General features: G+C 35.6%; 1 protein-coding gene and 3 pseudogenes across 1 annotated transcript; 3 read left to right on the top strand and 1 right to left on the bottom strand.

Moving 5' to 3' along the window:
- Positions 1-15,212: 15,212 nt before the first annotated feature.
- Positions 15,213-16,480, bottom strand: LOC120114297. Its single transcript, XM_039135256.1, has 4 exons — positions 15,797-16,480; positions 15,634-15,705; positions 15,493-15,537; positions 15,213-15,352 (listed from the first exon to the last, which is right to left on the bottom strand). Exons 1-3 carry the CDS (start codon positions 16,442-16,444, stop codon positions 15,532-15,534), a joined length of 726 nt encoding a protein of 241 aa, XP_038991187.1. The 5' UTR covers positions 16,445-16,480; the 3' UTR covers positions 15,213-15,352; positions 15,493-15,531.
- Positions 16,481-18,388: 1,908 nt separating this feature from the next.
- On the top strand, positions 18,389-24,065 carry LOC120114296 (annotated as a pseudogene).
- A 3,481-nt stretch (positions 24,066-27,546) lies between these two features.
- LOC120114224 lies at positions 27,547-31,284 on the top strand (annotated as a pseudogene).
- Position 31,285: 1 nt separating this feature from the next.
- On the top strand, positions 31,286-69,451 carry LOC120114222 (annotated as a pseudogene).
- The last annotated feature ends 2,638 nt before the right edge of the window (positions 69,452-72,089 follow it).

Here is a 72,089-nt window from a genome sequence, read left to right as displayed (position 1 = left end):
CTTAAAAGATGACTTTAGAGTTTTTTTCTAGGAATAAGATGATTTCAACATGTCATTTCTTGATGGCAATGACTATAGTGAAAACAAATAAAAAGTGAAGTGACTATGTTATAAATTTTAAAAGTTTGATAACCAAAATATAAACACCTAAAAGTTTGATGGTTATTTATATGATTTATCTTTTTTATTCTGAAAATTTTCTATAATTTTAAATTATCTATTAACGTGATATATAGCACAATATAAAAAAATATTATATTAATTTAAAATATATAGAGTGCCACCTCAATTGAATTAAAAGTTAGGATAAACTATAACAGTGACCACCCAACTATAGTCCATTTTCATTTCGACAATCATTTTTAATCTTGTCAATCATACCACCAAACTATTTAAATGCATTCAATCAGGCCACTAGCCGTTAACAGTTAACGGATATTCTGACGTAGTAGTTAATAAAATTGGTGTAGACACTAATTTTTCACTTTCATTAAAATTAAAATTAAAATTATTATTATTATTATTAATATATATTATTATTATTATATAAATAAATTACAAAACTGGAGGCCCGTTTACATGCCCAGACCCAACTCTGGCCCAACAGCCCGGATGCAGAGGAAACCTTAGGGTTTCACATTTCTCAGTCGCCGCCTTGTTTCTCTACCGTTGGATCTGGCAAGATCCAACGTCCCAGATGACTCCAGCAGATGATACCCTAGGGTATCATAACCCTAGGGCCACGTCCCAGCCGCCACTTCCAGAACAGCTACTGCCGACGCTTTTGCAGCCAGATGTTCGAACCCACTTCAGCCACGATGCCGCCGCCTCGCTGAAGACTCCAGAAGCTTTGCTGCTTCAACACCCGCCGCCCACGTCGCAAGCTATGAGGTGAGTCACCACAGGTTCGGTGACTCACTAGAACTCATCTTTGGGACCGGTCCGACGAGAGCCTCGTTGGTGGCTATAAAAGCCACCACACCTGCAAAGAAGAAAAAAAAACAGAGATGAGAGACAGAAAAAGAAAGAACATATAGCCACGGACGGGGAGAGAACCACGACAGTAAACAAAGAAAAACAAGCAAACAATCAACCAACATAAGCAACGAAAATAAAAGGAGATCGAGAAGAAACTTACCACCGGGAAGGAAAGCTGAACATCGTCGGATATCACTGAAAAACCGAAGGTATTAATCTAGATTTAGGATTTTCTAAGGGTTTTTAGGAGAAATAAAAGTCATATTCGGCTTTAGGACTTCTAGATCTATAATTTAGGGGTAAGATTGTAAGTTCCGGCCACCACTCACGGTGGCCGGCGGAGGTGATTGGCGTCGGAGCGCGGTGGTAGACGGTTGTCGGAATTCACCCGGTGACAGAACTTTAGAGAGAAGCGAGAGAGTTTTTTAATTCTCTCTAACTGAGAGAGAAGAGGGAAAGAGGAAAATGAAACATATGGCCCGAAGGGCCAGCCATATTCGGGTATAAATACCCCTTTCCAAACGACGTCGTTTTGGGAAGGGGTATATCTGTAATTTTGTAAAATTGGTAAATCATATGCACGGCCATTAAAGTTTTGAAAACTTTTATTTTAGTCACTAAAGTTTGTAATCTATGCAATTTAATCACCAAAAGCAATTTTTAATTATTTTAATTCGGTCTTTGAATTTTAATTAATTTATACTATAGTCACTACCTATGTATATATATATATATATATTTATGATAAATAACCATATTAGTCCCTTTTAATTTTCATAATTTATATTTTGACCCGAATTAATTAAATAAGGCTGAATTATTTTATTAGCACTTAGATTTATTTATCTATTTGAGTTAGAGCCTTTAAATTTAATAAACTTTATTTTAATCATCATTTAAATAATTAAGGGTTAATTATACTATTAGCAATTGTATTTTTACAATATTACGAACTAGGTCTTTAAAATTTGATATTTTACATTTTAAACACTAATATTATAATTACTTTCATTTTTGACCATTCAATTTATAATTTAATTTCACAGTTTTAAATTATTTCATTTTAGTCATTATTTAATATAATTTTATTTTATTCCTATATTGTAATTTATTTTTCAATATATTTAAACTAGTACTTTATTTATATATTTGTTTGTCATTATTTATATTTTATTCACTAATATTTACATGAAATACAATATTATAATTTTATATTTCGATTAGATAGCAATGTTTATTTATTTTTAAATATTAAGAAAGTGCAGTCTTAAAGCAACTGGATATCCATTTTCTGATATTTTTAATTAAATAAACATCTTATTTTTATAAATTATATATATATATATATATTTAAATGTTTTATTAATATTTATTTATTTTTTAATATTAAGAAATTGCAGTCTTAAAACAACTGGATGTCCATTTTCTGATATTTTTAAATAAATAAATATCCTATTTTTAAAATTATATATTAATCTATTATTATTATTTTTAGAAAAATGTCTTAATTATTTATTTATTTTTTAATATCAAAGAAAAGAGTTGTTTTAAGGCACCTAGAAGTCATTTTCTGATATTTCTAAATAAATAAATATTTTAATGATTATATCTTTGAAATAATAGGATTATAAATTAAATATATTTTTGAATTTTTAAATTTTTAATAATAGAGACAATTTATAATTAATAAGTACCAATTTTGGGCGTTGTGGGGGTGCTAATCCTTCCCCAAACGTAATCGACTACGAACCCCTTTTTATTATTAAAAAAACGAATATTTGGTTAAAAAGCATATCAGTTTATCTTTTAACTGATGATTTATTAAAAACTCTTTTAAAAAATAATTTTTAGGTATTCGACCTACCTGACCCAAAAGGCCGATGGCGATTCCCAAAACATTTTAAAAATCATTTATTCACATCACTTTTCCCGCCAAGTAAAATTTCGTGCCCGGGCGAAAACCGGTTATGACAATTGGTATAATTTATATTTAGTCATTATTACTTATACAATATATCAAATTGATCATAATTTTAAATTAATTCAATATATATAAATACACCAACTAATATTTATCTTATAATATAATGAAGGTCAAAACAACGAAAATAGAAACAACACAAAAATGACTTGATTCAAATAAATTAATATTTTAAAATATATTGTTTATATTCAACCCGCTCCACCCAAAAAATATATTATTTATATTCGACCCACACCGACTTGATTCAATTAAATTAATATTTTAAAATAGTTAAAATAATATACTTATAATTATTTATTATATTTTAAATGGTTAAAATAATATATTTTACCTTAAACTCGATCCGATTTGAATATATAAAAAATGTAAACTAGTAATTATACCAGTTTGAGTCGGGTCGATGATTTCTTACCTTAAACTCGGTCCCACCCCGATTCGAATATATTAGTACTTTAAAATAGTTAAATTAATACATTTATAATTATTTATTATAGTTCAAATAGTAAAAATAATATATTTTTCCTAAACCCGACCATCGAATATAGATATAAAATAATAAACTAATAATTTATACCGAGTTAGATCGAATAGCTTTAGTGTTGCTTCTATTTCCATTGTTCTAACCTTTATTATATTATAAGGTAAATATTAGTTGACGTAAGTATTATACTAGAAACTAGTCTTGGAACAGTGGTTGAGGTTGTTGCATCCATGCAAAGAGTCCTAGGTTTGATCCCCCTAAACACCCCCCCTAAAATGTAGTTTTAATATTTTTTTTTCCTTCCATCAAATGGTGACATGTATCACCATCTGATTAGAGGAAAAAATATTTAAATTAAATTAATAAAAGCCCTCCAATAATATCATGATACATGTCATCACACAATTGTAAGATTAAATATATTGAATTAATTTAAAATTATAACCAATTTGATAGATCGTGTAAGTAATAAGGACTAAATGTAAATTATACTAATTTTATTAACTGTCACTTCAACACTTCCATTAACTGTTAACGGCTAGTGGTCTAATTGGATGTATTTAAATAGTTGAGTGATTTGATTGACAAGAATTCAAAAATGATAGTTAAAATGAAAAGAAGCTATAGTTGGATGTTCACTGGTATAATTTACCCTAAAAGTTATATTTAAATGTTGAGACTAAATTTACAGAATTTATTTTTTAAAGTTCACGGGTTTAAAAGATGTTAGAGAGAAATTATAAGCTAGACTTGCCATGCTTGGTACATTAAAAAGGATTTCGTAAATTAGATTTCCACATCATCATTCCATTAAGAGATTAACGATAGTTAATAAATGAGTCTTCAAAACAATATAAATCAATACCCATAATAATCAATTGGGTAAAGTGTTCACAAATGATCCAACAACTATTAAAAGTTACAAATTGATTCATCAAACTATAAAATGTTTTTTAACCCCTCAACTATTAAAAGTTATAAAATAGTCACTTGAATATAAATCTATGTTCTAAACTCGTCCTTTTGCGTTAAAAATTGACAACATTCTAAGTTGAACGTTAATCTGGAGACTGTGATATGATAAAATCTGATGTTAAAATCTCAAAAATTGTCATATCTCAATCACCATGTTACGTCCAACTTAAATAATCATAATTTTTTAACAAAAAAAAAACGAGTTTGAAACATAATAAATAGTCGAATGACTATTTTATAATTTTTAATGATCGACTAACTTAATAAAGCAATACCTTATAATCGGGGTATCATTCTTATACTTTACCCTAATTAATTCGATGTTAGTGAATAGTTTGTTAGCAATAGATGACAATATATAAAAGAGAAAATCGCCTCAGTGACCAAAAAAAAGTTATAATATACGATTTTAACCAACTTTTTTTGGATTTGCCAAAATGACCAACAAAATCGCAACGCGAAATAAAAATCGCAACGCGATCCCCAGAATCGCAAATCAGTTTCCAAAATCGCAACGCGATTCTTGAAAATCGCGATGCGATAGTACAAATTCGCATTGCGATTTTCAATAATCGCAACGCGAATATGAAAATCGCAACGCGAACACATAAATCGCAACGCGTATCCGTAAATCGCAACGTGTATCCGTAAATCGCAACGCGTATGGGTAAATCGCAATGCGTATCCGTATATCGCAACGCGTATCCGTAAATCGCAACGATAATACATAAAATCGCAACGCGTATCCGTAAATCGCAACGTGTATCCGTAAATCGCAACGCGTATCCGTAAATCGCAATGCGTATCCGTAAATCGCAACGCGTATCCGTAAATCGCAACGATAATCCGTAAATCGCAACGCGTATCCGTAAATCGCAACGATAATCCGTAAATCGCAACGAGAATCTGTAAATCGCAACGATAATCCGTAAATCGCAACGAGAATCTGTAAATCACAACACTGAAATTTTGGGTATATAACACTGAAATCATAAACTAAATCCCTAAATCGCAACTCATTCCATCTCCATCTATCACTCTCTCCGGCGACATCCGTTCCTATATCCAACGACATCCTTCCCAATCCGGCAACAGGTTTTAGTTTCGCAGCTCGTCTGTTTAGTAAATTAATTTACAACCATGAAATCATCTGATCATGTTTGGATAGATTTGTGTTTTGGAGGGTCATGGGATAATGTTCATGGTGTTTTACAATATATGCCTTTACCCATGAATCTTCAACTAAAATTGTCTTTACAAAAGTTAACTTATGAAACTCTAATGCTACGTGTTTCAAATAAATTGAATTTAGAGCCCCTAAGTGGATTTAGGCTATCTTATCAGAGAAATGGTAAAGTTTATTTGTTAACCGACAATGAAGATGTTGAACGATTCATTGCTTACATTAGTGTTTCACAAGATGATGTTACATTGTATGTTGTTGAACCTAGAAGTAGTATTGTTGGGTCAGTAGCGGGTAGTAATCAACTAAGTTTTTCTCAAAACCCACAACCTTTCTCTAATCCAAATCCCAATCAACTTTCAGCACCAAATTCCGGTTTTCGTATTGACCAGTTAGACGATGATGAGCCAACAGAAAAAATTGTGAGTACTAGTCAGTATTCGAAATTTGGTCTTGGTCAATATCCGGACTTTGATATTGGTCAATACACGGATTTTGATGATGTTTCAGAAGAAGAAACAGACCATGTGTGTAATGATTTTAATATTGGTCAATACCCGAATTTTGATGATGAAACACCCGTTGCCGAGGAAGATGTTGTTGATGATAATGAGGAGGAAGTTACGACTGTGAATGAACATGTTGAACATCCATTCTGTAATTCATATAATCCTGAAGAAGAAAAAGAAGAAGAAAAAGTCCCCGAAGAAAAGAAAATGCCACGGGAGTATAACTGGAATATGCCAGAATTACTTCAGTTACCGGAAGAAGAGTTGGCAAAGAAAGCAGTTGATTGTTACACAAAAGTTATTCGTGTCAAGAAAGATGATTGTTTTGATACAAAGGAAGACTTGAAGATAGCTTTGTATACAAAATGTGTGGAAGATGGCTATCAACTAAAAGTTAACAAATCAAGCAAAGATCGTTTCGAAACAAGGTGTATGATTGACAAAAACTGTACGTGGCGTATGATTGCAAAGAGAATAAAAGATTGCAAAATGTTTCAAGTTAGGACTTTTATTGATAAACATACATGTTCAAGAACCCTCGTTTTTCCTCACCATAGACAGGCAAACAAAAAGGTGTTGGGTGGTTTTCTGGCTGAGTTAATGTTTTTGAATGGCAGGGTATATCGGGGACATGAAATTATGACTGACATGAATGCTCGGTTCAAGATTAGTATATCATATTCTCAAGCTTGGAGAGCCAAATGTTATGCCTTGGAATTGTTGAGGGGGTCGCCAGAAGCATCGTTTGCCCAACTGCCGGCTTATTGTCACAATTTAAAGCTGAAAAATCCTGGGTCGGTAACTCATATCAAAACAGATAGAGATGGACGCTTTGAGTTGCTGTTTATCGCCATTGGTGCTACGGTTAGTAAATCAATATAATTTTGTTGACTCATTTTTGTTAGTTACATGCATTTCACATTTAAATGATTATATTTCTTGTGTATATTATTTTGTAGATTCGTTCGTTTATTACTTGCATGCGCCCAGTTATTATAGTTGACGGAGCACATTTGAAAGGTCGATACCTTGGAGTAAACTTATTAGCAGTAGCCATGGATGCTAACAATGGGATATTGCCAATAGCTTACGGGGTTGGCAAATCTGAAACCTCTGATTCATGGACATGGTTTATGGGGCATCTTAGGGATTGCATAGGTCCTATTAGCAATCTGACAATCATATCCGATAGGGCAAACTCAATTGACAACGCTGTTAGAAGGTGTTTCCCAGATGCTTTTCATGGACTTTGTGGTGTTCATTTGTATAGAAATCTAAAATCAAGGTCTGCTGGTATAAAAAAGCACAAATGGACATACTGGAAGGCTGTAAAAGCTTATCGGGAAGTGGATTTCAATAAGCATATAAATTGTTTAAGACGTGTTTTGCCTCAGTGTGCTCAAACACTAGAAGATGTCGGGTTTGAAAGATGGTCAAGAGTACATCAACTTGGAGCAAGATATGGTTTCATGACGTCTAATAGTGCAGAATCAATCAACGCTCTAAGTCGTCATTCCCGGAAATTACCCATTACTATGTTAATGGAGTTTTTTCGAGCCTCTATTCAACAGTGGTACTACAAGAAAAGAAACCATGCAGGTATTATTTCTTTGAATTCGTAACTTATCATATTTATATTTTACTAAGTATTGTTTATTTAAATTTACAGGAACATTGGAACATCGTGTTACACCATGGACTGAAAAAAAGATAACGAAACGTGTTGTGAAGTCAACGTCATGGAGAGTTGAACCATGTTCAAACACTTTGTTTCAAGTACTGGATAATAACTTAAATGGGCTAGTCGATCTAAATGCAAAGACGTGTAGTTGTATGAAATGGCAAACATCTGGTTATCCGTGTGGCCATGTTATAAAAGTTGCTCTTCATTTAAACCAAGATGATTCAAGCGCATACGCTATGGATTGCTACACTACAGAAGTTTATCGACAGACTTATGCCGAGATTGTCTACCCTATTCCACATCCTTCTGAGTGGGACATACCAGATGACTTACAAACAGTTTTGCCACCAGCCATGGACAGAAGGCTACCTGGCCGACCAAAAAGTCACGATCGTATACCGTCTAAGGGTGAAGAGAAGAAGAGATCGACATGTAGTCGGTGCAAGGAAAGTGGTCATACAAGGTTGACATGTGGATCACCAGTGCCATCAAAATCATCTTTTCCTCTACCAAAATATGGATCCTCATCAAAATCCAAAGCTCATATGGTGTCAAGCAAAAGGCAATCATCTTTAAAATCCCAATCACGATTGGCTTCACCTTTTGAGACTGTTAACTTAGGTGATTTTTAAATGCAAACGTTGTATTATGTGGATTTTATGTGTGAACTTTTAACATTTTCAGTTGAATTAATGACTCAGGCCAACCATTTTGACTTAACCAACTCTTGTTATTCAGTTGTTATCACTATTAGGCATGCATTTGACTATCGCAACACGGAAAATACAATCGCAACGCGAAATGAAAATCCCAACATGAAAATCGCAATGCGGAAATGAAAATCGCAACGAGAGAATCGCAATGCGAAATGAAAATCGCAATGCGAAATGAAAATCGCAACGAGAGAATCGCAATGCGAAATGAAAATCGCAATGCGAAATGAAAATCGCAATGCGAAATGGAAATCGCAATGCGAAATGAAAATCGCAATGCGAAATGAAAATCGCAACGAAAGAATCGCAATGCGAAATGAAAATCGCAATGCGAAATGAAAATCGCAACGAGATAATCGCAATGCGAAATTATAAACGCATTGCGATTTTCATTTCCGCATTGCGATTTTCATTTCGCATTGCGATTCTCTCGTTGCGATTTTCATTTCGCATTGCGATAGTCATTTTTGCCTTCAACATAATGCAGATTGAAATCAACAAAATCAACCATTACATTTCAATCAATTAAACAAGCACAAATAAGAATTATGTTCGCATCAATTACACAAATCAACTTTTACAAATCATCTTTTACAAATCAATTAAACAATCAAAAAATAAGCAATAATTCTTATTTCCGATCATCTACTATTGAATCAACTTTTACAAATCAATTAAACAATCAAAAAACAATCAATTAAACTATTGAATCAACTTTTGCAGCTCGACATCATTTTCACGCAGTTCACTTCTGAGATTAACCTGCAGAAACCAAACATTTGTTCAGACAACACTTTCTACAAATTATTGAATTCTAGTTACTTAACCAAACATTTTCAAACCAAAAGTATATAAACTTACCAATTGTTTATGGACATTTTTATAACGCGGATGCAGGTAGGCAGCGTCTCGTATATATCGATTTAGCCATATAATGCCGAAACCACAAGCCTACTGCAGCTTTATCTCTATCGGTGGGAGGTAGATACTTGATGCTTCCCGTCGTCAAACGCTCCAACGCCAAGCATACGAGAGGACCACAATCTCCTCTGGCTCCGCTCGTTTGTTGTGGCGCGGTCTCGTCTCTAATAACTGTAATATTGAGCTTCTTTGGCTTCTTGTTTCCAGAACGAGTCCAATAATTGATCGCATCCAAGAATTTAGCCAAATGAGAGCTCCATCCCTTAATAACATCTCTTAAATCAGCCAATGATATGTAATTTATCATGCTGTCATACACTATTGTCTTAAGGGATGGGAGCTGAAGCTCGACGAGAATCCAATGTTTACGTTCCAAAACAGGGATAAACACCTGCAATCATAAGTAATAATTCATTCATTTGCGCACTTATTTCATAAAACCTTTAAACTCAATCTAAAATAAATACTAACCTTATCGACCTCCCACCATGCAGGATAAAGTTTAGCTTGTCCATTGCCCAAATCAAATGATTCATCTCGTGCATTCTTCAAGTGAACGGCGTGAAAAGACGTCGGCATTATTGTATATCGTATATTTTTAATTTTCTTAAGTTTTCTTATTATTAGAAGACGTGTCACCCACGCATCGATATGCTGTTTTACAAAAAAAGACATATATTAGTGACTTACATAAATTTAAAAAAAAAATTAATCAAATTGAAATATAAGAAAAATATAAGACTTACCCCCCCATCGAAATAGCCATTGTCTTCGACCCCTAATAATACGCCCCACCAAGGCCGTTCAAGCAACAAAAAGATATCATCGGGCCCCTAATAACCCGACGTAAAGCATCCACTCTATCGGGCCGCTAAATAATTAAATACAAAAATCAGTAAATAAACAGACATGATATTTAAACAGTGAAAACAAAGACAAATATGTTTCAAACTTGCATTGTATTCACCCAAGTCATTATTCTATCATAGTTCACAAAATGCATCAGATAACAAAGAAAAATATGTTTCAAACTAATACCCTGAAGTTAGTATTTGTTTTGTCTATTGGTTGAAGTAAATTTATCCATTCAAGTTTCAATTTGCAGAAGAAGAAATAGTTTACTTTCGCAACACGAAACTTAAAATCGCAACGCGAAACCAAAATCGCAACGCGAAATGAAAATCGCAACGACAGAATCGCAATGCGAAATGAAAATCGCAACGAAAGAATCGCAACGCGAAATGAAAATCGCAATGCGATTTTGGTTTCGCGTTGCGATCTTGTCGTTGCGATTTTGGTTTCGCGTTGCGATTCTGTCGTTGCGATTTTCATTTCGCGTTGCGATTTTGGTTTCGCGTTGCGATTTTAAGTTTCGTGTTGCGAAAGTAAACTATTTCTTCTTCTGCAAATTGAAACTTGAATGGATAAATTTACTTTCAACCAAAAGACAAAACAAAGACAAATACTATTTCACAGTGTTAAAGAATACACAGTTTAGCAGAATTGGCAGCAACCGAACAAATTTACTTTCAACCAAAAGACAAAACAAAGACAAATATATTTCACAGTGTTAAAGAATACACAGTTTAGCAGAATTGGCAGCAACCGAACAAATTTACTTTCAACCAAAAGACAAAACAAAGACAAATATATTTCACAGTGTTAAAGAATACACAGTTTAGCAGAATTGGCAGCAACCGAACAAATTTACTTTCAACCAAAAGACAAAACAAAGACAAATACTATTTCACAGTGTTAAAGAATACACAGTTTAGCAGAATTGGCAGCAACCGAATAAATTTACTAAGCAATCTAAGTGAAATGGCTAATCTAAGTGAAATTACGAGTAAATTTATCATTAAGTTAAATATGGAAAATCTTAAACTTACCTCGTTGCGTAGAGTATGAACCTCATTCTGCAACGATACTATCATCTCACGTAGAGCGGCAACCTCACCACGTAAAGTTGACACCTCCACACGCCATGCACCATCGTTATCGCGTAGAGTACCGATCTCCTCACGCAAGGCATTGACCTCATCACGTAACTCCCTTGACTCATCCCGTTGAGGTGGAGGTGGAGAACAGGGAGATAGGAGTCGTGGCATCTTTGCCGGTCGCCTATCATGAGGTGATGGTGGAGAAGAGGCTCGATGATGTGACGGGATAGGTGATGGCTCTCGTTCTAGAGGTGTATAGTCGTCACGATCGGGTGATGGCTCTAGGTGAGGTGATGGCTCTCGAATTGGAGGAAGTGGATGCTGCTCATCATCCGTGCCATCAAAAAAACTCTGACTAGCTTGCCACCAATCAGTGGCAAGCTCTTCCTCCGTGGGTGACAGTCTTTGTAATGGAATGTTGGCCTCCTAAAATATAAAAACTCAAACAAAGTTAAACGTCTACTATTAATAACTTGTTTATATATTATATGAAAGTATTTGTGTTAACTTACATTATTTATTGTGGCATATGGTATTAAGTCTTCCCAATCCAACAGAGTTTTCCTCTTCCAGGAAATAGCCCTGGGAATATCATTTGACGTTTTTATTGCATATGTACGCATGCTGGGGAAAGCCTCGAATATCCAAATCTACAAACAATATAATAACAAAATTAGTAATTGTTAAATAATTAATTATAATTTTAGAAACATTATATAGAAATTCTTACCTTAAAGGCCCAAACAAAGCCTGACAAAGTGTATTTGGACCCATCGCCCCGCAAACTTTTGCGGTCATCAAAGGCAGACGACAACTTAGTCCAGGTAGCTTTCCATATATACGAACCCCACGGAAACAGATTCCATGCATTCAGGTCCTCTACCAATATTATTAGCTCCCGATGAATAGGTTGTCTGGCCTCTCTGCCTAAAAAGCCGGCATACACAAGTAGTAGAAGGCATACTCGGACAACATCGACGTCTTCCATCCGAGTGAAACCAGCTTTCTTATTAAATAATTTCTTCAGGTCGTCGACATGTAGGTTCGGCTTCTCCATTGACTCATCCGGAAAAACCCGGGATAACCATGATGGGCGGGCGATATGACGAGTGTACCGGCCTACATCATCGTGTCCGAATCGTAGACCAGTGATTAAGCAGAACTCCTTCCGCCCAAAGCAAGTATACGCTGGTGGAAAATGAAACCATATCTCTTCCTCACCACGTTGTATACTGTCGGGTAGATTTGATGTCATGGTCTGAAGCCACAAATGGGTCAAATTAGCATCTCCACCCGGATGCTGTACTCTCAGCCATGGCCCGAAGCAGGTTTCCTCAAACAATTGTCTTTGAGCAGGTGAAAGCTTCTTTGCAATTGTAGTGGCCAGGCTGACTTTATTTCTCAAGGTCAATTGAGCCGAAAAAATTTCTACAAAAACAATAAACATACCAAGTTAGATATACCAAAAACTACACTGTGAAGATATACCAAAAACAATAAACATAAAAAGTAGTAGTTTATTCTTGAAACTAAAATTTGCAACACTGTTTTGTCTTTTGGTTGAAATGAAAATCGCAACGAGAGAATCGCAACGCGAGATGACAATCGCAACGAGAGAATCGCAACGCGAAATGAAAATCGCAACGAGAGAATCGCAACGCGAAATGAAAATCGCAATGCGATTTTGGTTTCGCGTTGCGATTCTCTCGTTGCGATTTTCATTTCGCGTTGCGATTCTCTCGTTGCGACAGTCATTCTCTCGTTGCGATTTTCATTTATCTCGTTGCGACTCTTCTGCAAATTGAAACTTGAATGGATTGCATTACTTCAACCAAAAGACAGAACAAAGACAAAGACAAATACTAACTTGAAAATCGCAACGAGAGAATAGCAACGCGAAATGAAAATCGCAACGACAGAATCGTAACGCGAAATGAAATCTAAGTGAAATGGTTAATCTATTATTGAAATGACCAGTAAACTTATCATCAGTTTCAATATGAAAAACCTACAATAATGCAAACATTTCAAAATAAAAATAATTAAAAAAACTAACCCTCGGAGGTTGATTTTCCATTTCTGAATATTGTGAGGGATTTCTGACCGTGAATGGTTGTGAGGGATTTCGCCAGAGATGGGGACGGAAATCTTCGGAGATGGGGACGGATTTCTTCGCCGTAGAGAGTGAGAGATGGAGATGGGACTGAGTTGTGATTTTAGGTTTTAGGTTATGAGTTTCGATTACGGGATTTTGTCTTAATATTCTTTTTGTAATTTGAAAATAAAATACGCGTAGCGATTATAATGGCGCTTTAAATATCGCGTTGCGATTTACGGATACGCGTTGCGATTTTATGTATTATCGTTGCGATTTACGGATACGCGTTGCGATATACGGATACGCATTGCGATTTACCCATACGCGTTGCGATTTACGGATACACGTTGCGATTTACGGATACGCGTTGCGATTTATGTGTTCGCGTTGCGATTTTCATATTCGCGTTGCGATTATTGAAAATCGCAATGCGAATTTGTACTATCGCATCGCGATTTTCAAGAATCGCGTTGCGATTTTGGAAACTGATTTGCGATTCTGGGGATCGCGTTGCGATTTTTATTTCGCGTTGCGATTTTGTTGGTCATTTTGGCAAATCCAAAAAAAGTTGGTTAAAATCGTATATTATAACTTTTTTTTGGTCACTGAGGCGATTTTCTCTATATAAAACTAAAATTTCGCTTACTTACTGATTGGCGCCTCCGGTTCTAGGTGCAAAATCATCATGTGATGTACCATCAGAACAAAAAGTTTTCAACTTTCAAACACTATACTTTTTTAATATCGGATTATTTGAAGACTAATTCTAAATTATGTCTGCTAACTCAACAGTCAACCCTGCCAAATGCTAGACCATTGGTTTCCATAAGGCGATTGACCATTCAATTCAAAAGTAATAACCTTGAATAAATACTATTGCGTAGGAGATTAAAATAAAGATATTGGAGTTGATTGGCTCCCTTGTTCAACATGGGATAACATTACCTAGAAGATCCTTTAAAACAAACAGAGAAACTCTTCGGACTTAAGTCATACAATCTTATGGGACGAAAATAAATTATCAATAGAAAATATAAAAAAATATCTAAAATATATGTTAATTTGAAATTTTCAATACTCCACCCGACCCCCAGTCCATCCCTGCATGGAACTGTTAAGTCGGATAAGGAATCACTCTTCTGAACTTCCAATGAAATTTTTTGTCAAACGGAAATGCAAAAACGGAAGGGTTGCTTATGCCAAGTACTCAAATTCGGTAGTACAGCTACAATATAACATATCAACGTGGAGTGATGAAAACAAGGGTGAAAAATGCGGTCAAGTAATGAATTAAATTAAACCTTATCGAGTGCTCCTCTAGACGATGTGCTCAAATGAATTGAGAAACAACTCTTCCAGGTGAAGGAAGAGTGCAGTGCTTTTAGCATGCTAAAATGAAAAGCCTTGAAAGAAATTCTCTCTATTTGATCCATCATATTTTAACATATCCAAGAATCGTAATACCGATTCCGTATGCTGAAATGAAGGGCCTTGAAAGAGAGAGGACACAGAATTTGATGTCAGGGGTAAAAACCTTATAAAATATTAGGAAGGGCAAATTTATAAAATTTTAAAAACAAAAATAAATTATCAATAAAAAATACAAAAAAAAATTAACATATGTAATAATTTGAAATTTTCAAGGAGAGCCTATCCATTCATGACTCGTCCATATTTCTGTTCATATTTGATGTCTTATAAAGGACTAGCAGTATACCAACAGCTTATGATCCTATTCGTTAACACCATTATCAAAACCTTATGAAAAGAAAATAAATATCATTTCTCATGAGCTCCTTTTCTTTACAAAACATCATGTTCTCATAATACCTCAAAAGATTTGAGTTCCCAAAGTTTCCAGATTCCCTAAACACCATTACCATCCCCTGCAAACACGTTTCACCAAACTATTTCAGTAGCAGACATAAGAAAATAACTGGAAAACTCCCTAAATAAGTATAAAATGACATTAAAAGTTCAAAAAAAAAAAAATGAAAGTTAGGGAATTTAAGGGCACAAGTACAACCTTTGCATCTGGTAATCTGTTAAGCATCAAGAAACAGGTCTATTTCTGCAGATAAACAAGTTGAAGAAATTGCAGTTAACAGCTAAATAAGTTCCTAAAACAATTAAAGTTCACATGAAAATTCAGAAGCAGCAAAAGAACCTTGATAGGCGCATCGATAACACGGTAAGATTCAGGTGTTGTACCAACCAACCACAGTCCAGGGAAAACACTCTGAAACATCCACAAAACCAGAAAGAAAGTTAAACATTTTATCAAATGATTGAAAAACATAAATAAAAAACGCAGAGATTTTTGCTTATACATCAAGCTGTTTCTGGATATTCTTGGGCCTTTTTCTGGGCCTTCTGGAGGGCCTTGATCCCGTTATCACGAAGATATCTTCTTCAATTTCATCCCTCATTAAAGTTAAACGAAACTTCTTTTTCTCTTTCTTTTCTGCTCCTACTCCATTTTCAGCCAAAACCCTTAATCTCATTGACTTCGGTGCCGCCGTTTCACTCGTCTTTTCCACCACTGTCGTCGTTGCAGCCGAGGACGTCTCAATAACCACCATCTTCCTCGGCCTCAAATTCCACCGTCGCTGCACAGTCTCCTCCTCTACTTCTTCTTCGTCGGGTTTACTTTTTTGCGGCTTTAACGACTCTTCTTCTTCTCCTTCTCGTTGCTTCGTTTCTTCGCGGTGGCTTAGTTTGATGGGTTGTGGTGGGGGAGAATAGGATAAGCGGTGAATGCGGGTGGAGCGCGACCCAACACTCATCGGACGCAAACCGTTGTGGTCGGAGTCGGATTCAGGTGAAAGGATGCGTTCGACGGCTGTATTAGAAGAACTACCACCTCCGCTGGTCCCCCATTTGAAAAACGTGGAATTTAAGTTGTGTAGAGGTCGTGACTTCACAGGCGCAGTTTCCATCAAAATTACAAAACGAAAAAGAATAAAAGAAACAACCATACACAAACGACAAGGGCGCTCCCTAGAGAATTATGCACTGAGCGACGGCAACCGCGGCGTAGCAAGTGTCGGAGCAAAGGAAGAGCATCCGAAGAAGACGAAATATCCAAACAATCCGTTTGTTGAAAAAGAAGAAGGTTGTTTTCGTAGGTCATTTATAAGAAGGCGGGTTTTTTCGCTATGACGATTTTGGCCCTAATGTTTTCTATATTTGCATATATGTAGTTTTGACGGCTTTGATGACATTTGACTTTAAAGTGTGGGTCTGAGCGTCCGATTTGTGGACTTTTAAAATAGGCCGGTCCGTGTGGGCCCTTCAACGGTGGGATCGGAGCTGTTGAATTAGGGAACGTTTTAGCATCCCTCACGTCACGTGTTCCTTCATTAGTAAAACCCAACCTAAATCCTTAAATATTCTAGATGATACTCCTTTGAAGCATTTAAAGATCCAACTTAAATGAATGGAATAAGACTATGTTAATGTTTAATTCGTATTCGGATAAGTTTTTAACATTATATTTATGTTTATTTATTTTTTTTTAATTTTAGTGTTTGATTTCCATGGAGATATTGGTTTTGTTCGTAAACATGTTGTTCAGAAAATGTTTAAATTAAACACTAGTTCTTAACCTCCTTAAATTTCATAGTTTGAACTCTAAACTTCAATTTGTGTTCAACTTAATCCACACTTTCATAGATATTTAGAATGTAAAAGAAGGAAAGGGAAAATCAATAAACAAGCTTATAAACGATATTATAAATGGGTTTTCAAACGAACTTGTTCATAAATATAAACAAATCAAACATGCCTATGTTTATATTCGTTTATTTATTAAATGAATAATATATTATTTTTTCTAGAGGATACAAGTTTCAATAGTTATGTTTTCAAAATGTGTTGTTATTAGGTTAAGAATTTATTTCAAATAAATAATATCTTATAATCATCTCATATTATTAAAAATATTATAAGTAAATTAATTTATATTTATTTTAATCTAAATTTGAATCATATTATAATTTAATAATAAATCTAATATAAATTTAATTATATTTTATAATAATTAATTTTAATTATAACTAGTACTTGCATTTATAATTGTAATTATAACTCTTAAAACTTTATTATTATTATTATTATTATACTTTAAGACAAATTGTTATATAAATGAAAAGGATAAATTTCAAAATTATGTGGAAGTTTGGTTAAATTTCGGCCCTACTAGCCCGAATCAAGTAACTTCAAGGATTAAAGCGATGGTTATAACTTTTAGATGTTTTGGATTCGTGCACTACAAACTACATGGTATTTAAGTATTCATTAATAGTTGAGAGTATCTATAACAAATACTATAACTTGTAATTACCCTATATTAATAAAAAAAATCAATATTACTAACCTGCATGACATTGCTAAACATATACAGACAATTACGATTTTAAAAATATAAAACAATTAGATTAAATTTATCTATTATTTTGATTTAGTATACTTTATCTTAATTATTGAATTCAATAAAAGTTTGTGTATACACAATGACAATAAATCAGTTTTTTATACTATATTATAAATTAAATCAAAATGTATACATAAATTTTAAATTTATCTTTAAATAAGCTTGACACTAATAAAATTTTAAGAAAAAGTGTAAACTGTACCAACATTTTAAAATTATGCATCAAATTTTAAAGGGATATATACAATATCAAGAGACTTTAATTGTTAAAAGATTTTTTTTTTAAGATTTTAAATTTCAACATCATAAATATTAAATATATAAGTAACTTGATGAACCGACTCAATAGATTTGGCTAATTTAAAAATATCATAGTTCGAAAAATACCGTGAAAAAGGAAAGGTGGGAATTCCATTTGTGTGCGATTTTGATTCAATCATATTGATAATACCACGAAAAATACCGAGATTGGCCTACCTGACCCTTCGGACCCGACCTCCCCATTTTAGGGCGAAAACTTTAATCGCCCATTCGGCCTGGGAATGGCATTTTCACCGACGATCCAAATTTCTACGTAAAAATTCAAAAAGACAAATCGAACTGTAATAATGATTTTGTTTTTCCTATTTTAAAAGGGATTGAGAACACACTGAAACTTTACTCCGCAAATCCATTACCAGAACTGGAAACTAAATGGAGAAATCGGAAATCAACGTTCCGTTTTTCTCTTCCTGCATCATAAGTAATGGCGGCGACACCTTTAGATCACCGGTTTCTCCTCTTCAACCCAACTTCAGTAGCCGAGCCGTTCAGGTACTCTTCCCTAACTGTCACCTGCAAAACCCCTATGCCCTTTACGTTTCTTAGGGTTTTTGCTTCTTCTTTTAGGCTTTATATTTTATAATGGTGCTGTAGCAAGCGAATTAAGTATACATTTGCTTGCACAGTATCGGATATTAGGAACCTTTTTTTTGGCAACTACTAGGGTTTAAGTTCAATTAAACATTAAAAAAAATCACGTTGGAATGGATATGTAGCTTATCATGTAATGTATGAAGAAATTATTACATAGCTTATTAGTGCTGTTTATAGGAAATTTTTAGTATGGGGAATTATAGGAGGTTGTAATTTAAATTTCAGGTAGCTTTGGAACACTTGGCAACTATCGACCTTAGTGAGTTAGTCAACGAGGCAAAAAGTGAGCACTGTCGAGCAGCTAGAGACTTAAGAAACTGTGGACGATATGTACAATATGCGTTAAACTCATGTGGACATGCTTCTCTATGTGCGGAGTGTAGTCAACGCTGTGATATTTGTCCAATTTGTAGAATTCTGTTGATAAAAAGTGTTGACAATAGATATCACCTTGCCTTTTTGATGAATGCGTAGATGCTGGCCTCATCTCTAGAAGATGTGATGAGAGGTTTCAAGAAAAAGAAGATGGAAATAATCAACTCACAGCTGATGTCCAACGGCTTTATTCTTTCTTTGATGTAGCCTTGGAGAGTAACTTGGCTTCTTTGATTTGTCATTGTATCCTTTTGCTTTTCTCTTGGTCACATTTTAACACTGTAGGGCATACTGATTTTCTTATATTTTTTTATAACATGTCCTGGTTACAGCTGCCTTGGTTGTTTGTTACAAATCCATGGTTCATTTAACATAAAACAACAGATGTTACAGATATATGTATGGATGAAACTGCTGTTGCCAGTGATGCTGTCACTGCTTTGTTGCTGGATGAGAAGGTTGTCAAGGATTGGGTCAAGTGGACATTTAAAAACATGGCAACAGAACTTCAACGTATATGTATCCTTGAAAATTTATGAAATGCTTTGAGAACTATGCTATTTAGCCTTTTGTCTATACATTGCGTGTTTGGTGTTCCTAACTGGTTTTATCAGATTATCTTGAGCTAGAAGAGATGAAAAATAGGTTAGGTTCATTTCTAAAGTTTTCTGTACATATGGCCAGCTTATCCAATGTGCTTGAAGTTTTGGATTCATCTTTCAAGGGTCGTCTTTCAGCACAGCTTCATGACTTGCACAACCTTCAAGATAGCATATTGAAGACAAAGCAGGTTTGATTCAGTTAAGCGATTGCTTTACCCTATTTTAGCATCTTTTAAGAGCAATATGTTTGTAGCAAAGTCTTGGAACTTGCAATCTTGATATCAGCTGAGTAAAGAACTAAAAATTATAGCAAGTGGAGCTTGGAAGTTGGAATTTGTGAGCAATTAATGGCTTTCAGTTGGACATTGCATTTATCTGGTCTTCTTGAGGCAATGTTGATGTGTTCATCTTTTTGTCTTTTGGTACTGTACATTATTGTGGCCTATGTTGTTCGGATTCTTCATTTTTCATTAAATACCTGTGTCCAACACTTGGATATGGGGATATGACCTCCAAGAATCTTTCAAATATCCGACACTTACACCCAAGTCCGAGTAACATGGATTGCGGCATTGATACTCGTTTTAGCATTCGATATTTGTTTTAAATGAAGAATATACTATCTTAAAATGATACAATAATCGATATTTTCCACAATATTTGTTTTATATTTTCCACAATAATCAATATGGTGTATAAGGCACCAAATCTTGGAAGATGTGAGGTCTCGTCATGCTGATTTGATATCCTGGCGTAATCATGTCTGTAAAAGGAAATAAGCTGCAATTGCGCTTGCATGGCCTCTGCCTGAGTTGTTAGATCTCTCAGCCGACTCCACCGGACAGGGTGCTTTTCTTTTCATTGAAGATGCAAATCTTGATATATACGAGGAGATGGGGGAAGGTCAGATTTTGCCTTTTTGCAGAAGAATGACGCCTTGTTCTTTTTTCATTCTAAAATAGGGGGAATGGCAGGATGTTATCCATTTGAAAGTCTTCGAGCTGCTGTGGACATCCTCTTTCTACATGGTGCTTCTGATTTGGTGGTTGCGAAGCAAGCAATGGTATCCTTCTCTTTCTAACTTATTTTCATTTAGGGTTCTTCTGTTGATTGAACATCTTTTTATTGGGCTCGCTCATTTAATTTTTCTTAACTGAGATTTAGTTTGTGTATTATCTGTTTGATCGGCATTGGAGTAGGCCTGAGGAAGAATGGAGGGATATCATTGATGACTTTGCAGTCTCCTTTGGTATAAGCAGGCACTCACTACTTGAATCATTCACTTTCTGTCTTCTGGATGACCACTCGCATGAAGCTTTACTGGTAATTTCTGTATCTATTCTTATAAAAGCTTGTTTGATTAAGTTCCATTTTTACTCTATGTTTGCATATTTCAGATTAATTGTATAACCATATTCTAGGTTGTTTGCGCCGTTAAATTCACTGCTACTTACTACTTCACTAGATGGAGTAGTCTGACTCTGATGGTTTCTATTGCCATTAAGTTATGCTGTGATGGTAGACTGGTACGACTTATGAGTGTCCAATTGGTTTAGAAAGTGACTATTGAAGTATATTGCTAAATAGATTATAATTCTGACATGCATGCCTAGCCTAAGCTTTGATGCAAACCATATCTGTATTCATAAGACTTGAATATTGCAAACTGTTGTTACTTGTCATGCAGCGAATTTTACCGGTGCTGGTTAAAGCTTAAACTAATTTGTATTATCTTTAATGTTTGACCACTAATTCTGTCCATATGAGGTTTTATTTTCACCCAGAATAAAGATAGTTTCTTTTTGAATTGTGAGTTATAACCTCTGATAGACTAAAATCTGAGTGAATTAATATAGTTCCTCTAGCTCCTCTCTGCTAAATCCAGAAGAAATGTTTGGAGTTTAAAGAACCCAAATTAATTATTTACCATATTATTGTGGCCCGTTTCTTGTGGAGAACCATGGTACTTGTTTAAGGGGATGACGGTTTAGAACTATTGTCTGTCATTCCTAACATAATTCCACATGGTCATTTTCCCCAATCATATGTCTCAGGAGTGTCATCAACTTCTCCCTGAGATCTTGGGCCCAGAAACTCATCCAAAGATTGCACAAGTTCTTTTAGAAAGGCAGAATCCTAGGGCAGCACAAATGGTGATACTTGGATCTGGTCGTGATGGTGGATCACAGATGGTTTCTCTTGGTGAGGCTGTTACTATTGTTCGGGTGAAAGTGGAGGGTGCACTTTTGACTGAAGCATTTGCATATCAGCGAATGATCTGTACAAAAGCCCGGGAAAAGAAGGTCAAATATGAACCGAGCAGGGATGCATTTGATGACTTGAAAAGTCAATGCAGGTCCTGGATGGAGTGGATAGAAGTACTGGTCACTGAGTTGTTTATGCATCAGGAGGAATGTGGTCGATCAAATAATAGAGTTACCATGGAATGGTGAAGAGGAGAAATATATCCACAAATGCCTGTTAGATTGTGCAACTGATGACCCCACTTCGACTATTGGAAGTCTCCTTGGTGTATTCTATCTTCAAGTAATGTATGGAGCTATGGAAGATCATGAAGTGATACATATTATCTTGAGTCTTGTGTCATATTAACTTGATATCCAGATACTGCTTCACTGAATGATAGAACATTTAGGTCCCAGCCCATGGATGCTTTGCCTGTATTTAGGACTTCTGTTTTTGTGATTCTCATTTTAACTGTCAGATTCTCTATAATTCTAATTCTTTGCCAATCCAATGGATTCTAACATCATTTTTTAGGAGTGCTTCTTTTCAAGGTTAAGTGGATTATTCTAACCGTGTATTAATGTATTACTGGAGCCTGTTAACTTGATTTCTGTTATTAATCCAGCGCTATCGGTATCTCGAGGCATATCAAGTCAGTCTTAAAATTTGGAGCTTGGAGGAAGACTTCATTTCAACTCATTCTGGCGATGAAAATTTTCTTGAAGGTCTATCAGGATGGAATCACATCGTCAGAGGAGAAAAAAATTGGTTGCAAGTGGTTTAAACTTTTGAGTGTCATTGTTGCTGCTATTTAAATAAATTCAAATCTCCCATTTCTATCTTATGTTTTCCGTTATTGGTGAAGTATGAAGGTTTACTGGTAGCAAGTAGCTTTTATAACGAAACTATTGACTTGCTTACACCATCTCCAATAGGATTAAGGTATAGAATTGCTCCCAGAAGTCCTGCAACGAGTATAGACTGGAACATTGCCTGAGATAGTTGTTGCTTCTCGTCAGGAGGATGAAATGCCAACAAGAACCGGTTTCCGTGAATTGCAAGAACCAAAATCAGCGAGTTTGTTGGTCCCCTCCCCTTCTGATTCTATTGTTCTACGACCAGACCATATGACATCTCCTTTGAGACCACCTGTTTCTGAAATTCCTAAAATATTGGATGGATATGTCAGCAATTCTCATGTTGAAGCTCGTACACGGATCTGCATCAATTCTCCTGGAGAGGTTATTTGCAGATGCAGGAAGATTATCAAATGTTAAAGGAAGCAAAAACTTCAAATTTGAGAATATCTCGAGTCCTGGAATTCATCGTGTGAGTCCCATATCTGTTACACCATTAAAAGGTATCAGTCAGAGTTCATCAAGAGAGGTTTCAAGCAGACGCCTATGAGAAATAAACAATATGATAAAATCATTTCAGAAGGTGATTGTTAACCAAGTCCGCAATGCCAGTCCTCCTTATTCCGAAGGGTAACAGCTAATCCTGCTTCTACGCCTAGCAGTAACTTTCCATTGTTTGATGGTTCTGCAAATAACTTAGGTCCAAATATTTCTGGTAAGGAGTCAATCAGATAGAGATGACGCTCATCGGAATGTGCTTCCTACTGAAAACTTGATGGACGTCTCTTGGAGGTAAAGATTTTGATTTTTACTATTTTCTCATTCTTTTCCAATCTCTTATATTATTTTCCTTTTTAAGTCTTTCCTATATCATCCTGTCACTTCGTTCCTATTTTGGATATTTGCAGCCGTGGGGGTTTGAGGACAAAAATGCACATGAAGGGCTGAGATGGCGATCCGATAAAACAAGCGACGACGAAGAGCAAAGTCCGGACAGAACCATGGAAGTCGGTGCAACCCCCACGAGGGGGCGTAGGAGGAGATTCATGAGATGAAAGACCTCCTCAGCCGTGAAGGGATCAATTCATGAATGATGACCCATAATTTTGGTGTTTTGAGATTCGTGTAATGCTACTATCTAGGGAATTCCAGATATTAGAAAAATGGAACAATGTAAGGTTAGTATGTTGCAATTGGATTGAACAGGTTGCCAACCAATTACATCCACGGTTTAAATAAATTTTTAATAATATATTTTTAACCTATTGTTTTGATGTAGAAGGTTGGAGGGGAAGAAATTTCCCTAAATCATTAGCATTGAACATAATGAATGTTAAATGTTACAACATTGGATTTTATTTGCATCATTAGGGGTTGCTGTATATTGTAATTTCAGAACTAATTCCAAAACAGTTTAACAGTTAATATGATTCAATATGCATAAAGTTTTAATATAGGATTATGTTTTATATCATTGATAGAAAAAGGTGACACTCGATAGCTAATAACTTCTTGGTATTCAAAGTTAAAGGGTGAACATTATTATTAGATGTAAAATAAAATATATTATATTCTTAATGATAGGATTCAAATTTCAACATTGTTAATTTTTTAGCGGTGAAAGGAGAAAACAAAACCAAAACGTAATGTTAGGTATAATTTTTTTTTAAAAATAATTCGATGACTAAAACAGAAGTTAAGTAACAGGTAAGTGATCAAATAGGTAATTTACCCTAAATTATAAAATGTATTAAAAAAATGAAGGATCTTGAGTGTAAGAGAAGTAAAGAAAGACCTGCAAGAAAAATGTCATTGAAAAATCCAAGGAAATGGACCACAGTGGAAAAACAAATCCTTCTTGTGGTTGAGATTAAATCTCCACCGTAGACCTGCCGAGGATGATCACGTGGACTATCGCATTGATGTCTTGTATTTCATTGACATCATTTTACACATGCCATCTGACAAACCATTATTTTCTTTTTTTTATTAATGTTTACTGTTTCATTTTGAGGATGAAAACGATATGTTAGCTAGCATGAAAAATATTATTTTCGTCGTGTTTATAAATTCCCAGAGTCAACGAGATGAAATTTTGGTTTAATGATACAATTATTTTATAAAAGTTATATTTTTGTCAATGTTATCCTAAATATTTTTTTTAAATTTTGTACAAAATCAAATAAGATAATTTAAATTGTAATTAAATGAGCAATAATTAAAAAAATGGTGATATATCATGTGGATATTGACTTGTATTATCTTAGGGTAAATTATGTTAATAGTCTCTTTTATTTTTTATTTGATATATTTTGATCACCGATTTTTTAATTAAAAATTATTAATTCCTATCATCATCGATTTGTTCGATTTAAATTCTTAAATTATTAATTATCGTTGACTCATTAACGAAAGTATAAGTTGATAATTAAAAAATAAAAATAAAAACTAAAAAATCCACGTGTAAAACTCACTTGTTTTTTTGCTTCTTCTTCTTCCACGTGTAAAACTCACGTGTTTTTTTTTCTTTTTTGCTTCTTCCTCTTCCATCATGTTCTAAAGTAAAATTACTTTAACCTCCATTCTTCTTATTCTTCTTCTTCTTCATTTACTTCCATCATTTTCTGAAGTAAAACTACATTAACCTCCATTTGCTTTTATTTATGATGACAGGCATGGTTACATAAGTTGGGATCAGACCAATGCAATGACTCATGCCTTTACCACGAGAAGGATGATATGTTTTCCCTTGATCTTCAAGCTTTTCAGAGTTTTGTTTATTTCATCTGAAAGAAAAATGACAAAGTTTGTCTTCTATTTTGAGGTTTGCAAGCTGTGACAAGGCCTTCAGAGAAGTTAAAGTTTAGCTGGAAATTTTCTGGAAATTTTCAGTCCACAACCTTGGTTATTTAAACAATAGCCTATGTTTTCCTTAAGGTTTGCAAGCTAGTGCTTTAACTATTGATATTATCAGTCCACAACCTTGATTATTTAAATCATAGCCTGTGTAAGAGCAAGTTCCCTGTATTATGTTTTTGTTGCATTTTGCAATCGTGAATGACGCCATTGATGCTATTTGAATTTTGAACTCTTCATTTATAGTTTCAGTTCCCTGTAAAATGAAGAATGATGGCCACAATAAGTAAGTTTTTCAGTTCCCTGGAAATTACATTTTATAGTTTCAAAAGTTTCTAACCTTGAAATGAATTAAAACGTGCCCGTAATGATTTCCGATAGTGCCGGAGAGGATAGCTAAAATCGAACTAAGAAAGAACAAGAACCAATAAAATCATTGCATATGGTTTATGTTTAGAATGAAGTTATGGTTAAATAAAGAAAAACTTAGCAAGGCTTCTGGTTCAAATGGTGCACGGCACCAACTCGGCGCATCCTCACAGAAAGGACCTTCACTTGGAGAATTATAAGTGCAAGCCTAAAATTTTGTTGGAACAAAGTAAAATATCATATGGTAAGTGTAATACCATAATTTTGTCCTAAAATAAAAGAAGTAACAAAATCTAGGGACTAAGCTTCAATTTATCCATTTGTAATAGTGGGACTTTAAAAACAAAAAAAAAACATATTTCAGACCCCATTTTCTTATAAACCAAAAAAAAAACAAAAGGCAATAAAATATGGCTTTCCTCTCCCTCTTTCAGGTGTTCTTTTTCTTTCATATATGATTTCTTTTTTCCTTTTATTTTTAGCATTTAAAACGAAAATGTTTTTAGGTTTATAGCTGGGTCGTTGTTTGTCGCCGGTTGGGGAGTCGTCGAGAGGCACGGTGGGCGTTCGGCCATGCATGAGGTTGAGTATTTTTAAAGGTTTCAGTTTAAGTTTTCTTTTTTGAGGGTGGATTTGTTTGGTTCAATCGTAGGACGAGTTGAGAGTTTGTTGGCCACCATTAGTGGTGGTCGGTGAGGACGAAACGCCGAGCACCGGTATTCTTCCAAAGCTAGGCCTTTACGGCCAAAAGAGGAGTGAAAGAAAGTATCGATACTCTTATCTAGAAATTCACGAATTTACCCGAGAAGAATAACAAGTTTCAATACTATTCCTAACTATTAAAACCCAACCTGCAGATAACATAAAATAGATGCAAAAACTCATATTTTATTATCCTAAAGACCTTGGCGAGGTCCTCATACATTATTAATATTTTATGAAGATACAAATGAATATAAATTGGGGTTTAGACATGTTTCTAATTCTAAAACATGAAATTTATCATGGACTACATTTCAATTAAATGACTTACATATGACATAGTTGAGTCAAGAGTGAGTTATCTTTGATGTTATATTAGTGGAAACGCCACAGATTCGGCCTAAAGTAAGCTTTTCATTTTTTTTAGCTTTGGAGTCTTCTCCAACCTCTTCACTAAACAAAACCAAATACAAATGTTACTAACTATTGCGAAGTATAAGAAGGGTTTTAAAACACTTTCTAATGATAGAAATATATGATAAATGGGTTGAAATCATCTAGTTTCTTAAACTTTTCTAAAACCCGATTTTTACAACCATGACCAAACCTTGATCTTAAGGTCTCAAATGAAAGCTCAAGAAGTATTGATTTTTTTCTTACCTTGGTTTGATGAAATAGACTCAAAATAAACCATCTATTTTCTTTATAGAGAATGTTTATACATGTTTATACCTACTATTAAAGGACAAGGAACTAATGAGCAACATGAGAAGTGGCTGTCAATGGCATATAAGATGCAAATAATTGGATGCTATGCACAAACTGAACTTGGTCATGGCTCTAGTGTACAAGGGCTTGAGACTACTGTAACATTTGATCCTCAGACTGATGAATTTGACATCCATAGTCCAACATTGTCTTCAAGCAAAGTGAGCCTTTAACTGATTTTTTCTTTGACATTGATTAGTTACATCATTCAAGTAAGTTTATCGTGAGAGGTTCTTCAATTATTCTGTCAATGACTTTTGGTTAAGACACCCCTAGTCCTCTCCTATTTTTCTCGTGTGTAACACGTTTTCTTGTTGGCACTTTACATTATCTTTAGAAGGTTTTAACCTTATATCGCTCTCCCTGTATTTTCTTGACTTAATGTTTTCTAATCGGCTTTAACCATGGAGTGCATGGTAAGTTCTAAATTCATAAAGCCGCTTATTTGGATGGTATTTCAGATATTAATTCAAGAGTTTCATTTTTCAGGTTTTATTGTCCAGCTGCGAAGTTTGGATGATCACTCGTCTCTTCTAGGCATAACAGTAGGTGATATTGGAATGAAATTTGGAAGTGGGGCGTATAACAGCATGGACAATGGTCTTCTGAGCTTTGATCATGTGAGCATCCCAAGGAGCCAAATGCTAATGTGGTTTGTTCTCTAACCACTCCTCTATATGTCTTTGCCTCTCTTGACTTCTTTTTTCCCTAACTGAAACTAATATATCATCTGTCATTTGATGTTTCTCTGGTTGCCCACCCTGTAGAGAGAATGCATGAGAACATATATGTTTAGAATTGCATTGAGTGAAGCATCTTCTGAATGATTCCTATAAGAAGCGGTTGTCTCAAATGAAGTTAGAAAGATGTGAAATTTTCTACTACTTCTCTTAACCCTATAGGAGTTTTACATATCAGAGATTCAGAAATCTATAACTTTGAAAATTCTTTCCTCAATAGAGAGCCACCCAGAAGAAATCAAAAAGTTATAATCTGGGTTGAAGTGCCACTTTTATAGCGTGATTTTCATGGACAAAAAAAGTTGACTGTTCTGTTTTTCTTTCTCTTCAAATGTCTCAGTGTTTCACAAGTTACAAGAGAAGGGAAATTTGTGCAATCTGATGTTTCTCGCCAGCTGGTTTATGGTACTATGGTCTATGTTCGACAAACAATTTTATCTGATGCTTCTTGTGCTTGCTAGGGCCGTTTGTATAGCAACAAGGTATAGTGCTGTTCGTAGACAATTTGGTTCTCATAATGGCGCTCCAGAGACTCGGGTTTCTTATTTTGGCTCTTGTACACATATACATGTTATAAGTATGGGTTGCTGTTGTATACCGCTACCTTTTATTCTCACTTCTAATAGCTTTTCCTTTTCCATAGAAACTTCCAAATAAATGTTATGAAGAATCTCTGATTTGCTGCTGCTGAATTTTAAGAATTAGTTTTTCACGTGTTGAATGCCAAACTAATTGTTTTCATTTTTTTAAACGCAACAAAGCATATATTTTCCTTTAATTGCTTCGGCATATGCATCCAGATTCGTTGGTGAGTGGCTGAAGTGGCTGTACACTGATGTGACCCAAAGATTGCAAGCCAATGATTTCTCTACATTACCCGAGGCTCACGCATGTACTGCGGGGTTAAAATCTATGACTACTTCTGTAACTGCAGTACGTTACTTTTACCAACCATCAACATTTCTTCGAAATATTGTCTCACCATAACATAAACAGTCTCTCTATACATTCAAAGAAATTTGCATTCAATAGTCATCAGTCGATGGCTCAATAACACAAGTTTTTTCATTGGATGCTTTTAGCTTGAGTAAAATAAATATGGTTGCAGGATGCAATTGAAGAATGCCGAAAATTATGTGGTGGTCATGGATATCTCTCTAACAGTGGACTTCCTGAGTTATTTGCACTTTATATACCTACCTGTACTTACGAAGGAGACAATGCTATGTTGCTTTTACAGGTATGTCAAATGAGAAATATACCATCAGCTTCATTTTTTCCTTTAGATGGTAGGGATAAAAAAGGGATCGGATCTAAAATTCTTTAGTGTTGAATTGTTACTTCTGTAGGGTGGGGTCCGGGAACAAGCTTGTTGGGACAACAATTAACATGGTACGAGCGGAACACCTCATGCAATGCCGTTGTGAAGTTGAAATGGGTTATCCGTTATATTTTATTTTTTCTTCTTTATCCCCTCAAGATTGTTTTGCAACTTACCTTTTCATGTCTTGGAGATTGAAAACATTAGTTTTCACAAACATTAATTAGTATTTGCTGAGTGCCTATGAGTAGGTTTGCTGGTCCTTGTTGCTTTTTTAACACTTTCGAGCTTTTTCTCAATTCTATATACAAACTATTGCCAAGTGCTGGCGTTTATTAGTTTGTACTCATTGACAATTATCACCAGCTTGGGTAAATAAAAATGGTTCATTACTTGTGTTGGTTCACAGCTCAGGATTTGTTAAAGCCAAGTTTGATATTGGAGACATTCGAAGTGAGGGCTGTGAGGATGTTTATTGCCTGTGCGAAAAGCCTTGGCAAATTTTCAAATCCAGAAGACGGTACGTCCTTTATACCCAGATTGAGAAGCAAATGTTCTCTTTTATCTGTATTTTTTTTATTGACATGTTACTCAACTAAGGGGTTGTTTGTTTACCTCTTAATGAAACCATTCAGCGGCGTGTTTGTTTCGCATCTCTGAATGATTCAGTGTTGACTGATTCAGCAAAACAGTGCTGAATGATTTAGCACAGAAATACATTCTGAATGATTCAGAGCCAGTAAACAAACAACATGTCACATTCAGAGCTAATTCATCAAGAGCCTTTGAACATTCAGTATTTGAATCATTCAGCACTTAATCATTCTGAAGTAACAAACAGCCCCTAAGTTAACTTTCAGAAATTTTGCAAGGTTGTGCAGTAGCTTCTCTGTTGAAGTTGTCGATGTCCGTATGTTTGATGTGCTTGCACTTTCTCTTTTTGTCTTCAGGTTTTGCTGAACTTTCAGTTGATTTGCTTGAGGCTGCAATTGCTCATTGTCAGTAGTTAATTGTTGTTTCCAAGTATGCCTCTCAAGTCTTGTTGGGTCAATTGTTACGGGGACGAACTCTATTTGCGTAAAATTTTAAATTTCATGGCCTTTTTGAGTAGTTATGGGCAGAAGTTGAATGAGATCCCCCTTCTTATTGGCTGCTGCTTTTGTTTTTAGATAAGTTTTGTAAGTAGTTCCTTTGTTTTATACCAGGTTCATTGAGAAACTGCAACAGGACATACCAGGAAAGGGAGTGAAAAGACAGTTGGAGATCCTCTGCAATGTATATGCTTTGCATCTTTTACACGAACATCTCGGCGATTTTGTCGCCACCGGCTGCATTACCCCAAAGCAAGGTGCACTAGCAAACGAACATCTGCGATTGTTGTATTCTCAGGTTTGTTTCGACAGTCAGATTTAGTTAACAGGGTGCACTCAGTTTGAAAGGCTGCAGCGAATCAGGTAGTTCTCATCTCATTTTCTTCTCAGGTCCGTCCAAACGCCATTGCCCTCGTCGATGCATTCAATTACACTGACCACTACCTTGGCTCAGTCCTTGGTTGCTACGATGGAAACGTCTATAAAAAACTCTATCAGGAAGCATGGAAGGATCCCAGCATATTCACACAGCAAGACTGACATGCCGTTTCGAACTGTAGATTAGGATGAATAAAGCAACAAGATATCGGACATCCGAAAGACGAAGGTGAGGTTCACTGTTCACTTATCTAGGCTACTACTATCAACCATCTCTTAGGACTTAGATTATGGCAATAGTTGTTATGGTCTTAAAATTAAGGACATATCTTTACCCACTTGAGTAGCTCCCCTGATAAGCTCATTATTCAAGTGTTCTTGGAATTCAAAAACAATTTACCCTTTTTGAAAATTAATTCACAAATGTATACATATTAAACTAATATTAAAAATAAAATTTGATGTTTTATGGTCATATAAAAAAATATTGGATACATGCTCACAAAAGGTTATGACTGCCTACAAATATCTTAATTTAAAAGTTAGGTTCTTGTTTATTTTTTCCACTTAAAAATTATTTTAATTACTATAAATCTATTTTATTGAAACAGTGTTAAATTATAAATTCAGTATAGCAAACCTCTTATATTGTAATTAATTTCACAAATAATTATTATTAAATTTAGTATAATTTAAATATTTCGATTAAGAGTTTGATGCTTCTACCCTTGTAATTTTTTTTTTTTTGGAATTATAAGAGTCTAGCACATTAGACTAGAGCTGGGAAGTAGAACACTGCTGCGAAGGGGCAGCATCCGAAGCGAGGAGGGACACGATGGCAGCAGGAGGAGAATCGAAAGATACCAAAGAGAAGTGCTGATCTGAGGCGAGCTTGGCAAGTCCGTCTGCAACTTTGTTTCCTGATCTTGAAATCCATTGGAAGTCAATCTCCCAACTCTATAAGCACATGTCAGCAATTGCGCGAACAAGAGGATTGTGGCTTCGAGAAGGGTCTTCATCAACTAGCATCTTGATGGCTTGCGAGCTATCCGATTGCACAAGGATTTTCGAAAGGCCTCGACTCCAGGCGACAAGGAGATCATCATGAATTCCCCAGAGTCCAGCTTGAAGGACAGAGCACATACCAATGTATTTACAGAAACCCATGATCCAGACACCATCCGAGCTGCGAATAACGCCCCCAATCGAGCCACGGCCTATTGTAAGGGAAACCGCACCATCAGTGTTTAGACACAACAAACCAAAAGGATGCCTAGATTACACAAGAGACGTGGCATTTGTCTTCTATGGGAAGTCAGCCAAAGGGGAGGATTTCTTAGAAGGTCACATATCCTAATGTTACTCTCGCCTAAGCACGCTTACTGTGGAGTTATGATGGGATCCAACGTATTAGTGCACCCAAAATCAGAATTTTCTCAATTTTTTTGATATAATCATCGGTTTCTGATCTATTGATCGACTAATCTGAAACGTGTACTACAAACGCAAGAGTGACCATCCCAACTCAGTTTACTTCATTAGTAATCATCAGGATTCAAACCTCTGACCTTAGATAAATTTATTAAAGTGAACAAATTAATCATTTAAGGAAAAATAATCATATAAATAGATGATTAAGAATCTAATCCAATAACTTAGATAAATGATAAATACAAACAAAATATTGTTGTCAATAATAAATGATAATATCATCTATATTAACATAAAAATTGTATAACAATGATAATTTTTTGATAAATTGATATCTCCACAATTCAATAGTGACCTATCTTCAATCATTGCAAACATTTATAGATATCAAATTTTAAAATTTAAAATAGGAGTAAATCATCAGAGTATAAATTTAATTTTAATAATAAAAAAAATTAAAATAATAATTGAGGTCCTTAAACATTTCCAAAAAATAATATGACCTATTTTTTGACCTTTAAAATTAGAAAAAAAATCAAATTACTCTTTGACCAATGAAATCAGATGTTAAACATGATAATACTGATGTGGTAATTCATAGTATTGATGTGGCAATTTACGCTATTGACATAATAGTTCAAGGTGACTAATAATGTTGTAACACCCTGAACCCGATTGAGCCTAAAGTGTCACATTGAGCTACTGTGGTAACCCCTGCTTTTCAAAACCTATTCATTCTCATTTAAAAACATACAATGTGGTACCAAACTAAATTATATACAACAGTCATAAAATTACTTTTATAAAATCGGAGGTTCGTGACACATAATTTAATTAAAATAATACAACTCAAAGTTTACAAATCTCAATACACAAGGGTCCTCGAAATACACATCTCCACTACAAAAAACCAACAAGTACTCCGCGAGGAAATGTTGGAAATCCTACTGTGACGTGCTCCTCGAACGGCTCAAGTTAACAACCTACGAACAGAAAACATCTGAACACTGAGCTTACAAAGCTAGTAGTATAATTGCTAATCTAGAGAAACATTAAGAGTTTCATAAACTAAAGCATGATAAAGACATGATACTAAGCAGTAGGTACATGCATGATCCTAATAAAGAGTTATCTACTTACGATTCTTCAATTGTACCTCTGGAGTGTAAGTCTCATGCTTCCCTTAATCTCTACTAAGGGCCATGCCATGATAGTACCCGATATCATAATGCATCCCCATGCGAAACACAATGATAGTACCTGATATCAAAAAGACATCAGGTACAATCACCAACAACAAGTAAGCATCATGGTATAGCTCGAGGTCACATAACATCACAGAACTCACACCCTTATTTGCTTACTAAAGAAAATTTAGGTAAGAATTGGGTCACATAACATCAATATCTCTCTATTACCTCAGGCGAGGTTGAGTCACACAACATCAGCGCCTCCAAAATACCTTAGGCTAGGTCCTGGTCACACAACATTGACACCTTGCCTGGCTAGTCTACTCCTCTTGAGTACATGGGATGTGTCTAGGAAACGCAACATCCGAACAACGTCCGACTAGTGCTTTAAGTTCCTTGGCACTGACTTGGATATATCCTGATATTCTATACACACAAGACGATCGTCATCCTGCTAAAGTAACTCGAGCATCATACAAAGGCTAGTTTTATGGAATCTTACCTTATAAGGTTCTTATGGTTATCACACATAATATTATTATCTTATTATTATCTTTTCTTTACTACTAGGAGTGTTCACTATTCGATTTTAACTGAATTAGTTCGATTAATTGGGTCAGCCATCGAATTAGTTTGGTCAGGGAACAGTTAATGTTTTTTTCAATATTCAGTTAACGATTAATTTGGTTCGGAATCAATTAATTAACTAAATTAACCAAAATTATTAAATATTATATATATTATAAACCTATTTTAAACTCAAACTCATTAAAAATTAATACTCGATTATTTTTTAATCACACTAGATTTATTAAATTATCAATACCTAATTAATTTTTAACTCAAATAAAAAATATACATATATTATATTTAAATTAATCTAATTATAAAAAATTGTAAAATAAATCGGTTAATTCGGTTAACCGACCGAAATAACCGAACTTTGTTCGGTTCAGTTAATATTTTTAAAGAAAATTTAGATTCAGTTAACGATTAAAGAAATATTTTTTTGGTTAGTTCGGTTATGGTAATTCGGTTCGGTTCGGTCGGTGGCCGAATTAACCATTTGAACACCCCTTTTTATTACCAAGCTCCCCTATAGAACTAACGTCTCGACACACACACGTTAACCAATGCCACACAAGGGAAATCAAAGTACCTCGGCTACTCGCTACCGAACTTATCAAATTCAGGCGAGGTCATCCCCTAACTCGACACTATCCCACTCGTTCTCTTATTTGGAACGTTATGCAAGGGTTTATTAGTTTGTTATTATTATTAGTTAACAAGTTGTTCTATTCTAATCGTTCGTTACTTAAGGGCGTTTTAGTCATTTTTACCTCTCAAAAAGTCTCTATGTATTTCGTGATTCCACGATGATTATTGTGTTTGTTGTTCAATGTTTGTAGCACTAGTTAGCCCGATCCCTATCTCGGGTTCATTACTAGGTAGCGACTCTCTGATCGCTCTGATCGCTCTTATCGTACTTCCATTCGATACCCCTTGAATTGAAGGTACGACTTACACGTCTTTGGTTCACTAACATTCTCAAAGACCACACTTTTCTTTGTTAATGAATCTGACTTACTCATCGTATTGTTTGTTGGTATATCCTCTGCAACGATCCTCGTACTTAACCATTCGAATACATGCTCGACTAAGGATACTTTGACGTATTACACTTAGTATGGTTACATCGGTTGTAACCCACCTCTACAAGTCTTCCTAGGTATGTTTGGTCATTTATGTCCCCCACATGCTAAGTTCTACCATTACGGATCATCATTCGCATTTACGAGCCTTAAACAAGTCAATTCTAACAATTCAAAGTAAGTAGTATCGATCTCCACTTGCAGTATCGATGCCTTATGGTTAAGTATTGATACCCATATGAGAATCGGTACCAAAAATATATTTTGTTGCTGAAAAATAGGCCTAGTATCAATATTGTACACCCTGAGTATCGATACTATAGGGGCAATATCGATACTCTCCCTAGAAGTATCGATACTCCATGCCATTTCCCCAAAATTCATCTTGATTCATCCAGTATCGATATTGTTCATCCAATATCGATACTCGAACCCAAAAATATCTTATTTAGCTCGGAATTACCCAAAGTTCATCATAAATGACTTCATTTTGTTTAGAATCATGTGCTAAAGCTTTAGAAAGTTATTTAGGGTCTTAAAGTATCATAAAAACACATTCTTAACACTTAAAATGTCCTTTAATCATGAAATCAAAGTTTAAACCCTAAAACAGTCAACTACTCAAATCCTATCAAATCTTCATGCTTATAAAAAATCTTAACACCATAAATGATTATAAATACACTACCTTGATGTTGGAATCCCAAAATAAAGCTCCTTTAAGCACAAAACACTTTTCTCTAGGGCTTGGATGATAAAACCCTCACTTTCTCTTGTAAAATAAGAAACCCAAGCTTTAATCATAAAAACAAAGTTTAATGAGGGATTATGGACGAATTTGAAACATGAAAGAGGCTCAAGAACTTACCTTGAGCTATGGTGCTTAGAGAGGAAGAAGAGGAAAATAAGAATGAAAAGAAATGAGAAGATGAAATGAAATAAAAGCCCTCATATTTACAGAAATGGGAAAATTACGCTTTTGGTTTTTTCTAATCTTTCCACTATTTGAAAACCCATCTTTTTATGGCTAATTGGGGTTTAACCCAATTAAGCCCAACTCGACCCAACGACTTAAATTATGAAATTCACAAGGTCTACATGCCTCTCGGGTAAACCTAAAATTACTAGACTAGAAATTGAGGTGTTAAAACTCTCCCATTCTTAAAAGAAATTTCGTCCTCGAAATTTACTTGGGTTGACTTAAAAATCCCAAAGTACCTAGACTCTTATCAAAATTGATCATCGAGAAAGAGTTCCTCACAACATGATATGTTATTCAGAAACTCACAAATAGACTTATGACCCTATTTCCTATAGGGTGCTACTTGCATCAAACATTAAGTGAAACCTTAAACGAAACTAAAGAATTGTATCCTTGTTGTATGATATTGTATGCTTAAGATGTCTCACAAGGAAAACATTACTCTACGATTCAATTACTTTCGTTGTACCCCTTGCTGGTTAACTCTACACGATCAAGTTAACAAATTGCACAATTCTATAAATCTTTGATACATGTTGAACTTCGATCACTCGTCATGCAACACATAGAGATCTTACGGGTAATTGCTAAACACGATCTCGACATCGAATACTAATGATATGATGGCGATTCTCAACTTACTAATGTCGATATCTACGCTTCTGCTACGCAACTCCGATTTAATACTCATTCACGCTACTTGACTGTTTCTCAATTACCTTGCAGTGTACATACACTCTACATATTAAATCGTGCATCTAAGGTACTCATAACTAGAAATTGGCCACTTACCTATCGAAACTAGCAACATTTGGCTCTCCTGGAGAGCACGTCTCAAAAAACAAAATCTCTCAGAACTACACTCTGACTAAAGATTTTAAGACTCTACGTCTTAGTCATCCAATCACTTAATGTCACTAAGCTATTTGATAACTTCTTTAGTCTGAAGTACTAAAATCCATGTTACCACATAACGCTACATACTGTTATGTGTTGCATATAGCTTGCGCTCATATACCAACAATAAGATATTACGGTTGAGGCTTGACTCACCAAGCTAAATCACTTGCTATTCAAGCAGGAATGCATATTGACGAAATTGAAGGGATCTCTACATCTCGAGACTCGTAACTCACTACCTCACCTGTAGTATCCTTAGAACTTAGGGTGAAATATGGAACTGTGGCATCAGAACATGTACCCTACTAACTTACTCCTCGCGAGTACTTGGGGCATCTGCTCCCAGTTAGCAATTGAAGTGCCTCGACATTAACTGAGATACATCCTGATGAGTCTGACAACTAAGATAATCGTCTTACAAGCTATAGTGACTTAGGTATTCTTAACACTCTCATAGATATCATTATCTCCAATGCTACTTGGGATTATAAAATCCCTACGAATTGATCATACGAACCCTCTCAACTGACGACTGGAAAAGTCCTTATAGCCTCAAACTTAGCTTGATAACCCATAAGGATGATCCCTTAAAAAAATACACAAGGGTAAAAGATTTTGCGGCTCAACATTTTCTTAGAGTTGATCTTCAAATCAATAAGGAACAACCCCTTAATATATTATCTCTGGATCTGCAATCTTAAGGTCAAAGTAACACTTGCGGTAACAACTTCCCTTAGGTCGACCCCTTAAAGAATAGCTAATGTAACCTTGTTTATTCCAGTAAAACCCACCGACTATGCACTTGTATGCTCGCACTCGGATCATCTACACAAATATTTTTTCTACCTAGTTCGCTTGATAGTACCAAAGAATGCACTTATATCTACTAGAGCATTATGGAAAACTGAGATAGCTGAAAGCATAGCTGAAAGCATACCTGACATCTCATCTGCATCACTAACGTCCTGACACTGACTCTCTGTAACCTGACAAGCGGGACTGCACACCCTCAAGTCAGAAATAGGTCGATCCGTTCCTTTACCCTCATGTCCGAGCATAGAACTAACACCTCTCTTGGTAGGCTCTCTACCATACTGAGCTACTGAGATCGCTTCCTTCGATCGAACTAAAATATCACCATCCAAACTAGGGCAATCCCTTACCATAGACACCAAGGATCCAAATCTATAACACTTCCTAGAAAGTTTAAAGCACCTTTCTCGGTGATTTTTGCCATAATGTTCGCACCCTAGATACTTCAAAACTCTAACATTCTAAACTCTTAATTTCTTAAATTTTACACCATAATATTCTAAATTCTTAAATTATTTCAAATTAACATTCTAAATTATTTTTTAAAATATTTATTTTAACTTCGAAATATTTGAAATTTAATTATACTTTTTATTTTTAAATTTTTAATAATTATTTCAATAATGTAATTTGAATTTTTAAACGTGTAAATTATATATATTATAGAACTTTGAATTTTAGAATTTTCCTATGTGATTTTTTTTAAAATAATATAATTTAAAAAAAAACTATGAACTATGTATCCATAATTCAAAAATACAAGTATTTGGATTTTACGAGTACCTGATTTATGTATACTCGAATGTAAAGAGTCGGGACACAGATTAATATTTTAATACTAAATTTTTTTGAATACCCAATATTTTAAATATAAAAAATAGAGTACCGATTTCGAACACCCTTACCTTTTAACACTTAAAAACAACAAAAAGTCCATGCATAATGCATTGAATTAGGTATACGGTACCACCGAAGAAAGTTATGCTGAAATTCAACCTTATCGTAACTTCTGCATTAAAATCCGTCGCTTGAAAACGCGCCACATTTCCTCCTCTCTTTTATTTAAAATCCAAAATCCTTGCTCTGTTTTCTTTTGCTCCGCGTTTCTTTTCTCTTTTTTTATTCCGATTAAAGCAAAAACCCTAATCTCCTCCCCTTTTTTGACCGTAAAATCTAATAATACCCCCTCACTCATACGCCGTCGATTCTCTTTCCTGATCTTAGGACCTCGCCTCCGCAATCCTCTCCTCCACCGCCCCTACCAAGTCTCAGCCACTTGCTCCTCCATCGATTCTTTCCTGCAGTCGCATACACCCGATCAGTCCCGCCATTTCTTCTCCATCACCTTCCCCACCCTAATTAGCAGGCTCTTCGGCTTTGACGATGCCACGTCACTACCCCCACCTTCGCCGTCTCAGAAACCCCAGCTTCCACAGTCCAATGGCTGGATCGAAATTGCCTCCCAATGTAACCACGCAGATTTATCCTCTCAAATATTCTCCCTCCTTTCACCCAATGGAACTTTGATGAACTCAATTTTAGCCGTTGATAGACTGTCCCTCGTCAAATACGTTTTCCCAGTTGAACGGCTCCCTGAGTGGGTCCAGTTCATGCTGTCGAACGGAAAATATTGCCGGGTTATATCTGATTTGTGCCCTTTCCTTAAAGGTAAAGTCGAAGAAGTTTCGGTTCAGGGCTCTTTATGTCAAATTCAACTGAATGTTTTTGAATACTATCTGTTTTGGTTCGCTTATTATCCCGTTTGCAAAGGGAACAGCGAGAACCTGGACTCGAATTCAGTAAAAAGAAGCAGTAAGTTTAGGTTAGAGAACTGGACACGCTCAATTCCGGGGTTTTCAGGGTCAATTAAGTGTGAAATGGATAAAAAATTAGAGGGTGATCTCTATATACAGCTTTTATACGCTTATCTTCGTGTATTTGTGCCTATATTTGATTTGGGTGCTCACCAACCCTATCGTAGTTCAATTTTGAATCACTCTTTGAAGTGTGATGGTTCTGTTATATTTCGTGCTGAGTTTTTCGTCAACATTTTCGTGCAGTATTGGTTGGTTGATAATGATTTTTCGCCATTGCCTGTTACTGTATGCAAATCGTTTGGTGTGTGGTTTCCATTTAAGTCGGTGTTGGGGGAGATCCCACCAACAAGCGGATTGGGTGAAGTGGTGAAGTTGTTTGTGAAGTACTTGAATTTGAGCTCATTGATGAGTATGGATGGGTTTGACAGTATTGAGTATAATGAAAGTTCAAGCTGGAGAGTTTCTGCTGGTTTTGATCGTGGGACATCAAGGAACTTTGTTTCCTTGTCACCTTCTGTGTGTCCCGTTGGTCCTTGGAACTCCTGCATACAAAGGCCATTGTATAGTTTTATATTGAGAACATTCTTGTTCTCTCCTATGGGAACATCAATAAAGAATACATTCCAAGTGTTCTCGGTATGGGTTAGCTATGTGGAGCCTTGGACAATCAGCTTGGATGATTTTGCGGAGCTTGATGCGGTTGTCAATGGATCAATTAAAGATGTGAGTAACTGTGAACAAGAGTCTCAAATTTCTGGATATTCTCCGGCGTGGGAAGCCTTTGTGTCGTCTAATTTTCCATACTACAGTTCACTGGTTATGCATTTCATTGGGTTTGCACACAAGTTCTTTCATACAGATCCACAAATAATTGCCCAGATGGTATTGAAGGTTTGCTTTTAACTGTAGCCATTTTTACTTTCATGAAGTGAATTTTCTGTCAATTTCTTCGTTTTAATCTAATATAACGATATACCCCCAAAAGAACATAAAGTTGATGGAAGCCAAAAGGTCTGGTTGCAGTCTTGTAATCCTAACAAGCCCATTCTATGGTTCTGAGGTTATCAAAAAGTCTCGAGTTTCTAAAAAGCAAATTTTTTCTTTTCCTTATGTGGAATGCACGTGTTTGGCGATCTCTAGTAGCCAACTGAATTTGGGTTGCTGACTTGTTGGTGTGCTTCGGTTGTTTGGACCTAGGAGATTAGACGTAGATATTGGATTTTGTCCTAACCAAGTCCCAAAACTGTACAAGTGTTTGAAGAAGTATGTGCAAGTGACTTCTAGAGGAAGATATTTCTTTTGATGGCTGTATAATAAGAGCTTCTCTATGCACGCAAGGCACTGATCAAATTTGCCCCTCAAAAGGGTCTAGGGTGCAACAATTGACATGCATGTGCATATACCTTGTAGACACTGGTCTTTTCATGTATAGAGGGTTCCATACTAGATTAGGTGCTGTCGTTATTTCATATGGGATTTAGGTTGTCCGTTCATGTCTTACTGTAATAGTTTTACTTTCCTATCATTTCCCATCATGGTTGAGTATCTATTTCTTGGCTATCAACATTGTTCTTAAGGTGTAGATAACAAGAGAAGGATTGAGATGAATGCTGAAATAAGGTGGATAACACTGTGCACTTGCTAGTGGTTGTTGGTATATGTACCTAGGTTACCATATGATTTAAGATAAAATGTTCTCTTCTAGTCTATTTATTTTCTATTTTTCTTCTAAGATATTTTTCATTCTTTCTCTCATTTTTCAGGTTATAAGTTTGTTGACATCTTCTAAAGAGTTGGTTTATCTTATGAAGAATATGGATAGCCTTTTTCATTCTAAACAAGTTGGATCAAGCAAATCAGCCCTCAATGGCCTGTATAGATTTGTTCCTTCAATTCATGAACAATTGAAGGTAGATTACTGATTGGATCCGAAGAAACACAGGGACGACAAAGGAGGGCCGTTTTAAGTACCCGATACGTTTCTGGTACGGGGACGGCTGGGGTACGTACCGGGACGTGCCACAGTGGTAGGGTACGACTGATCGAATTGGGGGACTGTCAAAACTTATCCGGGGACGTCCCCAGATAATTTTGACTGCAACGTGACCCACGACTCAGGGCTATCAATATTTAAAAAGGAACAAAAAAAACCCAATTAGCTTAACATAAAGAGAATCAATTTCCCAGAAAAAAGCACAAAACAAAACGCACAATATGCTTGTTTCTTTACTAAGAAAGTATTTGCCGATGATGAGAAGAACTTTACGGCCGCATTTGTCTCTGCCTTGGACCTTAAAGATATTGATTTTGTCCAAGAGATGTTCTTGCTCTGATTTAGAGAGAAAGGAATAACTCGTGATTTTTTTAGTGGTAATCGCTCTTTAAGAGAATTTTGAAATTGTGCAGTAGATGGGGAAGGAGATGGATTGATTTATATAGGAAAGTGGGGTGGCTTTATCCGAGTTTCGAGTGAAGAACGGGTCAGAACGGAATATTTTAAGGAATCTTTCGTTTTGGAGGCAAGTGACTCTTTGCAACTCGGTGGAGTTATGATTTGAGTCGCTCAAAAACTTAGAGAGAGAAATAGTGAAAGGTCAGTCTTCTGTGGGGGAGAAATGGATGATTTTCGTCGATAATCTTATTAAGAGCGTAACAAGAGGAGAATTAAGGGAAATATTTCAGCATTACGGTCAAGTTGTGAGGATTTTCATTCCAAATTATACTCAGAAACCGAAATACACGAATTATACTTTCGCGTTTGTTCAGTTTGCAAGCGAGGAAGGGAGGAGGAGGGCTATCCAGTTTGTTAACGGAACTTGGATTAATGGGAAAAGAGTTTCAGTAGGGTTAGAAAAATATCAGAACAACATGAATAGAGAAGTTACTGAAGGTAGGACTATGAGGGATGGGTCATTCCCAATTAGGGTGGAGAAAACAAATGGTGAGAATCATGCTGGATCTTTGAGAAACTTGAGGGATAGTAGATCATACAAGGAGGTGGTGGAAACGACCAATCGAGAGGTTAGCGAACATGTTAATAAGGAAGATGGACAAAGGTCAGTGAAGGCTGCAAATGGATTAAGGAATGTCTGGGAGTTGCATATCCCTTCGGAGGATTCGAACTGGGTGAAAAGGTCCTTGACAGGGGTAATCAGACATTCCTTCGAGCAGGAATTTGTTCAGAAAGCCTTGGTGAATAAAGGAATTCAGGTAAAAATATCGAGATGGGGCTACGCATGGAATGCCAGTGTTGTAACATTTAAATCGATTGAAGAGTACTCTGATATATGGGAAAGAAAACAGGAGGAGTTGTTTTATTGGTTTGACTGGTTAGAGCCATTGCTAAATGAGGAGGGAGTTCCATTGGCGTTTTGTCTTGTAGAATTAATAGGATTACCGTTATTATGCTGGAATGGGGAGTTCTTGGAGAAACTTGTTCAGAAATGGGGAAAGTACATTGGCATCATGGATTCTTCAAAGAAGAGGTCAGACTTATCGTCGGTAAGAGTTTTGATCAGGGTCGCCAGTCCGTTTGATGTCCCTGAATCGATCACAATAGGGTATTATGACAGATCATACAAAGTCAAAGCCATATTGGGATCGGTAGTTTCAAAGCCGGAGGAGTTTTCCGGGGTGATTGACGCAGAAAATTCAAATTATGGGTACAGTGAAAATGAGTTTTTCGAGAAAGAGGGTGGTCGCCGTCTGACTTTGGATCAAGTTGGAAATCACAAGTTGCTTGACGACTCTATGCCGAAGGTAGACAACTGCCTTGATCAGGAATAGAGGAGTAGGTTGGAAAAGGGGGATGGGGAGCAGGTTATACCTAAAAAGTCAAACAAGGATATCTCAATTTTTGGGATGTCAGATTTGCTTGGAAAAGGAAAATATCCTTTAGGGGATCACGTGGGACTTGGCTTGAGGGAAGAATTGGGCCTTGATTCTCAAGCCCAAGAAGATGACAATTTGATTTCTGAATCAAGTATGAAGAATTTGTGTCCTTCAGGACCTGCGTTTAATCTAAAATGGATAGGTGAAGGATCCAAAGGCATAATTATTCCTATTTTAAACAGGAAACAGAATAAGCCTAACCATGAAGTGCGAACGGATGTAGTGGTCTGGGACAACGAAGTTAGGATTGCTGAAGGAATTGAGGAGGAAAAGGAAGATGTATCAGTTCAATCTGTTGGAACTCAGCCACTGGAATTAATTAAGGGAAGCTTTCTAATGGTCTAAGGAGCTGGAGTCCGTTGGATCATCTGTCGAGAAGTTTGTTTATTAGGAGTGTTCCGGTGGGAAGATGGAAGAGGGGAACTTGTAATAGAGTTTATAGAAGATCAAAAGAAAGAAAATTATGGTATAATCCCAGTACAGAAGAAGAGCTGATGCGACCAACTGAGTTGTAGGACCAAAATTTAAATGTTTCTAATCCTATTTTGAGCACTCAATCATTCCCAATTATAGTGGAGGAAGGTATAATTAGCGATGATGAGGAAGGTGGTTCTCTTCGAAATGCAGTAGGGGACATGAATCAGCATTCAGGGAGTTTAGAAGTGCCACGATCAGGTTGTCAGTCTCGAGCTGTGAAAGGGAGAGAGGGTAGGAGAAAGAGAAGGATTTTAACTAGGGAAGCTTTGGATGTGGCTAGCATACCTACAGTTACTTCTCTATATTTTTCGATGTTTTTGGAAGAAGCAGTGGCTACGTGGGATGTTAGTAGGATGCTGGGGATTTCTTTCAAAGAAGGCAAGAAGACATTTTTAGATAAAATTATGGATCTTGAAGAGGGGTTGGGGGTTAGTAGGAAGTGTTGAAATAAGGGGAATATGTTTTTGTGATCATTTGATCAGAGGCTTTTGGGTTATTTGTTATCTTTATGAGGAACATTAACATTATTTCGTGGAACATAAGGGGTTTGGGGAAGAAGGAAAAATCAAGAGCTGTAGCTAATTTGGTCAAGAAGAACAAGCCGAGTATTCTACTTATTCAGGAAATAAAGCTCGAAAACTATTCTAACGCTCTTAGGAGAAGGATATGGGGAGTTTTCTTGAGGGATGCATTTTTCCCCCAACTGTTGGGTCTGTAGGGGGTCTGCTGGTAATGTGGAATGAGAATGATTTTAAAATGTCCAATAGCTATCTAAGTGGCCGGATTATTGCAATATTTGGGAAGTTTAAGAATTTTGATGAAGAGTGTGTCATTATGAATGTGTATGGTCCCTCCATTGAATCTGAAAAGGAAGAATTTTACAGGGAATTGTTGGAGTTTGTTTCAGCTCAAGCGAGTTTACTTTGTATTGGGGGGGATTTCAATACGTATCTTGATCCGACAGAGAAGATGGGAAGGTCTCAAAACTGACATTTTGTTGATATTTTTAGGAATTTCCTGTAGCAAACTAATTTAATTGATCTTCCGTTGGTCGGAGGAACCTTTACTTGGTGCAACAACAGGGAAGAATCAACCTGGGTCAGACTAGATAGGTTCTTAATATCTGGAAATTTTTTGTCCTGCTTTCCGAATGTAGTTCAAAGACTGTTGCCTAGGTTCATATCAGATCATAATCCGGTGTCTTTGGATGATTCGTCTGAAGATTAGGGGGCCTAAGCCCTTCCGATTTTATAATTATTTATTAGAGGAAGAAGGCTTCGAGGATTTGGTTAAAGCTTCAATGGTGGATTTGATGGAGAGGAATAACAGGAGGGGTATATTCAGTATTTTACAGGGAACTAAAAAATCAATCAGAAACTGGTCAAGCAGGAAATTTAATGGGATTTCAGAGTCTATTGTAACCTTGGAAGGGCAAATTAATGAGTTGGAATTAAAGGCACAAGGTAGTGATCTTTTTTCTCAGGAGTGGGATTAGGTGAAGCAGTTTAGATCGAATCTCTGGAGGCTGTACAGGATTGAAGAAAATATTTGGTTTCAAAGAGCAAGAACGAGATGGATTAAAGGAGGGGACAGAAACACCATATGTTTTCACCTCTGTGCTATGAACAGAAGCAAGAGAAATGCAATTACAAGTCTGAAGATTAATGAGACTGTTGTTTCAGATCCGTCCTTGATTAAAACCCACATTTCGAATTTTTTCAAGACAACGTTTAATTCCATTTCTACAATGGAAGTGGAGGATTTATTGCTGGATTTTTCTAAACTGTCTGGGTACCAGTCTACAAAACTAGAGGAGCAGTTTTCTGAACAGGAAGTTTGGCAAGCTATAGCAACCTCGGACAGTTCTAAATCTCCTGGTACGGATGGTTTCACAATGGGTTTCTTCAAGAAAAGCTGGCCAAATTTAAAGGAGCATGTATTGAAATTTTTTAATGATTTTTACTTCAGAAGAAAGTGGGAGCATGGAGTAAATCACGCCTTTATTACTCTAATTTCGAAGATTTTAAATCCGGAAAAGGTTGAAGACTATCGTCCAATTAGCCTTGTAGGAAGTTTGTATAAGATACTATCAAAAGTCATATCCAAGAGACTAAGCGGCTGTGTTGGTGACATTATCAGCCCTTTCCAGTTTGCTTTTATACCGTGGAGACAGTTGTTGGACTGTGCCTTTATTGCAAATGGAGGGATCGATTATTGGAGAAAACAAAGACTACAAGGGGTTATTTTTAAAGTTGACTTTCGTAGAGCGTACGACTTTGTTGAATGGCCAATATTAAACAGAGCAATGAAGGAGATGGGTTTTGGTACTAGATGGTGTTCGTGGATCTCACAGTGTCTCTCTTCTGCTTCAATTTCGGTTCTTGTGAATGGGTCTCCCTTGGAAGAGTTTCCAATGACTAAGGGACTTAGACAAGGTTGTAGTCTCTCCGCTTCTCTTTAATATAGTTGGTGAGTTGTTGCATTTAATGCTCGATAAAGCAGTTGAGAAAGGTCTTTTTCAAGGTTTTGTTATTGGGAATTCTGAAGATTCCTTTCGGTTATCTCATCTTCAGTTTGCCGATGATCTCATCATTTTTTTCCAAGCTTCACTTACTCAGATTAAAAATGTGAAAAGTGTGTTGAGGATTTTTAGTATTATGGCGGGGTTGCATCTAAACTTGAATAAGGGTAAACTTTTTGGTGTTAATATTGATGAGGATATCTTATCAGATTGGGCATTGGAAGTGGGTTGTTCTGTTGATCGTTTTCCCACAGATTACTTGGGACTTCCAATCGGTGCTAAGATGAATTCTAAAGCCTTATGGGATCCAATCTTTAAAAATTTTAACTCCAAACTAGCTGGGTGGAAAACCTCTTGTCTTTCGTTGGCTGACAGGACAGTTTTGTTGAAGTCTGTGTTATCTTCCCTACCAATTTTTTCCTATCATTCTTTAAAATGCCTTGCAAAGTTGGGAAGAAATTAAATTCTTTAATGGCCAGTTTTTTATGGGGTGACAGTACGGAAAAAAGGAAGATTCACTGGGTTAGTTGGAGTACTGTTTGTAAACCTTTGAACAGTAGTGGCCTTGGGGTTCTTGACTTGAATCTTTCTAATCGAGCATTGTTGGAAAAATGGGTGTGGAAGTTTGCAAACGAAAAGAATTCCCTATGGAAAAGAGTGTTATGTAGCAAGCAAAAGGTTAGTTGCAATGCTATGTTTATTAGTAAGGTCATCTCTCCAAAATCTTCTTGGAATTTGAGAAGTATTGCTAATAATTTTTTGAAGAATGATTCGGGGGGAGAGTGTCTTAGATCTTTTTCGAAGTTACAAGTAGGAAATGGAAAGTCCATATCATTTTGGATTGATCCATGGGTGGATGAGGTTCCTCTAAAAAATCTTTTCCCTAGAATTTTTGCACTCTCTACTAACAAATGGGGTAAGGTTGCTGAATTTGGAAGTTTTGAGTTGAATGGTTGGGTGTGGAACATTCTTACTAGGAGGAATTTGTCGGATTGGGAATTGGATCAATGGATTGATTTGATGGTGAAATTAAAGGATATAAAACTCACTGATTCGGTTGAAGACTTTCTCTCTTGGTCTGCAAGTGGTGATGGGTTATTCTCAGTAAAATCGTGCAGGAAAGCTCTTGGAGGGGAAGATGGGGGTAATGATTTGTGGTCAAAAGGGGTTTGGTTGGGTTTGTCATCGCCTCGTGTCGAAGCTTTTCTTTGGCAGTTAGCTCATCAGAAAGTTGCAGTTAAAGTGGAGTTAGCAAGAAGAGGAATGTCTTTAGAAGAATATATCCTCTGTCTGTTTTGCAAGGAACATGAGAAATCAGTGCAACACTTGTTTATTACGTGTTTTGTAGTGTGGGAATTATGGAATAGAGTGGTTAGATTCTGGGATTTATCTATATTGTTACCACAGGACCCTGCTTCTTTACTTATCTCGTGGGGGAATTTGAGGGTGAATTCATTGATTTGGAAGTTTATCCCGGGAGTTGTTTTTTTGTCTATTTGGAAAGCAAAGAATGCGATTGTGTTTGAAGGATTAAACCTTGATAGGTTGTCTCTCTTTTTCCTCGTGAGATTTAGGCTATCTAAATGGTTCCTAGCTAAGTATCCTAAATTCCATAAACAAGAGGATCTGCTTATTGGGGATCCATCACTTGCCGATGGTATTTCTGTTCCTAAACCTAAGGATTATTCTATGATTTGCTGGCTCCCTCCCCCTGTTGATTTCTTGAAGATGAATGTCGATAGAGCTGTGAGGTTAAATGACTCGGTTGGAGGTATTGGAGGCATTTTAAGAGACTGGAATAGCTGTACTCTTTTGACTTTTTCAGAGAATATTGGCCAAGGTCCTCCACCAGTTGCTGAATTAAAGGCTATTAAAAGAGACATTGAAATTTTTTTGGCATCATGTTGGTCTGCTGTCAGTAGGTTGGTTGTTGAGAGTGATTGCAAGTCATCTGTGGAGTGGATCCATTCCCCCTCTTTGGCTCCAGTTTTCATATTGCCTTTAGTTAAAGAAATTTTGTTGATCATTTCTGAAAAGGTGGTGTTAATTAGGTTGATTCCAAGGGCTTGTAATGGGGAGGCATATAGTTTAGCAAAGAAGAGGATATGTTGATTGTATGATTTTAGTTGTATGTTTCATTCTATGGTCAGTAGGATTTTGAAGTAGGTGAAGTTGTTAAGTCTTATGTAATCTCTTCGGATGTAATTGTTAAGGCTTATGTAATTCTGGTTAAGTAATAAAATGAGGCACTCTTTTCCTCCCTCCACCACTTGATCCTTTCTGTTAGGAAAGGGTTATTTATGAGGGAGGTTTTTAATGAGAACTCCTATTTCTATAAAAAAAAAATTATTTTTATAATTTAAAATAATTATTTTTATATTTAAATTAGATATTGTTTGATAAGTAGGTGTTTATCTATATTTTAGATAAATATTTTTTTTTAACTTTTTTTATCAAATTATTTTTATTTTAAATTATCAAATGTATCAAATGTATTGTAGATAAATACTTTTTTAAATTATTTTTATATTTAAATTAGATATTTGATTTTATTTATGATTTTTTATATATATTTATAATTTTAAAATTATTTTATATGTCGTACCCTTACCGTCCTTGTACCCTGTAATTTTAAAAATTGTCGTTTTCCATCCCCATCCCCATATCCGTCCTCGTATCCATCCCCGTATCCGTATTAGTGCAACTGAATCTCTACACTCTTTTCTTTTGCTTATCCGTCTAAGCAAATAATGAATTAATGGTTCACATCTAGACGTTTAATATTTTCATTTTCCCCCTAAAAGAATCCAATTATGGTTTCTCAATAGCTACTAACGTTCTTTGGTTGTTCCGATTTTCTTTTAGACCAAGGATATATACACAATTGTCTGACTTTCTCACATTACATTTAATTTCATGATTTGTTTTGCTGGTGGCATCAGGACTGGGAGGATGGTTTATGTGAAAGTGATGCTGACGGGTCTTTCTTGCATGATAACTGGAACAAAGATCTAACACTCTTTAGTGACGGTGAAGATGGAGGACAGCGACTACTTCAGGTTTTCAGATCTTCTAATATTTGTAATTATAAAGCTGCAATTGCATTTTCTTAAATCTATCACAATACTTGTCATTATCAGTTGACAATGAATTTGTGTGTGTAGTTGTTTATATTGCGTGCGTGTATACACCCGTTTTTATCCGGGTAAAAAAATATTATTAAATTATTATTATTATTATTATTATTAATACAAATATATGTTTTTGCAGGCTACATTACAGACAATACAAGCCCAAGTGGAGATAGAACCAGCAGTCTACCACTACAACATCAACCCAAACCCAATTAGGATTTTACCCTAATTATAGCTGCCAGCGCCACCTTGCCTTAGCCATTGGATCTGGACCCATCCAACGGTCCAGATCGCTAAAAGGATAGGGTTTTAAAATCCTAAATATCTTCAACAGTCGTCAACACATGTTCAGCTTTCAGCCGTGAATGTGAGTCGCGCCGTCAACACATGTTCAGCTTTCAGCCGTGAATGTGAGTCACGCCGTCAACTCCTGAGCCATTGTTAAACACGTCCGAATCATCACCATCACTCATGTCGGCCACCGAACAGCAAAAACAAACAAACAATATCAGCAAAGTCAAGGGCGTATCCCCTAAATCATACCTAACCTGTCAATATTTCACCAAACAACAAAGAAAAATGAAGAAGATGACAAGGGGATTCGGTGAATACAATGGAGATAAGAACGAAGGGAATTTCAACGATAAAAGGGGGTTTATTAACAACCATTAAAAAAAAGCATCAACCAGAAGGGAACCAGAAAATAACTCACCAACACAAGGGGAAGAACAACGAGAGTGTTTTCATTAACAGGGGATAAAAAATCGAGTGAAAACAGATTGTAAGGGTCGGTTCTTCAACATATCAGGGGGACTCATTGTAACAAAAAAAGAAAAACAAGTGTGTAATTGCATAATTCAAAATCAGAAAAGGCAATATAACTATTGTTTTGTTTCAAGGTATTCTAAAATTTCTTTTGTTTTTTTAATTTGTTTTTGTGTGTTGTTATTATTATTAACAAAATAACAGGGAAATAGGAGTAGTATTACCTTAGCCTTGAGTTGGATTCTTTGTCGAGGTTAAAGCAGTGTCGGAGTCTCGTCGGTCTCGGGTTGTTACCGAATTGAGGGGTCGAAGCTTTCATTTGTTCTGGGTGTTTGTTTAGTGCCTAAGGTTTATCTAGTGAAGTTCTAGAGAGGGAATCAAGGTGGTTAGTTTAGGGTCTGGCCTCATAGGTCGCCTCTGTCGGTAGTCAGAGCGTGGAGTGGCCACCAAAATATGGTGGCCGGCTGCAGTTCGTTGGACTTTTGAGGTTCTGTTCTTGAGAATGAAAGATTGGTGCCACATGGTATGGAGAGGGAGAAGAGTTAGAATAACATGTTATGCTTTAGTTTAGGTTAAAATTTATATATTTAGGTTATATATTAAAAATTTAGGATTAATTATCACTTAGCCACCGAAACTTAGAGGTAGAATCATCTTTAATAGCATATTTTCACTTTAGTCACTAATAAGGATTGTTTTCAAATTTAGTTTTTTGTATTTGTCCCGATTTTGTTATTTTTCAGATTTCGGTTTTAGTTGTAATGTTTAGGGTTATTTATATTAGGGTCATCATATTTTTATTTTCAATTCATTTATGTCATCAAATCAATGTTTGCATGTTTATAATTTTGTTCCTTTATTTTATGTGCACTTAATTTCAGTCTCAAGCAGTATTATTGTATTTAAACATTTAACTTCAATTTTTCGCATGTTTCTTTTTAGTCCTTCGTGTGTTTATGGTTTATTATAAGTTTTAGTCTATTTCAATTATTTTGTTTATATTTAAGTTAGTAAAGTTTTATTTAATATTACTTAATCCTCATTTTAATAAATATAATTATTTTCTGAAACTTGTAAGTTGTTATGTTATTTTTTTATTTGTTATTTAAATCATATTTGTTCATTAAGTATTACTATGTATATAGTATATATTTTTTAGTTATGAAAATATGTATAATTTTAATATTAAAAGGTCATATTGTAGTATAATTTTGCATATATTATTTGTTAATTCAATTATCATTAATTTTCGCATGTTAGCCTATATGTATATATTAATTGAATGTTAATTATTAACTTTTTGACTTTTGTTGCATTATTGTTTGTTTATGAAATTGGCATTAATAACCCATGTTTTGAATTCATGTTTTACAATATTATTTATATAATAATGCAAAACCTAACCTTTTGGAGCTTCCCACATCTTCCTTGAAAAATCTAGACCATCACTTTAAGCTTGATTTGAATTTGGTTAACGTGATTAGCATGTATATATTTAATGTTTATTTCTTTTGTATGTTATTATTAGAATGTGTGTATATTTTTCTTAACAATATTTAGTTATTATTAGTTTTTTTATTGTTTATAAATTACATATATAGTTTTATTCATTTTGATATATAAATTAGGTACAAGGCATCTTTTAATTAATATTGTATGTTATCTTTATGTGCATAACTCGACATTATTGCATGTTATGTTAATATTTGACTTTGTGCATAATATTTATAAATATTACATATTGATTTAACGTATTTGTGTATTTTTTATATTATTATTTGGCTATGATGTTTGTAAATATATCGTTTTAGTCCTTGTTTTAATTTGGTTTAATTGTGATTTAGCCTTCAAGTTTTTGATTTGTTGCACTTTAGTTCTAAATTTCATTTTTGGATTATTTTCATTTTAGTATCTGTGTTATTTAATGTTTATATTTTTTTATTTTGGTCTATTAACCCTTTAAGTTTTTGTTCTAATTATTTTGGTTCTTATAAGTTTAACTACTTATTTTATTTTATTTATTTTCTTTAAGTTATTAATCTGAAGTAAATTAATTAAATTTCAATAAATGGATCATGTTTTAACTTTATATTCAATTCAGGATTTCCACCATTTACGACAACGTGTAAGCGAAATAGTACTAATTTTGGGCGTTGTGGGGGTGCTGATCCTTTCCCACGCGTAACCGACTCCTGAACCCGTTTTAATCGAATCTTTGGTAACACAGACCAACTTTTGTCTTAAAAAATGATTTTTCTTAAAATTGTTTTTTAAAAGACGATTTTAGGTATTCGACCTACCTAACCCAAAGGTCGATGGCGACTCTTTTCAACTTTACCCAAATTAATTCCAAATTACCCATTTTCACAAAATTAAAAATCTTAACTGTTTTCTAAACAATTAAACGATTGTCCCCGCCGGAAAACGGTTACGACAGCTTGGCGACTCCGCTGGGGATCAGATTTTTTAGAGAGTCAGTCTGTAAGTCGCTTACACATTGTCGTTTGGTAGAAATTATGAGTTCGAGTCTTTAGTTAACTTATGATCCTTTTATTGAAGTTTTTAATTGCTTTATCTTATTATTGTCTTACTAACATTTTTATCTTTGTTTTCAGATTTGTCCAAAGTTTTGTCGAATGGTGTCATTTTTCTTTTGAGTCAAAGGGTTGAATGTTCCTCCTCACACACGTCACGAGCATTTGCATAACATAAGCTCTATACCCGAGCTCCGAACCTTTCTAAGTGGGGGCGAAAGCGACGCCTTTGTGAGAATTTATTCTCCATGCAGGCCTAGCAAGTAACCTTCGGGATTCATATACCTTATGTTTTCGTGAGAATTTATTCCCCGCATAGACATAAGGGAATGTATCCTCTCGAATTGAACTCGATCCGTTTAAGCCTATAATGGGTGAGGATTGAGGGTTTGGCAGCCCAAGGGGGCACTAACATCAAGGACAATTCGAGTACCTTTTTCTGTTAGAAACGGAACCACGCATATAGTGAACCGTAGAACGATCACCTGAGGTATAGATATATCGAACCTATGTCTGTCAGTAGGTACCCAAAATAGGTGTACACAAAGGAGGAGCGTTTCTGAACCTTTTCTTTTTGCTTTAAATATTGTTTAATAACAGCATGCGAACTAGATACCATGTGGTTAGGATTAATTTCTTGAAAAATCATTGTGGGTATATAACATGTTTGGGTAGATATCATGACGGGGTAGGTGTTATATTCATCTTTAAATGACATTTTTATTTGTATCAATTTTCTTACTTGTACTAATTCATTTTCATTTTTTTTATGTTTTTTTTGTTATTTGCATTGCATCATTCAAGATTAAGGGTGTTGATCTTCAGTTAATCGTCAATTTGGAAAGCTTTCAATAATGGATGAAAAGTATTTAAATCAAGTAGTTCAAAAATTTAAGGTACGACAGTGGGCTGAAGCATTGCAAAGATTGGAAGGGGACAGTTTGCCAGCTGATCACGTGTCAGATTTAGCGTGTTATGCTTCCGTTTCTCTTAAAAGAAATGATATCCAGGACTTACGAGACATTTGGGAAAAATGGGAGTAGAGTAAGAAGCAACAGTTTTACCAGTGTTATGGGGATATTTCATATCTGTTATATGTTGATATTGGTGATGAGCTGATCCGAGCCTTGATTCAATTTTGGAATCCAGGGTACAACTGTTTCACTTTCAATAAAGAAGACATGGTTCCTACCATCGAAGAATATATTGCCTTGTTGCGCATAGAGGATGCTCAAGAGAATCAGATTTATTCCAAGTCCATCAAAACTCAACCCTTCAGAATCAAATTAGCCAAAATCGCAGGAGTACGTGAGGAATGGGTGGTTGCTCGTACAAAACAAAAAGGTGAAAGTGAAGGCATTTCTTGGATTGCTATTAAAGGAATCATTCAAAGTCATCCTGACGAGAATGTGCGATTTGACCTCTTTGCACTAGGTATTTATGGCTTAGTCATTTTCCCAAAGGCCTTGGGATTTATTGAGGCTGCAGTTGTGGATTTATTCGAGCAATTACAAAAAAAGGTCAACCCTGCTCCTGTGATTTTAGCAGAGACGTTTCGATCCTTGAATGCTTGTCGAAGGCTTGGAGGTGGTCGATTTTTAGGATGCGCGTAATTACTATATGTCTGGATCCGTAGCCACTTCTGGAAAATTGAAAAAAATTAATATCATTGGTTTAGTACCAGTTACTCGCCTTTGAGAGAAGTTCTATAGAAAGATTGGCCAAAAGGAGTCACTAAAGACATGTGGATAGATGCCCTTAAGAATATACAAGACAAGGATATCGTTTGGCGCGCCCCTTGGCAAATACAAAGTGAGTTCCTCTATAAGTGCGTTGACTATAATTGGGTGATGTTGCTCGGTTTATGGGGAGCAATTGGATATGTACCACTTTTGGTTATGAGGCAATATGGTGGCCATCAATTTATCCCATTCACTGCTGGACTGCACTCATCTGAGTTTGTATTCTACGGAAACAATTACAAGAAAAACATCTCGGATGCAGTTAGAGGATGGAAGAAGACTTTATGTACTAGAGCCGATGCAACCAAGGTAATGTTGACGCCAAATTATGAGGAATGGAGGTCTATAAGAAAGAATGAAAATATTCCTCTACCTGACCAAAGTAAGGATATAACTATAGAGGAATGAATTCAGATAGTCCCATCGGAGATAGAGATCTTAAGAGCAGAATTCGAAGCTGAGAAAGAAGGTTGGTCAAAAGAGCTAGAAGAGATTCGACAAGACAAATTCATGTTGAGTATTGATGTTGACTTTTATGCCGTACAATTTGCAATGCTAAGAAAGAGAAAAGAAAAAGTAGATTCAGAGTTGAAAAATCTGAAGAAGGGTTACTACAAGCTGCAAAAATCTAGGATAACAGTTGGGTCAAGCAGAGCATCAACCCAGTTAACCAAAAAGTTAAACACAGAAAAACATCGAAATAGAGATTTGAAGGAAAAAAAACGATCGTCTACTCAAGAGCTTGGAGAAAGGGAAAGAAAAAATAGAAGAGCTTGAGCTTGATAAGAGGGAATATATCATAAGATACAAGGTCGAGAGTCGTAAAGCTATGGAAGAACTAAAAAGGGAGAAAGATCGAGTTAAAGAGCTAGAAGCTGAGAAGACCATCACGATCAGGGGATTTGAAACTGAAATAAATAATATGCTTGTCGAACTTGATATTAGAGAATAAAAAATCGAAGAATTTGATATTAAAAGAAAGAGGTGGGAACTAGAAAAGAAACACTTCAATACTAGGCTCGAAGCAAGACAAGAGACAATCAACAGCTGGATGGAAAGGTGTGGAGATAAAAATGTACAAATACAGAGTCTCAATCGAAGGATGCAGGAAACAAAAACGAGACTTGAAGAGGATCTGGCTCAATGTCGGGCTAAAATCACAGAATTCAGTGATTACATTCTATGACTCGAAGAATCCTTGTTCCGAGGAAGGATTATCATGGGACCAAGTAACCTTCAGGAAAGTTATGAAGAGAATTCCTTACTGCGAAATCAAATTCGAAGCTTGGAAAACACACTGTAGAGTTGTCAAGTACGAATCACTGAGCTAGAAGGAAATCTCCAAGGAACTATTGAACAGTGGCAAACATCGAATGATTTCTATGAAGAACAGAGTGCAGATAGAAGCAACATGGTAGTCGAGGCTATAATACAGATGAGTGAAGTTGCCAGATACATTGGGGAATTAGCTGTCGAAGCAAAGGTCATCGAGCATCACATCAATCCGGTTTCTGAGTTTAGAAGAACATGTCTTGGTTGATTAAAGAAGTTGTCGAACTTAATCGGAGGGCTAGGCCGTATCTGTAGAAGTGAAATATTGTGTAATAAAAACTTTGTGTTCCAATGGAAGTTGTTCTATGATAATTAACTTTTTGAGATCAATACCTTTTGCATACATTCATTCTGCATTGCATTTATTTTAAATATTTTGCATTAATACATGTATTCATTCATTAAAACACCAAAAATAATGTAAAATATAATTTTTAATCATTGTAGTTATTCTGGCATTCAACTCACACTCGTACGGTACCCGGAATACAACTAAGAAAATAGAAGCTAGAATGATTCAACTTGAGCAAGAACAAAAACAAGCTCAAGAAGAAATGAGAGAGAGATTAAATAAGATGGAAGCAGAGATAACAAATTCGCAAACCGGTCTACTACAAAGGATGGAAGAAATGTTTAAGAAACATGCTATAGGTAGAAGGATCACGGATGGCCAAATAACGTCATCCGAGCAAGATTTATCATATCCTCCAGGGTTTGAACCAGGGGCATCACATCCTGCGGGGTTTACTTCTGATCCCCAGCACCCACCAGGGTTTACACCAGAATCTGGTCCTCCTCCTGGTTTCACACCTGTACACATCTTTGCTCACCATTCGGTACCTCAAGAAGCACGACCTCATGTATATGTCAGCAATGAGAATCAGCAGTACCACATGAGATCTGCATTCCCAAACAATTATCAGCCTGTTACTGAACACTTAACTCCAGATCTAAATGAGTTAGCTGAAAAGGAAAAAGCCAATGAACAAATAACTCAACAGTTGAAGAAATTGGAAGAAATGGTAAAATCAGTAGAAATGATTGAACCGTTCTATGGGTCTGACGCCAGAGAGCTGAGTTTGGTCCCAGACTTGATCATCCCTATAAAGTTCAAGGTTCCTGAATTCGAAAAATACAATGGAACCACTTGCCCTTCATCTCATATTACTATGTTTTGCCAGAGGATGGCTGGCCATGTGAATGATGAAAAATTATTGATTTACTGTTTTCAAGACAGTTTAACAGGTTTTGCCGCTAAGTGGTATAACCAATTAACTAGGGCTCACATCAAATCATGGAAGGACTTGGCAAAAGCATTCCTAGAACAGTATCGCCATGTTACAGATATAGCTCCTGATCGGTGGACTCTTCAGAATATGGAAAAAAGAAGTAATGAGACTTTCCGACAATATGCCCAAAGGTGGCATGATGTTGCTGCCCAGTTCCAACCCCCTTTACTCGAAAAGAAAGCTACTATAATTTTTGTCAACACTTTGAAAGCTCCATACTTGGGGTACTTACTTGGAAATGCCACCAAAAATTTTGCTGATTTGATCATCTCTGGTGAGCTCATCGAAAATGCTATAAAAAGTGGCAAGATTAAAGTAGCTGAAGGGTCTAGCTCCAAAAAAACCTGTATACCGGAAAAAGGAGAATGAAGTTGCAAGTGTCTACCACAAGAATACTGCAAATAGTGTCACAATAACCCAATCAAGGGCGGAGAAGAATGACATGAACACCGTCAGAAATAATTTCAAGAGACCTCGCAAGGAGAGAGAAAAAGTATCCTTCACACCACTACCCGTACCCTATTCAGAGATATACGCTTCATTATTAAAAGCAGATGTGGTACGTCCCTACCGTTTGACTCCTCTTCAACCACCGTACCCTCATTGGTATGACGCAAATGCACATTGTGATTTCCATGATGGAATTGCTGGCCATTCTATTGAGAATTGTTTTGCCTTCAAAAAGATAGTGCAAAATCTGATTAACACAGGAGGATTACAGTTTGACTCACCAGATGTAAAAAACACCCACTACCGAATCATGGAGGCAAAGGGGTAAATGCAATCCAGGAGGAGAATAGGAGGAAGGCAAAGAAATACGTTCAAGAAATTAAATCTCCCTTCAGTTGGGTATACCAACAACTCTGTCAGGCTGGCATGATTCGACAAGATCCTAAGCCAAAGATCAATGAGTGTGGACACTATTGCAAATATCACCAAGAAGAAGGACATGAAATTCAGCTTTGCCATGAATTCAGGGGGTTATTACAAAGATTGATGGATAATAAGGAGGTAGAGTTCTTTGAGGAAGATAAGGAAAAAAGAGAAGAATATGTCTTCACGACAGAAAATTCTGAGCCCGTTCACAGAACAAGTAAGCCAGTGGTCATTACTATGAAACCATCAGCAATGAATTCTGGGTCGTCAACACCAAAAGTTGTATTCACAGCTTCTTCACCATTCCCATTTAAAGACACCCGCAAGGTGCCTTGGAACTACACTGCCAATGTTTCATTGATAAGGGAATCTGGTTCGCTAGAGAAAATAAAGGTAGTTGAAGGTGAAGCACCAGGAGGCAACTTGATGACTGAAATAGTGAATGAAGTTGGTAACTTCACAAGAAGTGGGAGGTGCTATTCTCCCGAGATATCGAAAGAAGTAGACAAAGTGAAAGAAAAAGGAAAAGTTGCAGTGGTACCGCAGAAGATATTCAACGATGAACCCCCACCAATGATCAATGAGCCGGTAACAGAAACACAAGCTCAAGAATTCTTGAAGTTTCTAAAGCATAGTGAGTATAGTGTAGTTGAGCAGCTACACAAGCAACAAGCACGAATTTCGATTCTGGATTTGTTAATAAATTCAGAGGTACATCGGAATGCTTTACTGAGAGTGCTCAATCAAACGTTTGTGCCTGAGGATATACCAGTGAACAAGTTGGATCGAATTATAGGGCACATAGCTGCTGACAACTACATAACTTTCACTGATGATGAAATTCCTGATGGTGGAATGGGATCGGTAAAAGCCCTCAATATCACAACTAACTGTCATGGTCATGTCTTATCAGGTGTTTTGATTGACAATGGGTCTGCACTTAATGTTATGCCTATGGCCACATTAAGAAGGTTGCCGGTGGATAACTCACATATGAGGGCCTACCAAAACATTGTCAGAGCCTTTGATGGAACTCAGCGGGATGTGCTTGGAAAGATAGAGGTACTACTGTTGATTGGACCAACTATCTACAATATTGATTTTGTGGTTATGGACATCAACCCTTCATATAATTACTTACTTAGGAGGCCATGGATTCATTATGCAGGGGCAGTCCCTTCGTTCTTACACCAAAAATTGAAATTAGTGTCAGATGGTCAGTTTATTAGTATTGGGGCAGAGGAAGAAATTATTGCTTCTGTGACGACTGACGCCCCATATATTGAGACGGATGAGAATGCTCTAGAGTGTTCCTTCAGAGCCTTAGAATTTCTCACTGCTACTTTTGTTGCTGAAGGAAACAAGATTCCTTGCCCACGTTTATCTGATTGTACTAAGATGATTGTGCGAGAGACTCTAGGAAAAGGAGCCAAGATAGGAAGGGGTCTTGGTAGATGCCTGCAAGGGACTTTATATCCCAAATTTGTCATGATGAAGAGCGATCGCTTTGGGCTAGGATTTAAGCCTGATTTTCAGCAAAGAAAGAAAGAAATGAAAAAGAGAGGTGAAATAAGAAGAGCTAGACTGAAAGGAGAGGACATTCTATGAGAGCATATGTCTTTTCCTTCTCTGATGAGCTCTTTCAAGTTTGGAGGAGTGTTTGATATAGAGCAACAGTTAACCAGAGCAATTGACGAAGAAGAGCAGATGAAAGACAGAAACTTGTTCAATGAAGCTATGTAGGGTTTGGTCATTAACATGATAACTGGGGATGATAAAGCAGGAAGATATTTGGCTGGAATCCGTCCTTGCTTCCCAGGGGAAACACTGAAAAATTGGACTGCAGAGGATCTCCCTATAGTTTTTAAGATTAATTCAGAGTAATACCCAGTACTAATCCTTATACTTGTGCCCGCAAGTATTAAGGAATTTTCATAAGGGCAGCTATGTTAACTCTACTTACTTTCAATAAAAGACAATCTTTTGTTTCTTAAATGACCATCATTATTTTACATTTTCATTCTTTATTCTTTATTCTTTACATTCATTTCATAAATTTTGGTCTTCTTCCAAATATATATTCGATTCAATTTTTCTCTTTGCACGTGTCACCATATCAATAGCATGAATGTTTCTGAATTTAATACTGAGATAAACTTTGAGCAGCCCATATGTTTGGAAGAAATCAATGAGTGTCAAGATGAGGTAGAATGTGATGTTCCTAACGAACTATTAAGACTGGTAGAAAATGAGGACAAACAGATTTTACCTCACCAGGAAGAAACTGAGGTTATAAACTTGGGAACTAATGAAGATAAGAGAGAAGTGAAAATCGGCAGCACACTTTCTGCTGAGATAAGGCAAGACTTGATAGATCTTCTTCGAGAATTCAAGGACATCTTTGCATGGTCTTACCAAGATATTCCAGGGCTGAGTACAGATATAGTAGTGCACAAGCTTCCGATAAAGCCTGAGTGTAAGCCAGTTCAGCAAAAGCTCAGAAGAATAAAGCCAGAAATGTTGTTAAAAATTAAAGAGGAAGTCATGAAACAGATTGATGCAGGGTTTCTTCAAGCAGCAAAGTATCCAGAATGGGTTGCCAACATAGTCCCTGTGCCAAAGAAAAATGGTAAAGTTCGCATGTGTGTGGATTACAGAGATCTTAATAAAGCAAGCCCGAAGGATAATTTTCCATTGCCTCATATAGATACTTTAGTGGATAACACTGCTGGTCATTCGTGGTTTTCTTTTATGGATGGCTTCTCGGGGTATAACAAAATAAAAATAAACATTGAAGACATGGAAAAAACCACATTTGTGACTATGTGGGGCATATTTTGCTATAAAGTGATGCCATTTGGTTTGAAAAATGCTGGGGAAACTTACCAAAGAGCTATGGTGACTCTTTTCCATGACATGATGCACAAAGAAATTGAAGTGTATGTGGATGACACGATTGCCAAGTCCAGGACTGAAGGTGAACACATTCAAAACTTGAGGAAGCTTTTCCAAAGGTTGAGGAAATATCAATTGAAACTCAATCCAACTAAATGCACATTCGGGGTAACGTTAGGGAAACTCTTGGGTTTCGTGGTTAGTCAAAAAGGAATTGAGATTGATCCAGATAAAGTAAAGGCCATTCAAGATCTTCCACCGCCTCGTACATAGAAAGAAGTTCGAGGATTCTTAGAAAGGTTAAATTATATATCTCGATTCATTTCACAATTAACTGAAAAATGTGACCCAGTTTTCAAATTGCTTCGAAAGAACAACCCCGATGTTTGGAACTACGAGTGCCAAAAGGCTTTGGAGATAATCAAGGGATATTTGTCTAATACTCCAATTCTGGTATCACCAGTCCCTGGTAAACCATTGATCCTTTATCTAACGGTCTTTGAAAATTCAATGGGATGTGTATTGGGGCAACATGACAAATCTGGAAAGAAAGAGAGAGCTATCTATTATCTAAGCAAAAAGTTCACTGATTGTGAGATTCGATACCCGCCAATTCAAAAGCTATGTTGTGCTTTGGTATGGACTACTCGAAGGCTCAGGCAATACATGTTATACCATACTACTTGGTTGATATCTAAGCTTGACCCTTTGAAATTTATAATGGAATCACCAGCTTTAACTGGTAGATTGGCTAGATGGCAGATATTGTTATCAGAATTTAACATTGTATATGTGAACCAAAAAGCAATCAAAGGGAGTGCCATAGCAGATTTCCTTGCAAGTCGTGCCTCAAATAATTATGAGTCCTTAAACTTTAATTTTCCAGACGAGGATCTGATGTGCATCACAACCAAGGAGGAAACAATTTCAGATGATAAATCTTGGAGGTTGTATTTTGATGGGGCATCTAATGCTTTAGGACAAGGAATTGGAGCAGTACTGATTTCCCCAGAAAATGTCTATTATCCTTTTACAAGCAGATTGGAGTTCTTTTACACCAAAAATATGGCAGAGTATGAGGCTTGTGTCATGGGGTTAAGAGCAGCTATAGAAAGAAAAATCAAAGTTCTCCAAGTATATGGAGACTCCTCACTAGTAGTGTATCAATTGCGAGGAGAATGGGAGACGAAGGATCCAAAGTTAGTGGAATACCGAAGATTGATCCTTGAATTGGTAAAAGAATTTAAAGATTTCACTTTCAATTATCTCCCTCGAGAAGATAATCAAATGGCTGATGCTTTGGCCACACTTGCTGCAATGTTCCAAGCAAATAGAAGAGTTGACATGATGCCAATTAATATGCAAATGTATAATACCCCGGCACACTGTTATAATATCGAAGAAGAGGTAGATGGTCGTCCATGGTATTATGATATTTTGCAATACATCAAGCATCAAACTTACCCACAATATGCGTCCGAGATCGATAAAAAGACAATAAGGAGAATGGCTGCCGGATATGTATTAGATGGGGAAATTCTGTACAAAAAAGGTAGTGATCAAGTTTTGATGAGATGTGTGGATGCCCGAGAAGCAAAAGGTATACTTGAAGAAGTGCATGAAGGGATATGTGGAACACATGCAAATGGGCTTTCTATGGCCAGGAAGATCATGAGATATGGATACCATTGGGCCACTATGCATTCAGACTGTGTTGATTATGCAAGAAAATGTCACAAATGTCAAATCTATGGGGATAAGATCCATACATCTCCGTCACATTTGCAAGTAATGACCACACCATGGCCGTTTTCTATGTGGGGCATGGATTTCATTGGGACAATTACACCAAAGGCTTCGAATGGACATCGTTTCATATTTGTGGCAATTGATTACTTCACTAAGTGGGTTGAGGCTTCCTCGTATGCAAATATCACGAGATCTACAGTTTGCAAATTCATAAAGAAAGAGATAATTTGTCGGTATGGATTGCCAGAAAGAATTGTCACAGATAATGCCACTAATTTGAATAACAAGATGATGATAGAACTTTGTACTCAGTTCAAGATAAAACATTCTAATTCAGTGACCTACCGTCCAATGATGAATGGAGCAGTGGAAGCAGCAAATAAAAATATTAAAAGGATCATCACAAAGACCACTGATACTTACAAAGATTGGGATGATAAATTACCTTTTGCCTTGTATGCATATCGAACTACAGTGCGGACTTCGACAGGGGCAACACCTTTCTCTTTAGTATATGGGATAGAAGCAGTCTTGCCAGTGGAAGTAGAAATCCCATCACTTCGAATTTTGAAAGAGGTGAAGTTGGATGAGGCTGAATGAGTTCAGGCTCGGTTTGACCAATTGAATCTCATTGAAGAAAAGAGATTAAAAGCTATTTGCCATGGTCAGATGTATCAGAAACGGATGATGAGAGCTCATGATAAGAAAGTTCATCCAAGAGAATTTTGAGAGGGTGATCTAGTGCTAAAAAAGATCCTGCCAATTCATAAAGATTTCCGAGGGAAATGGATTCCTAATTGGAAAGGTCCATATGTTGTCAATAAGGCCTTCTCTGGGGGAGCGTTGATCTTGGCAGAGATGGATGGAGAAAAATTGAGAAATCCAGTAAACTCAGACTCTGTCAAGAAGTACTATGCTTGAAGAAAAAAAGAAACAAATAAAAAGATGAAAAAAAATAAAAACAAAAGAAATAAAAAAATGAAAAGAGAAAAATGAGGGTTTGAGATAAAATCTGCAAAGGACATCTTGAAACCAAAGGAAGACTTTGAGTTGAAAACCTGAAAAGGCGGCTCAAAAGCATTTTGAGATTAGGCATCAGACAACTAAATCTTCTTGAGGGTCTGATATTTTGAGAGAAGCTTCACATCTATAGACATTTTGGTAATTCTCGAAGTCCTCCAGACAGAAGCTCAACTCAACAGTTATATCAAGTGGATTGATTCAGGAACATTCGTGCTAATGATCCATAAGGACATTTTACTTATGGTTTTAAATTTCCATTATTCATGTGATTGCCATAACTTTGTAAATTCAATTTCTTGTCAGTAAATTCGAAGTTTGTTATTTCAAGTCCCAATTTTATTCATTCTTCTTATAAGTAAGTAGATTGATATGGCATTAAAAAATAAAAGATTTTTGGTATTACTCTGAATTAATACTTCCATATCAGAGATTCTAACCCTAATGATCAAAAAGATTAGGGTATGACATGGCCAAAGAAAATGCATGTGAGTTGAGAAAAGAAAGTACATTGAAAACAATGATATTTTGATACGCTGATAAAGATGAGCAGTTAAAAAGGAAACATAAAAGGATTTGCATGGGAACAAGAGAAATGAGAATTTGCATAAAATAGGCCAAGCAAAAGGTAGAGTGCAAACGAAAGGACAAATGACACATTTAAAATGAAGATTTGCAGGACCACAAAGTTCATAATATTAAAATGACATCATGCATACATCAGTAAGCATCTATGAATAGGAGCATGCTCATTCATTCATATTCATTGAAATGCTTTGAATGTTTTGACAGAAATTCAGAGAGAGTCAATAACTATTAAGATCCATCACAGAAAGAGATGGATCAACATTTCCAATGGAGAGTTCATAATGAGAAGAACTCATCCGACAGAGGGAGAAAAAGTTCATAATGGGAATAGCTTGTTCGACCTATCACTCGATTCATGGCATTTCGAATCAGTGACACCTCGCTTGAGGGATTAATATTTCCAATAGAGAGTTCATAATGAGAAGAACTCATCCGACAGAGGGAGAAGAAGTTCATAATGAGAAGAGCCTGTTCGATCTATCACTCGATTCACGACATTTCGAATCAGTGACACCTCGTTAGAGGGATTGACATTTCCAAAAGAGTTCATAATGAGAAGAACTCGTCTTAAAGGAGAAAGTTCATAATGAGAAGAACTTGTTCCTTTCAAGTCCACCACAGAAATAGGTGACTCAATATTTTTAGTTGAGAGTTCATAATGAGAAGAACTCATCCAACGAGGAAGAAGAAGTTCATAATGAGAAGAACATGTTAAACCTTGCATCAGTATTTCCAGGGAAGAGTTCATAATAAGAAGAACTCATCTAAAGAGGAAGAAGAAGTTCATAATGAGAAGAACTTTTTCAATCCAATGCTTTACAACGAAGGATATCCAAATCAAACGCTAAACAAAAAAAATGACCGAACAAAAACTGATTGTCTTTTTCATCTTTCCCCTATTCTTGTCAACACAAGAATATGCAAAGAGGGGCAACTGTAGACACCCGTTTTTATCTGGGTCAAAAACATATTATTAAATTATTATTATTATTATTATTATTATTATTATTATTATTATTATTATTACAAATTTATGTTTTTGCAGGCTACATTACAGACAATACAAGCCTAAGTGGAGATAGAACCAGCAATCTACCACTATAACATCAACCCAAGCCCAATTATGATTTTACCCTAATTATAGCTGCCAGCGCCACCTTGCCTTAACCATTGGATCTGGACCCATCCAACGGTCCAGATTGCTAAAAGGATAGGGTTTTAAAATCCTAAATATCTTCAACAGCCGTCAACATATGTTCAGCTTTCAGCCGTGAATGTGAGTCACGCCGTCAACTCCTGAGCCATTGTTGAACACGTCCGAATCATCACCATCACTCATGTCGGCCACCGAACAGCAAAAACAAACAAACAATATCAGCAAAGTCAAGAGCGTATCACCTAAATCATACCTAACCTGTCAATATTTCACCAAACAACAAAGAAAAATGAAGAAGATGATAAGGGGATTCAGTGAATACAATAGAGATAAGAACGAAGGGAATTTCAACGATAAAAGGGGGTTTATTAGCAACCATTAAAAAAAGCATCAACCAGAAGGGAACCAGAAAATAACTCACCAACACAAGGGGAAGAACAACGAGAGTGTTTTCATTAACAGGGGATAAAAAATCGAGTGAAAACAGATTGTAAGGGTCGGTTCTTCAACATATCAGGGGGATTCATTGTAACAAAAAAAGAAAAACAAGTGTGTAATTGCATAATTCAAAATTAGAAAAGACAATATAACTATTGTTTTGTTTCAAGATATTCTAAAATTTCTTTTGTTTTTTTAATTTGTTTTTGTGTGCTGTTTTATTATTAACAAAATAAACAGGGAAATAGGAGTAGTATTACCTTAGCCTTGAGTTGGATTCTTTGCCGAGGTTAAAGCAGTGTCGGAGTCTCGTCGGTCTCAGGTTGTTACCGAATTGAGGGGTCGAAGCTTTCATTTGTTCTGGGTGTTCGTTTAGTGCCTAAGGTTTATCTAGTGAAGTTCTAGAGAGGGAATCAAGGTGGTTAGTTTAGGGTCTGGCCTCATAGGTCGCCTCTGTCGGTAGTCAGAGCGTGGAGTGGCCACCAAAATATGGTGGCCGGCTGCAGTTCGTTGGACTTTTGAGGTTTCGTTCTTGAGAATGAAAGATTGGTGCCGCATGGTATGGAGAGGGAGAAGAGTTAGAATAACATGTTATGCTTTAGTTTAGGTTAAAATTTATATATTTAGGTTATATATTAAAAATTTAGGATTAATTATCACTTAGCCACCGAAACTTAGAGGTAGAATCATCTTTAATAGCATATTTTCACTTTAGTCACTAATAAGGATTGTTTTTAAATTTAGCTTTTTGTATTTGTCCCGATTTTGTTATTTTTCAGATTTCGGTTTTAGTTGTAATGTTTAGGGTTATTTATATTAGGGTCATCATATTTTTATTTTCAATTCATTTATGTCATCAAATCAATGTTTGCATGTTTATAATTTTGTTCCTTTATTTTATGTGCACTCAATTTCAGTCCCAAGCAGTATTATTGTATTTAAACATTTAACTTCAATTTTTCGCATGTTTCTTTTTAGTCCTTCGTGTGTTTATGGTTTATTCTAAGTTTTAGTCTATTTCAATTATTTGTTTATATTTAAGGTAGTAAAGTTTTATTTAATATTACTTAATCCTCATTTTAATAAATATAATTATTTTCTGAAACTTGTAAGTTGTTATGTTATTTTTTTTATTTGTTATTTAAATCATATTTGTTCATTAAGTATTACTATGTATATAGTATATATTTTTTAGTTATGAAAATATGTATAATTTTAATATTAAAAGGTCATATTGTAGTATAATTTTGCATATATTATTTGTTAATTCAATTATCATTAATTTTCGCATGTTAGCCTATATGTATATATTAATTGAATGTTAATTATTAACTTTTTGACTTTTGTTGCATTATTGTTTGTTTATGAAATTGGCATTAATAACCCATGTTTTGAATTCATGTTTTACAATATTATTTATATAATAATGCAAAACCTAACCTTTTGGAGCTTCCCACATCTTCCTTGAAAAATCTAGACCATCACTTTAAGCTTGATTTGAATTTGGTTAACGTGATTAGCATGTATATATTTAATGTTTATTTCTTTTGTATGTTATTATTAGAATGTGTGTGTATATTTTTCTTAACAATATTTAGTTATTATTAGTTTTTTTATTGTTTATAAATTACATATATAGTTTTATTCATTTTGATATATAAATTAGGTACAAGGCATTTTTTAATTAATATTGTATGTTATCTTTATGTGCATAACTCGACATTATTAAATGTTATGTTAATATTTGACTTTGTGCATAATATTTATAAATATTACATATTGATTTAACGTATTTGTGTATTTTTTATATTATTATTTTTCTATGATGGTTGTAAATATATCGTTTTAGTCATTGTTTTAATTTGGTTTAATTGTGATTTAGCCTTCAAGTTTTTGATTTGTTGCACTTTAGTTCTAAATTTCATTTTTGGATTATTTTCATTTTAGTATCTGTGTTATTTAATGTTTATATATTTTTTTATTTTGGTTTATTAACCCTTTAAGTTTTTGTTCTAATTATTTTGGTTCTTATAAGTTTAACTACTTATTTTATTTTATTTATTTTCTTTAAGTTATTAATCTGAAGTAAATTAATTAAATTTCAATAAATGGATCATGTTTTAACTTTATATTCAATTCAGGATTTCCACCATTTAGGACAACGTGTAAGCGAAACAATACTAATTTTGGGCGTTGTGGGGGTGCTAATCATTCCCCACGCGTAACCGACTCCCGAACCCGTTTTAATCGAATCTTTGGTAACGCAGACCAACTTTTGTCTTAAAAAATGATTTTTCTTAAAATTATTTTTTAAAAGACGATTTTAGTTATTCGACCTACCTAACCCAAAGGTCGATGGCGACTCTTTTCAACTTTACCCAAATTAATTCCAAATTACCCATTTTCACAAAATTAAAAATCTTAACTGTTTTCTAAACAATTAAACGATTGTCTCCGCCGGAAAACAGTTACGACAGTGCGGAAGCTGAGTTGCAAGGTGATGATATGACAAACCTTCAGTTAATAGATTCATTGAAAGAAAAAGTGAGTTACTTGTTTGGTGGCTCTACGGTGAAGCCAATTCCAATTTCACCTGAACTGAGACAGTATCAACACGTCCGTGATGACTCTTCAAGCCCAGAAAAGTTGGCAAATAAATTTCATCTAACGTAGCATACAAGGGCGATTGGATGAAACGCCCAATCTCTGATGATGAGGTTGCATGGCTTGCTAAGTTGCTTATCTGGTTATCCAGTTGGTTGAACAGAAGCCTTGGTCTAAACTGCCCAGATGGCAGTCATGTTGGTCCTAAGTGGTCCTATGTGGACGTTCCTGGTGATGCAGTAAACCTGAGCGGACCAGGTGAGACCATGAAAACTCTGGTTTGCTTAATTGGTTCTTGGCTATCGGTGATGGGTAAAGTAACAAGAAGATTAATGAGGCAACATGGTTTAAGGATAAATCTTAGGTCCAAATCAAAGTGTGAAGCAAAGAAATTAATTTTGCAAGCCCCTTTCTCTCTCTCTACTTTCCTAGCTCATACTTCTCTTCCTTTGGTCCAATTTTCTTTCAATGGTGAAGATTACTGTTATGTGCAGAACTCTAAATCTCTTGCATTGATGAAAAGAATGATGTAACACCCTGACTCGAACTCGACCCAGATACGAATTCGAGGTGTCACATTTGACTTTTCAAAACATAAGAAATTCACAAATAAGAATAAATTTGACTTTTCAAAATATAAGAAATTCACAAATAGGAATAAATTTAAAATTTATTATTCCAATAAAGACAAAGAATTTAATAATATTCTAAATAGAAAATCATTTCACATAAAATCTTAATAATTCACATAGATAACCAAAAGTAAGAGTTTATAACATACAAAATATATATAAGTTTACAAAATTGATCAGAGCATTTCAAATTAAACGTATATTACATGCCAAATGTTTACAAAATGAATAAAACCTACATTTAATTTGTTTTGATATGATCTTCTGAAGTGTATGCTATCCTCAACACAAATCAATCTTCAGTTTTCTTCCAACCTACACGTGAGAAAACACACTATAAGTCGATGACTCAATGAGGCAAAACTAATAGTGTTAACTTAGTAAGCAAAATCTTATTTGTTATATTCAAGATATTTTACAAAGAGTTTTCATTATTTTTCGTATCAAAATTTACTTATTAATACTTTCACTTAGTATGCCTTTGTTCCAAATGCCCAAGTGTACTACTGAGAACGCTAGGTATTTGAGTACTATGAGGTTGTGCACTAATGCTGTCACCACAGCTCGTAATTTGCATCGAAGTGCTATATATTCGTCCTGAAGGACCACATAGGGTTGCACCGAAGTGCCACATATTTGTCCCGTAGAACCACATAATTGTCCCGAAGGACCACAAAGACCCTCGACTCTTGGCATGCCAACTATACCTCTAATCCTCAAACATATACTTTGGGCTATTAATCACATAATATTGTTCAATCCTTATTCAAAGTATTTCTTATTCACATAATTTCATTCTCATAGAGTTTGTTCACATTCACTGGTTCAAAGTTCACATTCACTTATAACATATAATCATAAAACATAGTTTGCATAATGTAAATTAAATACAACATTGAAATCATAAAATGAATATAAAGTTTTCGATCGAAAACACGGTGGTTGGCTTATCGCAAGCCTTCCTCAATTCTATTACGAGAAATAGAAGTTGCACTCACCTTTGCCTCACTAACGTCTAATCCAAATCCTTTCGAATCAATAATCAAATTGACAAACTAATTGGAAATCAATAACGTTCAATCACTACACCAAAACAATCTAAAATCAATATCGTTATTTAACTCAATTATATTGAATCATAATAACTTGAGATACAAGAAACCCTATATTTCATTTCATGCTTAGAGGTATCGGTACCACCCTAAGGGTACCAATACCGCCCTTCAGGGGTATCGATACCTCCGTATGTACCGATACCGAAATAGGTTCGATGTTTCAAGGGTATCGATACCTTCTCAAGGTACCGATACCAATTTAGCATTCGATGTTTTAAGGGTATCGATACCATCCTTCAGGTATCGATATTGATACCTCTATCAACAGGTATTGTTACAACCCTCTACAATTATTCATATTTAACCCATAAGGTATCGATACCTCTACAAGGTACCGATACCCTAAGCCCAAAATGACCATTTTTATCCCAAAAATCACCCAAAAATCCTCCCAACACTCTCCTAAACAGATACTTTAAGTTTATAAACTCACCTTTATACTTCCAAACCAACTTGTACACATTTATTACTCTCAAACATCCAAAATTCTCATTTGAACACTTGAATCTTTAAATCATACAAAGATTTCAACCATGTTATTAACCAATTTTAACACTCCTAACCCTTTAATTAACCTATTGATAAGTCAAATATTTCATTAAAACTTCAAAAACTACTCCATAACAAAATTTTATCTAAAAACCCATTTTGCAAGTCCATCTCTAAAACACGCATATAGTTGTTTTGATGTAATATAAGCTTTCTTTAATCTTATATACTACCCGAAATTTCATTATCAACTCAAATATTAAAGTAAAACTGAAAAATTCACGTTCTTACCTTTGAAGAGGGAGCTCACGTAGAAGAAGGAAAGAGAAGTAAATTGTTCCAGAATTAATTTTCTTGCTTCCCATACCACATGCACATCTCCAATAAAAGGAGGATAAAAACCTCTAGAAAAAGACCATATTACCCTCTTCATTAAACCAAAATTTCCATTAAACCCTACACATAAATTTCACTATAAATCCTTGAGTTTACAAATTTATTCTAATTCAAGCACTGAGTTTAGAAGTTCTTCAATTTTGGTCACTGACCCGATGATTGAAATATTACAAATCTCCCCCTTAAGAAAATTATTCCTCGAATTTTCATTGCACAAAAAGGTGGGGATATTGCTTTCTCATATCCTCTTCACGCTCCCACGTAGCTTCTTTTACTTTATGATTTCTCCACAGAACCTTTACTAATGGAATCGTCTTATTCCACAACTGCTTAGTTTCAGAAGCTAGAATCTGAACATGTTCTTCCTCATATGTCAAATCAGATTGAACTTCTATTTCATCTGGAGTTATGATGTGAGCAGGATCAGACCGATACCACCGAAGCATAGACACATGGAAGACATTGTGAATATTTTCCATCTCTGGCGACAACGCTAACTGATAAGCTACAAGTCCAACTCTTTACAGAATTTCATAAGG

Source organism: Hibiscus syriacus, unplaced genomic scaffold (assembly GCF_006381635.1).
Source record: "Hibiscus syriacus cultivar Baekdansim isolate YM2019G1 unplaced genomic scaffold, ASM638163v2 tig00110221_pilon, whole genome shotgun sequence".
Taxonomy (NCBI): Eukaryota; Viridiplantae; Streptophyta; class Magnoliopsida; order Malvales; family Malvaceae; genus Hibiscus; species Hibiscus syriacus.
The sequence above is the reverse complement of the archived record's forward strand: the minus strand, read 5'-3'. Positions and strand labels throughout refer to the sequence as shown.

Bases quoted from the DNA above. Each gene is read 5' to 3' on its own strand.
- LOC120114297 (XM_039135256.1), bottom strand. From the start codon at position 16,444: ATGGTTGTTTCTTTTATTCTTTTTCGTTTTGTAATTTTGATGGAAACT. The intron at 15,706-15,796 runs GTATAAGCAAAA...TGGATGTTTCAG, and splicing joins ATATCCAGAAACAGCTTGAT to AGTGTTTTCCCTGGACTGTG.